Source organism: Salvelinus fontinalis, chromosome 18 (genome assembly GCF_029448725.1).
Source record: "Salvelinus fontinalis isolate EN_2023a chromosome 18, ASM2944872v1, whole genome shotgun sequence".
Classification (NCBI taxonomy): domain Eukaryota; kingdom Metazoa; phylum Chordata; class Actinopteri; order Salmoniformes; family Salmonidae; genus Salvelinus; species Salvelinus fontinalis.
Window position 1 is genome coordinate 35,480,079 of NC_074682.1, and position 72,089 is coordinate 35,552,167.

Below are 72,089 nucleotides of genomic sequence, written 5' to 3' on the forward strand. Positions count from 1 at the left end.
CTACACCTACTCATGGGACTCCGAGGTTCCGTCTACACTTATCAGCCAAATTATGGAGTAGAATTTATATTTTTCATTGACCGCTCAACTCTCAGATATGAATAACATCAAATACACTGTAATAATGTGTGCTTCAGTATCAAGACTGTTTCTTTTTTTCAATCTGCCATTTTGAACCGATTTAATTATCCAACAGCATTACCTTGTGGTAGAACAAAACCCCCACATTTACATGCTATTATGACGACACTTAAGAAATGGCTCCCCAAAGGAAGGACATACAAGTAATTACAAAGTTTAATCCGAAGTTTAATCCAAAAATCTAAGAAACTGTCACATTTACATGGTTTTGGCTTAAGTAGCACTAATATAGATACATATAGTTGAAGTCGGAAGTTTACATACACTTAGGTTGGAGTCATTAAAACTCGTTTTTCAACCACTCCACAAATTTCTTGTTAATAAACTGTAGTTTTGGCAAGTCGGTTAGGACATATACTTTGTGCATGACAAGTAATTTTTCCAACAATTGTTTACAGAAAAATAATTTCACTTAAATCACTGTACCATAATTCCAGTGGGTCAGAAGTTTACATACACTAAATTGACTGTTGTAGTGAACGAATATTGTAGCGAACGGTGGACCAAAAATCGAACCAGGGTCGCTGGTATGAAAGGAAACGCATCGCGTCAATAGTGACGTCACTTGGTAGGAATTATAACACTGCAGACGCAACACTGCCCCTTACAAACGGGAAGGCACGTTCCGGTGCTTCGTATGCTTAACCCCCCTTACAAGTCCGGGCCGTGATTTTTGATGGCCTCACAGCAATCATCCAACTTTTGACACGAACGGCAAGGCATTGAACCCGGGTCGCTGGCATGAAAGCCAGACACCCGAGTTGCGTCAATACTTTGGGTTAATAACTCTCTTAGTTGGAATTGTACCGTGGCTCATATAGCAGGATCACTATTGCAGTGTCCAGGATTTGTTACTCTGTGTTTATATTGTATGTAAGTATCAAGCCAGGATGCTGTGTTTAAAGTATATTTAACTTGTTTAAAATACACTGCTCAAAAAAATAAAGGGAACACTTAAACAACACAATGTAACTCCAAGTCAATCACACTTCTGTGAAATCAAACTGTCCACTTAGGAAGCAACACTGATTGACAATAAATGTCACATGCTGTTGTGCAAATGGAATAGACAAAAGGTGGAAAATATAGGCAATTAGCAAGACACCCCCAATAAAGGAGTGGTTCTGCAGGTGGTGACCACAGACCACTTCTCAGTTCCTATGCTTCCTGGCTGATGTTTTGGTCACTTTTGAATGCTGGCGGTGCTTTCACTCTAGTGGTAGCATGAGACGGAGTCTACAACCCACACAAGTGGCTCAGGTAGTGCAGCTCATCCAGGATGGCACATCAATACGAGCTGTGGCAAGAAGGTTTGCTGTGTCTGTCAGCGTAGTGTCCAGAGCATGGAGGCGCTACCAGGAGACAGGCCAGTACATCAGGAGACGTGGAGGAGGCCGTAGGAGGGCAACAACCCAGCAGCAGGACCGCTACCTCCGCCTTTGTGCAAGGAGGAGTACTGCCAGAGCCTTGCAAAATGACCTCCAGCAGGCCACAAATGTGCAAGTCTCCGTTGTTCTTCAGTTTAAGACCCCTGTACATTATGGACATAGAATTATAAACCAGTTATAAACACACAATGACAAACTAGATCAAGTCCTGATAATATTACTCATGATAGACGTTTAGCAGAAAACAGTCACATTTTAACAGGGTATAATTTCACTAAGGTGACGTGAGGACAAGGCAAGCACTGCCCTGTAGAGTCCAGATAATACTGGTTGTTCAGCTTCAGACCCAGATAATGCAGATAGGGGGTGTGTCTGAAATGGCATCCTATTCTTTACATAGTGCACCATTTTTGACCAGGGCCCATAGCGCCACACCATAGGGTGCCATTTCAGACACAACCAGTGTTAAATGAGGACCTATGTCATGGTGCTGCACGTGATGTAGTGAGTCACCTTGTTTCCTGGAGATCTTCCAGGCAGGTCCTTCCAGAGACAGATCTACATCGATCTGCTTGTCCTTGGTGGCTCTGCCCAGGGTGATCTAGAGCTTCATAAAATATAGGACATTTAGCAGACCATAGCAAGTTACAGTCAAGTGTGCATATATTTTCATATTTTGTAAGCATACATTTATGTATAATTTTAGAATAAGGCTGTAACGTAACAAAATGTGGAAAAAGTTAAGGGGTCTGAATACTTTCCGAATGCACTGTATTGCTCACCTGTGATGCTGTCCACCAGGACCTGCCAGCGTGGTAGCTCCTGTTCCAGCTGTCTTATCTCTTTCTTCTGATGGCGGTCAGAGATCATCAGCTCAGAGTGAGGAGAGAATGAGGAAGGGCAGGAGAGATGACACAAATAATTTCTACTCCAATAAACCATTAACATGCATTCAGTTGCTCAGAATTAGGTCAATGAAGCACCTTCTTAGACTCCTTTTTATGTGTTAGTAATGTGTAATTTATATGCAAGGTTCTATGGTTGAGTAACCCACCATGCTCCAGCACCTCATCCCTGCTCTCCCTGAGTAACGAGACAGAGACACTGATTAAAATGACCGACACAGGAGGAGCTCTGAATTTAACCTCAGGGAAACTTTAATTAATTGTGGTCAGAACGTTGACCGTTTCTCTTACTTTAGCTTAGCATCATCCACCAGCTGCTCAGCATCGGAGAAGTTGAGAACTTGGTTGCCTTTAGGGAGAGGTTGAACTGCAAAAGAGAATCAAACCATACAATAAGGCTCAACTCACTTACTTTTAGTTTAACAGTCAAACATTTGTGTATAGTTCACTTTTTTGAAATAATTATAGTAACTTCACTCTCGAACACACTAGGATGCTTACTCAGCAGCTCCTGGAACACCTCCAGCTTGGGCTGACTGCTCTGCTCATCAGAAGAAGAAAAAAATAAAAATAAAACACACACCTTATTTAAACAAATGTACTCACTTCTTCAAACTGACACAAATACAGTGCTATCAAGCACACACATGTAAACATATGCAGCGAAATACATATTTACCACTCGGATTCACCACAATGATTTTTCCAGACTCATTAAACTTAGTTTATGACAGAACCATATACACACACAAGTGCATATAAATGACTATATGCACATGTATATAAAGTCCACACCATATGTATTTGGACAATGGAGCTGAAATGTTACATGTGGCTATATACTCCAGCATTTTGTATAGAAAGTCATTTTTTATTAAAGTGTATTTTCATACAGATCAGCTTTAATATTGCAGACAGATTGTGGCTTTCATCAATGTAATTGTCTGCATCATTTCCAATCACCCATATTTTATTAGTAACTATATACAGTGCATTCAGAAAGTATTCAGACCCCTTGACTTTTTCCACATTTTGTTATGTTACAGCCTTATTCTAAAATGGATTAAATAAAACATTTTCCTCAGCAACATACACATAATACCCCATAATGACAAAGCAAAATTACTTTATTATTTTCCCCTAACCCTACCATCCCTCCCCTAAGTGGAGTAAACTAATGGACAGCAACACTTAGGCTTCTACTTCCAGCTTATACATACTAAATACATTTTATGGACACAATACATTTTACAATAGTTCTCTTTTGTTTGTTTTTAGTCCCATCCTTCAGCTCCACTCAACCCCTCCCATCTACCTCTCAACACCATCCCGTTTTGATTTCTATTTGCCATATATTTTTCAACTGTGATGTTTCATAAAAGTTCTGAACCTCTATTCTCATAGATTCTACATATTGCAAATTAAAGAAACATTTTTGCTAAGAGTATAATTATTACGGATGCACGATATATTGGTGAGCATGTCGGAATCGGCCGATATTTGCTAAAAATGCCAACATTGGCATCGGCCCAATGTCTAGTTTACCGCCGATGTGCAATACCTATATAACGTAAGTAGATGACGTAATGACGCCATGAAAAAAACAGCGCTACACAGAACAAAAAGTATAAACATACTAAGAGCACACTACCAACAACTAAACAAGTTCAAGTCAAGCAGTCATTTGAAAGAGTAAGAACATTTCAGCGAGACAACTCAAAGGCAAAATCCATTAACGCCAAGATAATGGAATTCATTGCCCTTGACAATCAACCGTTCTTTGTCGTGGATGATGTTGGCTTTCGCCGACCTTGAGCCCCGGTACACACTACCAAGTAGGTGCTATTTTTCAGATGTTGCCCTACCGGAGTTACACAGTATTGTTGAAACACATCCATGAGCTACTTGCCACTGCTATTAGCTTCACGACTGACATTTGGACCAGCGATGTCAGCCCCATGAGCATGCTGAGTCTGACAGCACAGTGGGACAATGAGGATTTCGTACTGAGGAAAGCCGTATTACATGCTCAAGAATGTGCTGGTTCTCATACCGCTGCTGCCATTTCAATGGCATTTGAGAAAATGTTTGAAACATGAACACAATCCTAGCTCCATTCAAACAACTGACTCGAGAAATAAGCTCATCAACTGCGTCTACAGCAGACGTGACACCCTCTGTCATGGCATTGATACGTCTGCTCAACAAAACTGCAGAAACAGACCGTGGGGTTAAAACTTACAAAAGTACTCGATGCTGTGAACAAGCGATTCCGTGGAATTCTCTGAGCCTCTTTACTGTGTCACCACCATGCTCGATGCTATGTACAAGGACCACTACTTTGATGCAGACAAGAAACAGAGTTTACGTGAAATGTTACATACACAGCTGGACAAGATGGAAACGGACACAGTGACTGTGCACATCAAGGACGAGAGACCACGGACAGACAGAGCTGAAACTTCACTGCTTGACATGTATGATGAAATACTGGTTGAGAATGATATGACTGAACAAATGAACAACGAAACAGCACAGCAAGTAAGTGAAAGAAATAGGTTTTGATTATGTTTTACTGTTAATGGGGACATGTGTAAATGCCAACAAAATTACTTTTTGGTCAGTGTGTGTAACCTTTATTTAACTAGGCAAGTCAGTTAAGAACAAATTCGTATTTACAATGACGGCCTACCCCGAACGACACTGGGCCAATTGTGCGCCGCCCTATGGGACTCCCAATCACAGCCGGATGTGATACAGCCCGGATTCGAACCAGGGACCGTAGTGATGCCTCTTGCACTGAGATGCAGTGCCTTAGACCACTGCATCCATGTGTTTGTGTGTTAACTATTTAACTGTACTAGAATGCTTAAAAAGGCCACAAACATTATACTTATTTTCCACCATAATTTGCAAATAAATTCATTAAAAATCCTACAATGTGATTTTCTTGATTTTTTCCCCTCATTTTGTCTGTCATAGTTGAAGTGTACCTATTATGAAAATTACAGGCCTCTCTCATCTTTTTAAGGTGGAGAACTTGCACAATTGGTGGCTGACTAAATACTTTTTTGCCCCACTGTATCTGATGTACCATTTAGAAATGAAAGCACTTTATGCATCTAGTCCCCGTCATTTGAAGAAATCGTAAGTATTTGGACAAATTCATCTATTGTCTATTAAATTTGTCAAATGTTTAGTATTTGGTACCAGATTCCTTGCACACAATGACTACATCAAGTAGTTGAACGCATTTGCAGTTTGTTTTGGGTTATGTTTTGCCCAATAATAACTGAATGGTGAATGATGACTGGAGTAATGTGTTCAGAAACATCTATTCTTACTTATAATATAAGTGACACAACATTATTCCCCATTCAGCTCCTATTGTGCAAAATGTAATTCAAAACAACGAAAACAAACTGCAAATGCATCCAGCAAGTTTGAAGAGTCACAAGCTTGATGTAGTCATTGAGTGCTAAGATTATGGGACCAAATATTACACTTTTGACTTCTTTAATACACTATTAATTCACTAAGTGAATGTCTAAACACATAAGACTTCTTCAAACTAGATACATGTGCTTTTATTTCTAAACAGTACTGTAGGTATGAAAATACCCTCAAATAAAAGGTAACATTCTGTACTCAAATTCAAAATGCTGGAATAAAACCAAATTTAAATATGTTTAGCTTCAGTGTGCATATGGTGTGGACTGTATATGGTTCTGGCTTATGATGTTTATTTAACCATCTCTGAACTGTGTGTATGATTAAAAGGTTGAGATGTAATGGAGAGCATCAAGCCTTTACACAAGTCTATATTTGGGCGTTGCTTTGTGTCGGAGCTGACTCACACCATATTTCAAGAGCAAGATCTGGGCCTTCTTCCCCTCATGTGACTCCATATTTCAAATCACCATAGAAACCCAAGACTCACTCACTGAAAGAATCTTAGCCAGCAGAACCTCCTCAGCCTGACTGAAGAGCGCTTTGCTCTGGATCGCAGCAATGGCCTCCGGATGAAGCTGTCGCATCGCCTGCCAAGCCAACCTACAACACAGAGAAAGGGGTAGAACATATTCACACAGATTCATTTTCCTTTACTTGACCAGTCAAATCAAAGAGAATATGTCAACTATTACATTAACAGTCTTGAGGTTAAATAACTAAGGGTAAAACAGATTTGATAGTGGTGGTTAAATGTGGTAAAGGGAGAGAGAAAGACGAGAGAGGAAGGAAAAAGATATGAAGTGGATAGTAGGAGATGGCCATGGGCAGCGATGTAGTCAACTTACTTAACCTTGAGTCTGAGTCCCAAGTCCTTTGTGTTTGAGTCCGAGTCCTTTATACCCGAATCGCGAGTCCCTTGGTAGTGCTAAAAGATGCAGTACAGCTTTTTACTTTTACCCCTTTTTCTCCCCAATTTCGTGATATCCATTTGGTAGTTACAGTCTTGTCCCATCGCTGCAACTCCCCTACGGACTTGAGGCGAAGGTTCAGAGCCATGCGTCCTCCGAAACACAACCCTGGCAAGCCTCACTGCTTCTTGACACTGCTCACTTAACCCGGAAGCCAGACGCACCAATGTGTCGGAGGAAACACCGTCCAGCTGGCGACCAGTCAGCTTGCAGGTGCCCGGCCCGCCACAAGTAGTTGTTAGTGTGCGATAGGACAAGGAAATTGTGGCCGGCCAAACCCTCCCCTAACCCAGATGACGCTGGGCCAATTGTGTGCCGCCTCATGGGTCTCCCGGTCATGGCCGGAAGTGACACAGCCTGGGATCGTACCCGGGTCTGTAGTGACGCCTCAAACACTGCCTTATCCCGCTGCACCACTTGGGAGGCCTTTCCAACCATTTTTTAAGCTACATTTCATTACACTGTTGCACATTTTTGGAAGGCTAAATCAGACCATAACTATCCTCCTGCTTCCTGCTTACAAGCAAAAACTAAAACAGGAAGTAACAGGGATGCACTCCATACTAGAGGTCGACCGATTATTATTTTTCAACGCCGATACCGATTATTGGAGGACCAAAAAAAGTCGATACCGATTAATCGGCCGATTTTTTAAATATATTTGTGATAATGACAATTACAACAATACTGAATGAACACTTTTATTTTAACTTAATATAATACATCAATTTAGTCTCAAATAAATAATGAAACATGTTCAATTTGGTTTAAATAATGCAAAAACAAAGTGTTGGAGAAGAAAGTAAAAGTGCAATATGTGCCATGTAAAAAAGCTAACGTTTAAGTTCCTTGCTCAGAACATATGAAAGTTGGTGGTTCCTTTAACATGAGTCTTCAATATTCCCAGATAAGAAGTTTTAGGTTGTAGTTATTATAGGACTATTTCTCTCTATACCATTTGCATTTCATATACCTTTGACTATTGGATGTTCTAATAGGTACTTTAGTATTGCCAGTCTAATCTCGGGAGTTGATAGGCTTGAAGTCATAAACAGCGAAATGCTTGAAGCATTGCGAAGAGCTGCTGGCAAACGCAGTAAAGTGCTGTTTGAATGAATGCTTACGAGCCTGCTGCTGCCTACCATCGCTCAGTCAGACTGCTCTATCAAATCATAGACTTAATTATAACATAATAACACACAGAAATACGAGCCTTAGGTCATTAATATGGTCAAATCCGGAAACTATAATTTCAAAAACAAAACATTTATTAGTTCAGTGAAATACTGAACCGTTCCGTATTTTATCTAACGGGTGGCATCCCATTAGTCTAGATATCGCTATTACAGTGCACAACCTTAAATGTTATGTCATAATTATGTAAAATTCAGGCAAATTAGTTTGCAACGAGCCAGGCGGCCCAAACTGTTGCATATACCCTGACTCTGTGTGCAATGAACGCAAGAGAAGTGACACAATTTCCCTAGGTTAATATTGCCTGCTAACATGAATTTCTTTTAACTAAATATGCAGGTTTAAAAATATATACTTCTGTGAATTGATTTTAATATAGGCATGGATGTTTATGGTTAGGTACATTCGTGCAACGATTGTGCTTTTTTCGCAAATGCGCTTTTGTTAAATCATCCCCCGTTTGGCGAAGTTGGCTGTCTTTGTTAGGAAGAAACGGTCTTCACACAGTTCGCTACGAGCCAGGCGGCCCAAACTGCTGCACAGAACCCAAGAGAAGTGACACAATTTCCCTAGTTAAAAGAAATTCATGTTAGCAGGCAATATTAACTAAATATGCAGGTTTAAAAATATATACTTGTGTATTGATTTTAAGAAAGGCGTTGATGTTTATGGTTAGGTACATTGGTGCAACGACAGTGCTTTTTTCACAAATGCGCTTGTTAAATCACCCGTTTGGTGAAGTAGGCTGTGATTCAATGATAAATTAACAGGCACCGCATCAATTATATGCAACACAGGACAAGCTAGATAAACTAGTAATAACATCAACCATGTGTAGTTAACTAGTGATTATGTTAAGATTGATTGTTTTTTATAAGATACGTTTAATGCTAGTTAGCACCTTATATAAGGGATTTGCATCAATTCAATCTGGTATCAGGACAAAATGTGATTCAGAGTCACCGAATATACTTTAAGTATTTTTATTAAACTCAAGCGATAAATGGTAAATGCAATTTTCGTATATACGGGTTCACTGTACCACCCCGCAGGGTAGAACAGGGAACTGGCAGGATGTAAGTAAACAGCTGTTCTTATACTGTGACAGACGTAGTTCCAACCCGTCTGTTGGCCTATCACAGTAGAGGCTGAGCGTGGTTTAAACTTTGCTCAGCCTATCGCCGGCGCTCAGACTGGTCCCAGCCTCTTGGAGCTCCTTGGTGTCCGGGGCTGTTGCTGTCTAGATTACGCTCCCACACCCCAGAGACTGAGGTCAGATAGCTCTGTAACATTGTCTGAGCTATTTGCACCTGCATACAAAGCACACTGTTCTCGCTCAAGGCTAACCACAGCTTCCCAGCACACTTATCTGGGGCTAACTGTTACTTCCAGCACACACACAGACACCCAGGCCAACAGTTGCTAATATTTAATCACGTGATGTAGTATTGGGTTATAGTGCAATAAACATAAATCCTAACAATTACCTTGTCTTCTTGCTGCACTTGCGCAACAGGTAGTCAGCCTGCCATGCAGTCTCCTCAAGGAGTGCAATGTAATCGGCCATGATCGGTGTCCAAAAATGCTGATTGCCGATTGTTATGAAAACTTGAAATCGGCCCTAATTAATAGGCCATTCCGATTAATCGGTCGACCTCTACTCCATATGGAAGTGGCCCGATGAAGCAAATGCTAAGCTAAAGGACTATTTCGCTAGTACGTACTGGAATATGTTCCGAAATTCATCCGATAACATTGAGGAGTTTACCAAATCAGTTACCGGATTCATTAATAAGTGCATCAACGGAGTTGTCCCCACAGTGACCATATGTACAGCGCCTTCAGAAATAATTCATACCCCTTGACTTATTCAACATTGTTGTGTTACAGCCTGAATTCAATGCTGTTTCAACTTGTCATTTTCAAATTATTACAACAGTTTGTATTGAGGTGTGTTACACCTCATTGATTCACATACAGTACATTCGGGAAATATTCAGACCACTTCACTTTTCCACATTTTGTTACAGCCTTATTCTAAAATTGACTAAATTGTTTTATTTCCTCAATCTATACACAATACCCCACAATGGCAAAGCGAAAACAAGTTTTTAGAAATGTTTCCAAATTTATAAAAAATAATAAGAAATACCTTATTTACATATGTATTCAGACCCTTTGACATGATACTTGAAATTGAGCTCAGGTACATCCTGTTTCCATTGATCATCCTTGAGCTGTTTCTACAACTTGGAGTCTACTTGTGGTAAATACAATTTATTGGAAAGGCACACATTTCATCAATTTTAGAATAAGGTTGTAACGTGACAAAATGTGGAAAAAGTGCAGGGGTTTGAATACTTTCCGAATGCACTGTAGAAGTAGCCCATTTCACTGTTAAGGACAATTTATGTTTGAGGCTTTACTGAGCCGGTCAAACTTCTCTTTCCGCCGAGAGCCAAAGCACTTCCACAGTGTTTCCCAAGATCAAGTATGCAGAGATTTGCGCATCTCCAGGCAGAACAGGCATTGCATGAACCTATTCCCCCTGGCACATTTTCCGGCTAGCGCCCACAAAGCCTTCATTATTGTTTTCCTTTCAAATAATAACTTTGGACATGTGTGCTTTCCTATCAAAGTAAATGCCTTATTTTCTGTATATTGTTTCTACTGTAGCATACCGTATGCATGTATGGAGCATAAGGTCTTTACTGTTTTATTCACATGGTGACAAATCATGCATTTCGAATCTTGCTTTGAATGTAATGGACACACATGATGCGTGTAAAATAATTTTTTGAAGGTTGTACTGAGTATGATGAGCTAATGCTAAGATATTTGCAAGCTAGGTGTGGCGTCATGTTTGTTGACATCTACAATGCATTCTGGGTGTCACGTAAACGTCTCTCAGACCTAAGATGTTAACAAAATAAGGTGAAGGGGTGGTTCACTCATCTTTCAAGTAAACTTCCGGAAGTGAATGATGGTAGACGACACACCCCGTTCAACTTGCATACTGCAAACAGACCAAACTCACCGTCTCCTCTTCTAACCTTTCTTTGATGTGAAAAAAAAAATGGTGGCGGGCACAAACAACCCATCATCGGATTACTTTCTAAAAAGCTAAAGTGCTTTACTCAATTATTTTGATCAATGGTGAGCTCACCTGTGATGTGAAGAATTGTAAATAGTAATTGCTATTAGCTAAATCAAATTATGGTTTCTGTCAGCCCAGAGTTAGATAAATATGACCGCTTGTGTTAGGTCAATCTTTCCTCAGTTAGCGCTAAGACTAATGTCGCCTACATTTTCCGGTTTGGATGATTGTGTTAATGCTGTCACTACTTTTGTGAATGTCTGAACACTCAAACGCTGACTGTTGCAACAATTGTAACTGGTCGTTCTAAAAAGCGTTCTAATCACACAGGTTTGAGCATACTCTACAGCACATATGTCAGAGTCAAGGCCCGCGGGCCACATCCGGCCCGCGAGAAGGTTTTTTACGGCCCCTGGGATGATCTTGATTTATTATTAGAACCGGCCCGCAGACCGCAGCAAGCCGGCAGCCCGCAGGTCTTTTACACGCACCAATACTACATTCCCCACAATGCAACGGTGACGCACCGAGCAGTAGGCTGCTTCATTTCAATATTTATTGGCACAGCAGTCGTCAGCATCACAGTAAAATTAACTTTCAGATACCCATCAAAAATGGCAAAACGGAAGGTGGACACTGAGAACCGGGGGTTTCAAACAAGGTGGGAGTCGGAGTATATGTTCACGGAGGTAGCTGGAAAACCTGTGTGTCTTCTGTGTGGAGAAAGTGTGGCGGTACTGAAAGAGTATAATCTGAGACGACATTATGAAACGAAACACGCGGACAAAAACAAGAATATGGACATGGAACAAAGGCTACAAAAGGCAGAGGAATTAAAACGAGGCCTCAAATCTCGACAGGCTCTGTTCAAAAAAGCCAAATCACAAGGCCAGGCTGCTGTCAAGGCCAGTTTTATTTTGGCAGAAGAGATCGCTAAATCAGCCCGGCCATTTACGGAGGGGGATTTCATCAAAAACTGCATGATTAAAGTTTGTGACGAAGTTTGCCCAGAAAAAAGGCAACTCTTTTTAAATGTGAGTCTGAGCAGAAACACCATTGCCGAGAGAGTAGACCAGTTGTCCATCAATCTAAAAGAGCAGCTTGTGAAAAAGGGAAAAGATTTCATTGCATATTCCTTGGCTGTGGATGAGAGCACCGACATTTCTGACATTGCCCAGTTGTCAATTTTCATCCGCGGAGTGGACTCCAGCCTAAGCGTGACAGAGGAGTTTTTGGCTTTACGTCCTATGCATGGCACAACTACGGGGCATGATTTGTATGAAGAGGTGTCAAGATGTGTAAATGAGATGGAGCTGCCTTGGGAAAAACTCGTGGGTTTGACAACCGACGGAGCACCTGCGATGTGTGGACACAGGAGCGGACTGGTGGCGAAGATACGGGAAAAGATGCAAGAGGAAAACGCGACAGGTGAGCTGACAGCTTATCATTGTATCATACACCAGGAAGCGTTGTGCGGTAAAGCCTTGAAAATGGAGCATGTAATGAGCATCATCACGCGCACAGTTAACTTTATCAGAGCCAAAGGTTTGAATCACCGCCAGTTCAAGGCATTTCTGACGGAGTTAGAAACGGAGCATGGTGATTTGCCTTATCACACAGAGGTGCGATGGCTAAGCCAGGGAAAGGTGCTTCAAAGATGTTTCGAGCTTCGTGAGGAGATTTGTCTGTTCTTGGACAGCAAAGGGAAAGACACAACACAACTCCGAGACGAAATGTTTCTGTGTGAAATGGCTTTTCTGTGTGACATTACGAGTCATCTGAATGCAATGAACTTGCAGCTGCAGGGTCGGGATCATGTCATCTCTGATATGTACAGTACAGTGAAGGCATTTAAAACCAAACTGACTCTGTGGGAGACGCAGATGCGGAAAGAAAATTTGAGCCACTTTCCCAGCTGCCAGACCATGAAAGAGAAGCTCTCTACCAGTGCGTTCCCGAGCGCACAGTTGGCTGATAAAATAGGTATGCTTGCCGCTGACTTTCGACGCCGATTTGCTGACTTTGAAGCACAAAAAAGCAGGTTGGAACTGCTCGGTAACCCATTTGCTGTTGACGTGGAAAGCTCACCACCAAACCTCCAAATGGAGTTGATTGACCTCCAATGCAATGATGCACTGAGGGCAAAATATGCGGCAGTGGGTGCTGCGGAGTTCGCCCGTTTCCTCCCCGACACAATGCCCCAGCTGCGCATCCAGGCTGCTCAAACGTTGTCTATGTTTGGCAGCACATACCTGTGTGAACAACTGTTTTCTTTGATGAACCTGAACAAAACATCACACAGAAGTCGACTTACTGCTGAACACCTCCACTCAATTCTGAGGATTTCCTCAGCTCAGAGCCTTACCCCGAACATTGATGAACTTGTGGAAAAGATGGGACACCACCAAGTATCACCCTCAACCTCAAACAAGTGAACATTACTGTGCAATCACATATTTAGAGTTTTTACTCAGTTCAAGTTTAAAAGTTAAAGTTTAATATTTGTTTTCACTGCATGTTACTTCTCCTTAAACAAAGTGTTGTTTTTGATTAATAGATTTTTGCACTTTATTTTATTGTATTTCAATCCAATTATATTTTAAAAATATTTCAGTTGAGTGGATGATAGAAAATTGCTATTATTGTTTTTTTCTTTGAAGTAAATTTAGCCCACTTTTGCTAAAATAGAAAATATATGCTACTGATGGTGCCTTGAATACCGGTTTCTTTCATTTAATGTTCATGTTATGGGGATTTTTATATAAAGGAAATTTGTCTTTTGTGTCTGTTGAAAATTAAAGATTACTGACAGAGCCATAAGAAAATATTGCTTTATTTATCTGATCATATTGGAATATATTTGTTAGGTTTTCAGTAGGTTCAATTAGGTTCACTAGACTATATGCGTCATTTAAAAAAATTTCAATGAACATTCGAACAGTCCGGCCCTCGGCTTGTAGCTAAATTTTTTATTTGGCCCTCCGTCCATTTGACTTTGACACCCCTGCTCTACAGGGACCACTGTAGAATGATCACACCGTGTGTTGGTACGTGTCAAAGGGTAAAACAGGTTAACATTTGCAAGGCAGCGGGGCCAGACGGAATACAAGGACGCATACTCAGAGCATGCACTGAACAGCTGGCTAGTTTCTTCACTGACATTTTCAACCTATCCCTGGCCCAGTCTGTAATTCCAACTTGTTTCAAGCAGACCACCATAGACCCCATGCCTAAGAAGACCAAGGTAACCTGCCTAAATGACTATCATCCCGTGGTACTCACATCTTTAGCCATGAATTGCTTTGAAAGGCTGGTCATGGCTCACATTAACACCATCCTCCCAGACACACTGGACGCACTAATTCGCATACCGCACCAACAGATCCACAGAGGATGCAATCTCTATTGCACTCCACACTGATCTCACCCACCTGGACAAAAGGAATTCCAATGTAAGAATGCTGTTCATTGACTAGAGCTCAGCATTCAACAACAAAGTCCCCTCCAAGCTCATCATAATGTGACTATTGAGAAATTTGAAGAGACTAAACTGCTGGGGGGAGTCAACCTAGATAGCAAGCTAATGTATCATGGTCAAAACATATTGACTCAATGGTTGCTAAAATGGGAAGAGGTCTGTCCATGATAAGGCGTTGCTCTGCTTTTAACATCTCAGTCAACCAGACAGGCCCCACAGGCCCGGGTTTGGTTGCACCTGGTCTAGTGTCCAGTTGTGTGGTCAGTTGCAGCAAAGAAGAACATAGACAAATTGCACATGGTCCAAAAAGGAGCAGCACGTATTGCACTTAGATGTAAACGCAGGGCGAATGTCAATGGCATGCATGTCAATCTCTCCTAGCTCAAAGTTGAGAGATTGACTGCATCGGTATTAGTTGTTGTGTGAGGGGTTGAAGGTACTTATCTGTCTGTTCAAGCAGTTGGCAAACAGTTCTGACACTTCGAACACTCATTAGTATCACACAACATGCAACCAGAGGTCTCTTCACAGTCCCCAGGTCCAGAACAAAGGCTGGGAAACACAGTATTAAATAAAGCCATGACTAAATGGAACTCTGCCACCCCAGGAAACTCAAGCTAGCAATTAAACCAGATAAAAGAACACCTTATGGCACGACGGGGACTGTGAAGAGACACAGAAATGTTTATACATTTTGTATTGTATAATGTATGTGATAAATTGTTGGGATATGACTTTGATATGTGATTGTCTCGCCTGGCTATATTAAGATGAATGCACTAGCTGTGGGTCGTTCTGGATGGGAGTGTCTGCTGAATGGCTAAATTGTAATGTAAATGTAGTGCTATGTATGTACATTATTCATTTTCAAATGTGTTGTTTCCTGTTTGAACCCCTGGTAGAGTAGCCGATGCCTCGGCAGCAGCTAATTGGGGATCCTAACAAATACTTAATATCAAGCTCAGGACCCTGGGACTGAACACCTCCCTCTGCAACTGGATCTGGACTTCCCGATGTGCCGCCATCAGGCGTTGAGGGTAGGCAACAACACATCCGCCAGTCTGATCATCAACACAGGGACCCCTCAGGGGTGTGTGCTTAGTCACCTCCTGTAATCCCAGTTCACCCACGACTGCACTGCCACACACGACTCCAACACCATCAAGTCTGCTGATGACATGACTGATCACTGACGATGATGAGGCAGCCTATAGGGAAGAGGTCAGACCTGGCAGTGTGGTGCAAGGAAAACAACCTTTCCCTCAACATCGATGGGGCTGTAGTGGAACGGGTCGAGAGCTCCTCTGTGTCCACATCACTAAGGAATTAACATGGTCCACACACACCCACCCACCCAGTTGTGAAGAGGGCACGACCATGCTTCTTCCCCCTCAGCAGCCTGAAAAGATTTGGCATGGGCCCTCAGATCATGAAAATGTTTTACAGCTGCACCACCGCTTGGTACGGCAACTGCAAGGCACACGACCGCTATAGAGGGCGGTGAGTACGGCCTAGTACATCACTGGGGCCGAGCTCCCTGCCAATCAGGACCTCTATACCAGGCGGTGTCAGGGGAAGGCCCCCAAAAAATTCTAAGACTTCAACCACCCAACTCAGACTGTTCTCTCTGCTACTGCATGGCCTGAGCCAAGTATGGAACCAACAGGACTATGAACAGATTCTACCCCAAGCTATGACTTCTAAATAGCGAATCAAATGGCTACCCGGACTACCTGCATTGACCCTTTTTTGCACCAACTCTCTTGCACTGACAATGCCCACACACTGGACCACATCCACTGCTGCTATTGTCCATCTGGTTGCCTAGTCACTTTACCCCTACTATACGTACATAGCTACCTCAATTACCTCGTACCCCTGCACAATACCCCATAATGACAAAACAAAAAACATTTTGCAAATGGATTAACAACATAAATACCTTATTTAAAGCATTCAGACCCTTTGCTATGAGACTATAAATTGATTTCAGGTGCATCCTGTTTCCATTGATCAACCTTGAGATGTTTCTACAACTCTGGTAAATTCAATTGATTGGACATGATTAGGAAAGGCACAAACCGGTCTATACAAGGTCCCACAGTTGACAGTGCATGTCAGAGCAAAAACCAAGCCATGAGGTTGAAGGAATTGTCTGTAGAGCTCCGAAACTAGATTGTGTCAAGGCACAGATCTGGGGAAGGGTACCAAAAAATGTCTGTAGCATTGAAGGTCCCCAAGAACAGTGGCCTCCATCATTCTTAAACAGAAGAAGTTTGGAATCACCAAGACTCTTAGTGCTGGCTGCCCAGCCAAACTGAGCAATCGGGGGAGAAAGGCCTTGGTCAGGGAGGTGACCAAGAACCCAATGGTCACTCAGAGAGCTCTTCTGTGGAGATGGGAGCACCTTCCAGAAGCACAACCATCTCTTCAGCACTCCACCAAATCAGGCCTTTATGGTAGTGGCCAGACGGAAACCATTCCTCAGTAAAAGGCACATGACAGCCCGCTTGGAGTTTAAAAGCCACCTAAAGGACTCTCAGACCATGAGAAACAAGATTGAACTCTTTGGCCTGAATGGCAAGCGTCACGTCTGGAGGAAACCTGGCACCATCCCTACGGTGAAGCATGGTGGTGGCACCATCATGCTGTGTGGATGTTTTTCAGGGGTAGGGACTGGGAGACTAGTAAGGATTGAGGGAAAGATGAACAGAGCAAAGTACAGAGAGATCCTTGATGAAAACATGTTCCAAAGCGCTCAGGACCTCAGACTGGGGAAAAGGTTCACCTTCCAACAGGACAACGACCCTAAGCACACAGCCAAAACATCGCAGGAGTGGCTTCAGGACAAGCCTCAATGTGCTTGGGCTTGAGTGGCCCAGCCAGAGCCCGGACTTGAACCCGATCGAACATCTCTGGAGAGACCTGAAAAAAAGCTGTGAAGCGATGCTCCCCATCCAACCTGACAGAGCTTGAGAGGATCTGCAAAAAATAATGAGAGAAAATCCCCAAATACAGGTGTGTGTTTGTAGTAGCGTCATACCCAAGAAGACTCAAGCCTGTAATCGCTGCCTAAGATACTCCAACAAAGTATTGAGTAAAGGGTCTGAATTACTTATGTAAAATGTGATAATTCATTTTTTAATTAAAAAATAGTTTTGTCATTATGGGTTATGGTGTGTAGATTGATGAAGAAATAAACGATTTAATCCATTTTCGAATAAGGCTGTAACGTAAAAAAATGTGGAAAAAGTCAAGGGGTTTGAATACTTTCAAATGCACCGAATAGCCACATTATTTTTAATCATTATTGTTAGTCACTATATACACACACACACACACACACACACACACACACACACACACACACACACACAAAGATAAGAAACGTCCCTTTTTCAGGACCCTGTCTTTCAAAGATTTGTATATTTTTACAAATTAACTTCACAGATCTAAACACTGTTTCCCATGCTTGTTCAATGAACCATAAACAATTAATGAACACCTGTGCAACAGTCGTTAAGACACTAACAGTTTACAGACGGTAGGCAATTAAGGTCACAGTTATGAAAACTTAGGACACTAAAGAGGCCGTTCTACTGACTGAAAAACACAAAAAGAAAGATGCCCAGGGTCCCTGCTCATCTGCGTGAACGTGTCTTAGGCATGCTGCAAGGAGGCATGAGGACTGCAGATATGGGCAGGGCAATAAATTGCAATGTCCGTACTGTGAGACGCCTAAGACAGCGCTACAGGGAGACAGGACGGACATCTGATCGTCCTCGCAGTGGCAGACCACGTGTAACAACACCTGTACAGGATCGATACATCCGAACATAACACCTGCGGGACAGGTACAGGATGGCAACAACAACTGCCCGAGTTACACCAGGAACACACAATCCCTCCATCAGTGCTCAGACTGTCCGCAATAGGCTGAGAGAGGCTGGACTGAGGGTTGTAGGCCTGTTGTAAGGCAGGTCCTCACCAGACTTCACCGGCAACAACGTCACCTATGGGCACAAACCCACTGTCGCTGGACCCTACAGAACTGACAAAATGTGCTCTTCACTGACGAGTCACGGTTTTGTTTCACCAGGGGTGATGGTCGAATTCGCGTTTATCGTCGAAGGAATGAGCGTTACACCGAGGCCTGTACTCTGGAGCGGGATCGATTTGGAGGTGGAGGGTCCGTCATGGTCTGGGGCGGTGTGTCACAACATCATCGGACTGAGCTTAGTGTCATTGCAGGCAATCTCAATGCTATGCGCTACAGGGAAGACATCCTCATCCCTCATGTGGTACCCTTCCTGCAGGCTCATCCTGACATGACCCTCCAGCATGACAATGCCACCAGCCATACTGCTCGTTCTGTAAGTGATTTCCTGCAAGACAGGAATGTCAGTGTTCTGCCATGGCCAGCAAAGAGCCCAGATCTCAATCCCATTGAGCATGTCTCAAACCTGTTGGATCGGAGGGTGAGGGCTAGGGCCATTCCCCCCCAGAAATGTCAGAGAACTTGCAGGTGCCTTGGTGGAAGAGTGGGGTAACATCTCACAGCAAGAACTGGCAAATCTGGTGCAGTCCATGAGGAGATCTGGAGGGGCTGCTTACTCTTCTTGACCCTCTTGGCTATGGGTGGTGAGGTGATCATCATGGTGAGGGTCAGCGTGAGGGTCGTGCTGGACTTGGACACCTAACATAAGGGGGCATGGAGGAGTGGAACCAATGAGGCATCTCCTTCGCCTCATTCAGCATTTACTCCAGTAGGCATTTTGTCATCTTTCAGACACCCTTACATGCCATTTAATAGGGTGATGATCGGCGTTACTCTTGACCCTGATCTCTCTTTTGACGAACATATCAAGACTGTTTCAAGGACAGCTTTTTTCCATCTACGTAACATTGCAAAAATCAGAAATTTTCTGTCCAAAAATTATGCAGAAAAATGTATCCATGCTTTTGTTACTTCTAGGTTAGACTACTGCTATGCTCTAAATAAAGCACTAAATAAACTTCAGTTAGTGCTAAATACGGCTGCTAGAATCCTGACTAGAACCAAATAATTTGATCATATTACTCCAGTGCTAGCCTCCCTATACTGGCTTCCTGTTAAGGCAGGGGCTGATTAAGGTTTTACTGCTAACCTACAAAGCATTACATGGGCTTGCTCCTACCTATCTTTACGATTTGGTCCTGCCGTACATACCTACACATACGCTACGGTCACAAGATGCAGGCCTCCTAATTGTCCCTAGAATTTCTAAGCAAACAGCTGAAGGCAGGGCTTTCTCCTATAGAGCTCCATTTTTATGGAATGGTCTGCCTACCCATGTGAGAGACACAGACTCTGTCTCAACTTTTAAGTCTTTACTGAAGACTTATCTCTTCAGTAGGTCATATGATTGAGTGTAGTCTGGCCCAGGAGTGTGAAGGTGAACGGAAAGGCTCTGGAGCAACGAACCGCCCTTGCCGTCTCTGCCTGGCCGGTTCCCCTCTCTCCACTGGGATTCTCTGCCTCTAACCCTATTACAGGGGCTGAGTCACTGGCTTACTGGTGCTCTTCCATGCCGTCCCTAGGAGGGGTGAGTCACTTGAGTGGGTTGAGTTGCTGACGTGGTCTTCCTGTCTGGGTTGGCGCCCCCCCCCCCCCTTGGGTTGTGCCGTGGCAGAGATCTTTGTGGGCTGTACTTGGCCTTGTCTCAGGATGGTAAGTTGGTGGTTGAAGTTTTCCCTCTAGTGGTGTGGGGGCTGTGCTTTGACAAAGTGGGTGGGGTTATATCCTGCCTGTTTGGCCCTGTTTGGGGGTATCATCGGATGGGGCCACAGTGTCTCCTGACCCCTCCTGTCTCAGCCTCCAGTATTTATGCTGCAGTAGTTTATGTGTCGGGGGGCTAGGGTCAGTCTGTTATATCTGGAGTGTTTCTCCTGTCTTATCCGGTGTCCTGTGTCCTGAATTTAAGTATGCTCTCTCTAATTCTCTTTCTCTGAGGACCTGAGCCCTAGGACCATGCCTTAGGACTACCTGGCATGATGACTCCTTGCTGTCCTCAGTCCACCTGGCCGTGCTGCTGCTCCAGTTTCAACTGTTCTGCCTGCGGCTATGGAACCCTGACCTGTTCACCGGACGTGCTACCTGTCCCAGACCTGCTGTTTTCAACTCTCTAGAGACAGCAGGAGCGGTAGAGATAATCTCAATGATTGGCTATGAAAAGCCAACTGACATTTACTCCTGAGGTGCTGACTTGTCAAATAATAATGGTCAAATAATAATAATCACAGTAGTTGTCAAGGGTGCACCTTGACAACTACTGTGATTATTATTTGACCATGCAGGTCATTTATGAACATTTGAACATCTTGGCCACGTTCTGTTATAATCTCCACCCGGCACAGCCAGAAGAGGACTGGCCACCCGTAGCCTGGTTCCTCTCTAGGTTTCTTCCTAGGTTTTGGACTTTCTAGGGAGTTTTTCCTAGCCACCGTTCTTCTACACCTGCATTGCTTGCCGTTTTGGGTTTTAGGCTGGGTTTCTATACAGCACTTTGATATATCAGCTGATGTAAGAAGGGCTATGTAAATAAATTTGATTTGAGCAAGAGTCTAGAAGCAAAGAAAGACCTGACCATATAAAAAGCATAATAGAGCAAATTGAACAACTACCAGTATCTCCCTCTACGTTTCTCTTATGAGCTACCCACAATAACACCACCCTCTCTTTGGATTCAATTCCTCCCCTCCACCTTCTTCTTCTCATTGAATGAGGGTTCGCTCCCAGAGCAGAGGATTGGCTCGATGACAGGTGGACCCTTAACCCTGCTAGATGACTTGGCCAGGCTGCTCTCCACCAGCTCATCATCAAACTTCTTCCTCTTAATTGACCTGGGAGTAAGAGGCACAGGTTAGATATCATATAGCCACCAGAGCGGCCACAGACAGCAACCCTGAGCTTCAGTGGCTTGCGAAAGTATTCACCCCCTTGGCATTTTTCCTATTTTATTGCCTTACAACCTGGAATTAAAATGGATTTTTGGGGAGTTTGTATCATTTGATTTACACAACATGCCTACCACTTTGAAGATGCAATTTTTATTTATTTATTGTGAAACAAACAAGAAATAAGACAAAAAAACAAAAAACTTGAGCGTGCATAACTATTCACCCCCCCAAAGTCAATACTTTGTGGAGTCACCTTTTGCAGCAATTACAGCTGCAAGTCTCTTGGGATATGTCTCTATAAGCTTGGCACATCTAGCCACTGGGTTTTTTTCCCATTCTTCAAGGCAAAACTGCTCCAACCCCTTCAAGTTGGATGGGTTCCACTGGTGTACAGCAATCTTTAATTCATATCACAGATTCTCAATTGGATTGAGGTCTGGGCTTTGACTAGGCCATTCCAAGACATTTAAATGTTTCCCCTTAAACCACTCGAGTGTTGCTTTAGCAGTATGCTTAGGGTCATTGTCCTGCTGGAAGGTGAACCTCCGCCCCAGTCTCAAATCTCTGGAAGACTGAAACAGGTTTCCCTCCAGAATTTCCCTGTATTTAGAGCCATCCATCATTCCTTCAATTCTGACCAGTTTCCCAATCCCTGCCGATGAAAAACCTCCTTACAGCATGATGCTGCCACCACGCTTCACTGTGGGGATGGTATTCTCGGGTGATAAGAGGTGTTGGGTTTGCGCCAGACATAGCATTTTCCTTGATGGCCAAAAAACTACATTTTTGTCTCATCTGACCAGAGTACCTTCTTCTATATGTTTGGGGAGTATCCCACATGCCTTTTGGCGAACACCAAACATGTTTGCTTATTTCTTTCTGGCCACTCTTCCATAATGCCCAAATCTATGGAGTGTACGGCTTAAAGTGGTCCTATGGACATACTCCAATCTCTACTGTGGAGCTTTGCAGCTCCTTCAGGGTTATCTTTGGTCTCTTTGCTGCCTCTCTGATTAATGCCTTCCTTGCTTGGTCCGTGAGTTTTGGTGGGCAGCCCTCTTGGCAGGTTTGCTGTGGTGCCATATTCTTTTGATTTGTTAATAATGGATTTATTAGTTTCTGATATTTTTTTATAGCCTAACCCTGATCTGTACTTCTCCACATCTTTGTCCCTGACCTGTTTGGAGAGCTCCTTGGTCTTCATAGTGCCGCTTGCTAGGTGGTGCCCCTTGCTTAGTGGTGTTGCAGACTCTGGGGCCTTTCAGAACAGATTTATATATATATATATATATATATATATATATATATATATACTGAGATCATGTGATACTTAATTGTGTGCAATCTAACTAATTATGTGACCTCTGAAGGTAACTGGTTGTGTAACAGTATAACTTTAAACCGTCCCCTCGCCCATACCCGGGCGTGAACCAGGGACCTTCTGCACACATCAACAACGGTCGCCCACGAAGCATCGTTACCCATCGCTCCACGGCCCTTGCAGAGCAAGGTGCAACACTACTTCCAGGTTTCAGAGCAAGTGACGTAACTGATTGAAACGCTACTAGCGCGTACCCGCTAACTAGCTAGCCATTTCACATCCGTTACACTCACCCCCCTTTCAACCTCCTCCTTTTCCGCAGCAACCAGTGATCCGGGTCAACAGCATTAACGTAACAGTATAACTTTACGGCGTTCCCTCGCCCCGACCCGGGCGCGAACCAGGGACCCTCTGCACACATCGACAAGTCACCCACGAAGCGTCGTTACCCATCGCTCCACAAAGGCCGCGGCCCTTGCAGAGCAAGGTGCAACACTACTTCTAGGTTTCAGAGCAAGTGACGTAACTGATTGAAACGCTACTAGCGTGTACCCGCTAACTAGCTAGCCATTTCACATCCGTTACAGTTGCACCAGATCTTATTTAGGGGCTTCATAGCAAAGGGAGTGAATATATATGTACACACCACTTTTCCATTTTTTTTATTTTTTATTAAGAAACAAGTTCTTTTTTTAAATTTCACTTCACCAATTTGGACTATTTTGTGTATGTCCATTACATGAAATCCAAATAAAAATCTATTTAAATTACAGGTTGTAATGCAACAAAATAGGAGAAACGCCAAAGGGGTGAATACTTACGCAAGGCATTGTATCTTTTCGCCAGGCCTACTTCAAATTCAGTACGTAGGTGATGCAGAACAAATGCGGTCCAGTGGTCAGATGTGTAGACAGTTCATTTGAGTCACTGAACTGTAAAGGTGTCATGTTCATCTTTCAGTTTAAAACTAGTGGAAAGATTTGAAGCTGGAAAAGGTGCTTTCAGAGTAAGCTATAACATCAAGCTGAACATAGACTGTTCTCTCTGCTTCCACACAGCAAGCGGTTTCCTGGAGCACAAAATCTAGGTTCAAACAGCTTCTACCCCCAAGCCATAAGACTCCTGAACATCTAATCAAATGGCTACTCAGACTATTTGCATACCCCCCCCCCCCCCCCCCCCCCCTTCTACACTACTGCTACTCTCTGTTATTATCTATGCATAGCCACTTTAATAACTCTACCTACATGTACATATTATCTCAATTACCTCAACTAACCGGTGCCCCTGCACATTGACTCTGTCCCGGTATCCCTTGTATATAGCCTCTGCTTCTCTTTAATCATTTGTTACTTTGATTTCTTAATTTTGGGGGGTATTTTCTTAAAACTGCATTGTTGGTTAAGGGCTTGTAAGTAAGCATTTCACTGTAAGGTCTACTACAGATGTTGTATTAGGCAAATGTAACAAATAACATTTGATTTGACACAAGTGAGTAGCAGTCCAACCTTGAAGAGCTCCTGCGTTTGGGCACAACACCACCACCCCAACGAAAGCCTGTGTTGCTGTTATTTTGATGTCTTTAATCCCAGTCGACTCCTCATCCTCTGACCGGTTCTGTGTCCCAGCTGCTCCAATCTGTGCACCAACCACAGATGCAATTGCAGCGCCTGCCTGTATATCGGTCCCCAAACGGAGACAGACTTCGATGTTAGACACTAGAGTCTATGTATTATGATGAGAACATGTATGGCAACAACTTACAACAAGAGGCTGACAGACAACCAAGAGATGTGTATACCGTTGTCCATGATCTTGGTCACAGTCCAGGGCTTTCGAATAGTAACGTTGCTACATTCGGCAGGTGTCACTCAGACAACGTATATCAGGTGGAAATCTGAGACGAGAGTGTAAGGCATCGGTTAGTGATGGGCGGTAAATGGGAAGCATGTGCGGATAGCATGTGCGGATAGCTAGCTAGCTCAATGTGATAAATATAAGCTCTACTATGCAGCTATTAACTAGCTTGATGTGAACAATATTGATCGCTGTCTCGAAAGCCAGCTATCTAACCTAGATGGATGTAGCTAGGAACATTTCACATCACTCGCGAGCTAAAGTTAGCTAGCAAACCTTGGTTATAACAGTAACGAAACAGCGTCTTCGCTCATTCTCTACTTACCTCGTTTATCAACCAACTAGAGTCTAGCCAAGCATATTGAACATCGAATAACACAATTGCTATACGAATGTTATCTTATTTTCTTCTTCGATCAGGTTTAACGGCGGTTGGCATCCAATGTTAATGGTGCATTAATGCCACTAACTGGACGGGGAATTGAATAATGTTATCTTTCCTTCCTCGCCTCCAGACCGTAGTCGTCCCTACTAATTTACGAATGCTCTGGGGTAATTCCCACATTTGGGATCTTATCCACTGCTAATGACGAGTTAGTCTGGAATTCCACTGAAGTAGTTTACATTTATTAAACTTGTACACCATGTGAGGTAGTCAGAATAATAAAATAACGGGCGTTGCTCACTGTTCCCCTACATCTCCTCCGCGCAACAATTGCGTAAACAAACGAAAGTTAACTTACTACGTTACCCACAATGCACTTAAATGTTTTAAAGCTATACCCTTACTTTACCAACAATAAGAAACAAAAAAAAAACGTTACGGGAAAGGGGGAAAACGACAGCATACAACATAAAACACGTGAACTAAATTAAACATTAATAAATAAAACATCACACTTATTCAATCACAGTCCACTCCAGAATACATCCTTGCTCATCAGCCTGTTGATAGGGCTACATTACCCTTGCCACTTCATTCTCCTTCACCCTAACAGGGCACCCCAAGCATTCAGGCGCATATTCACTTTCACAGTTACAGCATTTCCCTTCATCTGGCATACGATATTCTTCCGTTCTGCACACACTTGACACATGACCAAATATTTTACATTTATGACACTGAAGGGGCTTGCGCACAAAAGCTCTTACAGGGTATCTCATGAATCCTAACTTTATATGAGAAGGGAGAGACTAAATCAAAGAACAGTAGCATGGATGAAGTTAACTTATTTTCTCCTTCCACCATACAGGTCAATCAACGTGCACCAACCACTCCATTAATGTATTCAGTTATATCCTCTGCCTTTACTTCCTCTGCCTTTAAATCTAAATAAGCCCACATCTTGTGACTCTCACTGACTCCACACTTTCTTCCAACACATTCCATATTTTCCTGGAGACATTAAAACCTCTACGGGATCGGTGTCCCTCCCCCGCGGAACGGTTGAGCTAATGTGCGCTAATGTGATTAGCATGAGGTTGTAAGTAACAAGAAAATGTCCCAGGACATAGACAAATATGAAAGCTTAAATTCTTGTTACTCTAACGGCACTGTCCAATTTACAGTAGCTATTGTTCGAGGAGAGTGCACAGTTATGGAACTTGAAAATGGATTAATAAACCAATTAGAAACATTTGGGCAAACTTGATACAACATTTTGGGGTGGAAACACAATGGTTCATTGGATCAGTCTAAAACTTTGCACAAGCACTGCTGCCTTCTAGTGGCCCAAATCTAAATTGCGCCTAAACTGGAACAATACATTGTGGCCTTTTTCTTGAATTTCAAAATATTATCTTATTATCTTTTAACAGATTTAATGGGTTATATTCTCCTACATTAATTTCACATTTACACAAATTTCAGTGTTTCATATCAAATGGTATCAAGAGCTCCAGGCAGTTAGATTTGGGAATGTCATTTTAGGCGAAAGTAGCATTGATCCAAAACCCTGTCTCTGACCAAAAACGATTCTAGTGGTTTCCTATTTTCCAACATAGCTTTACTTCGTTTCCCTTTTTCTTTGCCACTGTAACCAACTCATTCACACTTTCTATACTATTAGCTTCACTCGACTCATTAGCAGTTTCAATTAAAACCTCGTTATGGGTGTAAGATGGCACAGTGATGCCATCTGTTGGTAAATGTTCATTACTGCAACTCATGTATTTATACCGGGGTGCTTGAGATACCCGGAAGTGTCATGATGTACAGAACAAGGCTGGTTACTCGCATGAATGTCTCTGTCTCGTCATTTACCATTGGAACAAACATGGTGTCAGAAGAGGGATTACTAACCATGCTTTCCGCAAATTAGAGTAACCAGCCTTGTTCTGTACATCATGACACTTCCGGGTATCTCAAGCACCCCGGTATAAATACATGAGTTGCAGTAATGAACATTTACCAACAGATGGCATCACTGTGCCATCTTATACCCATAACATCTTCCCTTTAATAAAATAATATAAATAAAATAAATCTTTAGGCCTGTTTGTGACAGAGTGTGTTTAACGTGGCCAGAAACACACCATTGAGTTTGAAATAGTTGAGGCTAGTCAACAGCCATTACTGTCAGGTTCTACATGCGAGTGCCTTGGGCTTATTAACTTTACCATCCCAGCTGATCTTAACATTATAGACAAAGTCAAGGCTGGGCCCCTGAGCAAGGAAACACTCCTAAGCAAGTACCATGATGTCTTCAACGCACCGGTCGAGTCAGTTCCCGGGGAAGTCCACTTTGAGTTGGACGCAGAAATCCAGCCTGTCCAGTGTGCACCCCGCAATGTACCAGTGGCCATGAAAGCAGCTACGAAGGCTCAGCTTGACAAATACGAAGCAGATGGCCACATGATATCTGTCACTGAGCCTACAGACTGGATTAGTAATATGGTTCTCATCAAGAAACCAGACAAGCTACGGATATGCATTGATCCTAAACACCTCAACCGGGCTCTGCGACGTTCACATTACATTATGCCCACGTTGGAGGATGTTCTTTACAAGCTCCCAAAGGCCAGAGTCTTCACGCTCGTGGACGCCAGAGATGCCTTCCTCCAGTGCAAGCTCGACGAGCCCAGCAGCTATATGACCACCTTTTGGACACCCTGGGGCAGGAAGAGGTGGTTGAAGCTTCCGTTTGGTGTCTCCGTGGCTCCAGAGGTGTATCAGCGGAAACAGCACAAGCTGTTGATGGGACTCAGTGGCGTGGAACCTATAGCAGATGACATCCTCGTAGTGGGCTGTGGGGACAGTGATGAGGAGGCAGAATGCAACCATGACGCCAAGCTGCTGGCCCTGATGGTCAGATGCAGACAGGTCAAGCTAAGGCTAAGCATAAAAAAGCTTCAGTTTAAAGTGCCAGTGGTCCGCTTTCATGAGCACATCTTGTCCTCCACCGGATTGAAGGCGCATCCTGAAAAAGTGAAGGCTGTCTTGGAAATGCCCCACCCATCTGACGTGAAGGGAGTGCAGCGCTTCGTCGGATTCGTCACTTACCTGGCCAAATTCCTACCGCGGCTCTCTGAAATGTGTGAGCCACTAAGGAGGCTCATGGACAAGGACGCCATCTGGCATTGGCTCCCAAAACATGACGCAGCGGTGAGGGAAATAAAACAACTGGTCACCCAGACACCTGTACTGCGTTACTACAATGTGTCAAAACCTGTCACGATTCAGTGACTCAAGCCAGTATGGACTTGGCTGTTGCCTCATGCAGGAGAGCCAGCCTGTGGCATTCGCCTCTAGGGCACTCACCCTAACAGAGCAGAACTATGCCCAGATAGAGAAGGAGTGCCTCAGCATTGTGTTTGCATGCCAATGCTTCCACCACTACCTGTACGGGCGCGACAATATTACCGCAGAGACAGATCACAAGCCCCTTATTGCTATATTCAGCAAGCCTCTTCTGAATGCCCCAAAACGACTGCAGAGCATGCTACTGGCCCTACAAAACTACAACCTCAAGGTGGTGTATAAGCCAGGGCCAGAGATGTATGTGAGTTACACGCTCAGCAGGGCTACTGCATCAGGCATTCACACACTCTCCATGCATGAACAACACGCAGTGTGCAGCTTACAAACAGAGCAAGTGGATGTTGAACACATCAACCAGGCTGACTACCTCAATGTTACGGACCAGCGCCTTATACAAATCAGACAGCACACAGACAGGGACGGACAACTCCAGGCATTGAGGTCTGTGATTATGATGGGCTAGCCCGACTGCAAGGAAGAAACTGCTTTAGCCGTCAGAGAATATTGGCCAGTCAAGGAGGAGCTCAGTGTTCAAAACGGAGTAATATTCATGTGTCAGAGAGTCGTTATTCCCCGGTCTCTGTGCCATGAGATGTTGGCACGTGTGCACTCAAGTCACATAGGAGGTGAGGCCTGTTACAGACAAGCACGTGACACACTGTATTGGCCAGGAATGCAGAGTGAAATCAAAGACTATGTCAGTAAATGCACAATCTGCAATGAATATGCCATTGAGCAACAGAGAGAGACCATGATGTCCCACGAGCTACTGATGCGCCCCTGGCAGATAGTAAGTCTAGATCTCTTCCAGCACAGTGGCAAAGACTTTCTGCTGGTAGTCGATCATTACTCAGACTTTTGGGAGATTGACCTCCTCCCCGACCTCTCAGCAGAGACAACGATCAAACGCTGCAAGGCTCAGTTTGCCCGCTATGGCCAGCCAGATAGGGTAATTTCAGACAATGGACCCCAATTCTCCGGAGTTGAGTTCCGAAAATTTGCTGCAGGATTGGGAATTCGAGCACGTCACTTCATCACCACGATACCCAAAAGCTAATGGGAAGGCGGAGTCTGCAGTAAAAATCGCAAAGAACCTCTGCAAAAAGGCTCTGCGAGAGGGCAAAGATGCCTGGAAAGCAATCCTGCAGTGGCGCAATACCTCGACCGAAGGCATGGATAGCAGCCCGGCACGGCGCTTAAAAGCAGCTCTGCCAGTAGCTAGCACTCTCCTGGAGCCATGTGTGGTGACTGACATGCTGGTGAAGCTACGTCACAGAAGACAGGTCTCCAAGTTCATGTGCGAATGAAGCCACTACCAGGGGACCGGACGGGCCTCTGGAGACTCGGATCCTGTGTACAGAAAGTGGCACCACGCTCCTACTTGGTCGAAGTGAATGGATCACTGTACCGTCGCAACAGGGTTGACCTTCGGATTGCTGAGCCAGCACCTACTCAGAACCCTGATGGTCAAAGGGGTCGCATAACAAAAGACGGAACTCCAGCAATGGGGCCTGAGGCACTGGGCGAAGAGCCAGGTGATCACAGGTCAAGTCACATGGGGCCTGAGGCACTGGGCGAAGAGCCAGGTGATCACAGGTCGGCTGCTCCCTCGCCCATCAATACTCCACTTAGACAGTCAGGTGACACGCCTGTGCGGGAACCCGCAGTCCTCGCAGACAAGCCCCCTGTCTTTTCACGCTACGGGCATTTGTCTCAGCCACCAAAAATACTTAATCTGTAGGTTTCCCATCAGGGTTGGCAGACAGAGATAAAAAAAGTAAAGAGACTATCAAAATGTGTTAAGTTGTTACCTGAGGAAAAAAATAAAAAATACTAAACTGTTCATGTTGGAAATTATTACTAGGTTTGTTTTGTTAATGAATTGACACCTCCTGTCCTATTTTATTAAAGGGAAGATGTTATGGGTGTAAGATGGCACAGTGATGCCATCTGTTGGTAAATGTTCATTACTGCAACTCATGTATTTATACCGGGGTGCTTGAGATACCCGGAAGTGTCATGATGTACAGAACAAGGCTGGTTACTCACATGAATGTCTCTGTCTCATCATTTAACATTCGAACAGTTTCCGCCATCTTCCGTTCCACACATCCGTTCCTTCCAACCTATCTTATATTCAACATTAGTTAGCTAGCAACATTTTCGCTAACAATAACAGAATGAAACACATTTCAGATATGCACAGGAAATGTCATTTGCAGTCTTTCTCACAACATTCTCGTAACGTCCATCACTGCCACCAACAAGGGCTGGAGTCTTCTTCGAAGAGGTTTAACGCCGTCCGATAAATGTTGCATTACTGCCACCTACTAGACTGGAGTACAACTCCCTTGTACTTTGCTTGAAAAAATAAATCTAACACCACAACACTCACAAAAATAATTACAAATAAAACATAACACCACCCTACTCCACTATTTAAATCTATTTAGTCCTACCTCAGGCAAACACCCTGTAACTCTTCTAATGTCAAGTCTCGCACACCCAAATACCTGTCTGCAGCTACCACCACAACCTACATTTTCTGCCACTTACATTCCATCTATGCAGTACAGTTGATAACCATTGCTATAAATGCTAAAAAATCCAATCTTACTGAAACATAAATCAATTGTTGGCCTATCCTTCTGTACTGGTACAGATCTACTACTCACACCACCTCTCAGGATCCCTCCCCCTTGACCCATCTTCCTCTACTTTCTTCACTACCTCAGCATATGACAACTTCTGCACTACTCTAACCCTGGAAACCTCAACCTGCCTCTCTCGCACAGGACATTTCTGATCTCCAACCCCATGGGCACCCCTACAATTAACACATACCACTACTTTCCCCAATGCAACACATTCCTTTGTCTCATGCCCTTCTGCACACTTCTCACACCTAGGAACCTCCCTCCTACACACTGCTGCCACATGCCCATAAGCTTGCCACCTGTAACGTAATGTATTCGGCACAAAAGCTCGTACAGGATAACTTACAGTGGAAGTTGGAAGTTTACATGCACCTTAGCCAAATACATTTAAACTCCATTTTTCACAATCCTAGTAAAAAGTCCCTGTCTTAGGTCAGTTAGGATCACCACTTTATTTTAAGAATGTGAAATGTCAGAATAATAGTAGATAGAAGGATTTATTTCAGCTTTTATTTCTTTCATCACATTCCCAGTGGGTCAGAAGTTTACATACACTCAATTAGTATTTGGTAGCATTGCCTTTAAATTGTTTAACTTGGGTCAAAACGTTCCGGGTAGCCTTCCACAAGCTTCCCACAATAAGTTGGGTGAATTTTGGCCCATCCCTTCTGACAGAGCTAGTGTAACTGAGTCAGGTTTGTAGGCCTCCTTGCTCGCACACGCTTTTTCAGTTCTGCCCACAAATTGTCTATGGGATTGAGGTCAGGGCTTTGTGAGGACCACTCCAATAACTTGCCTTTGTTGTCCTTAAGACATTTTGCCACAACTTTGGAAGTATGCTTGGGGTCATTGTTCATTTGGAAGACCCATTTGCGACCAAGCTTTAACTTCCTGACTGATGTCTTGAGATGTTGCTTCAATATATCCACATAATTTTCCTGCCTCATGATGCTATCTATTTTGTGAAGTGCACCAGTCCCTCCTGCAGCAAAGCACCCCCACAACATGATGCTGCCACCCCCGTGCTTCACGGTTGGGATGGTGTTCTTCGGCTGGCAAGCCTCCCCCTTTTTCCTCCAAACATAACAATGGTCATTATGACCAAACAGTTCTATTTTTGTTTCATCAGACCAGAGGACATTTCTTCAAAAAGTACAATCTTTGTCCCCATGTGCAATTGCAAACTGTAGTCTGCCTTTTTATGGCGGTTTTGGAGCAGTGGCTTCTTCCTTACTGAGCAGCCTTCCAGGTTATGTCGATATAGGACTTGTTTTACTGTAGATATAGATACTTTTGTACCTGTTTCCTCCAGCATCTTCATAAGGTCCTTTGTTGTTGTTCTGGGATTGATTTGAACCTTTCGCACCAAAGTATGTTCATCTCTAGGAAACAGAATGCGTCTCCTTCCTGAGCGGTATGGGGGCTGCGTTGTCCCACTTGCGTACTATTGTTTGTACAGATGAATGTGGTACCTTCAGGTGTTTGGAAATTACTCCCAAGGTTGAAGCAGACTTGTGGAGGTCTACAATCTTTTTCTGAGGTCTTGGTTGATTTCTTTTGATTTTCCCATGATGTCAAGCAAAGAGGCACTGAGTTTGAAGGTAGGCCTTGAAATACATCCACAGGACTCAAATGATGTCAATTAGCCTATCAGAAGCTTCTAAACCCATGACATAATTTTCTGGAATTTTCCAACCTGTTTAAAGGCACAGTCAACTTAGTGTATGTAAACTTCTGACCCAGTGGAATTGTGATACAGTGAATTATAAGTGAAATAATCTGTCTGTAAACAATTGTTGGAAAAATTACTTGTGTCATGAACAAAGTAGATGTCCTAACCGACTTGCCAGAACTATGCTTTTTTAACAAGAAATATGTGGAGTGGTTGAAAAACGAGTTTTAATGACTCCAACCTAAGCATATGTAAACTTCCGACTTCAACTGTATATATCCTAACATAACTTTGTCGGGCAAAGACTCTTCTGTTTCACTACTCACACCACCCTGTCTGCGTCGCACCAAACGACAAGCATCACAAACACTGGGAATCTTCGCCTTCAGTTGGTCAACTTTTACATTTACTGCTACCCCAGTAATCACTAATTTCAATGGCACCCTTTTCTTGAGAGCAAAACAATTAACATTTCTTGCCCCATTCGTTTAACGCGGAGCGCCTTCTCCCTCCGACCAGCAGAAACACAAACAATTATCACAGGACCACTTCTGGTTACCCTCACCGATTCCACAGCCCCCAACTCTGTTTTCACCCACCCTGAAACCACAAATGGATCAGCGAAAAGGCAAGGATCCACTTTTTCCAAAAACTTCACTCCTACTGTCACAGACTCATCTTTATCCTGACCCTCAGTGCAAGCCTCGGGCCTGAGAACTTCATCACACTTAACAACTCCGATACTTCAACCTCATTCACTTCCATTTCTCCTCCTGTCTTCAGCTCACTCTGCTTACACTTTCTACCATTCTTCTTTAACAAACCATCTCCCTTTTCCCACCATCTTCCTCCCTCTTTCTCTCAGACCTCCTCTGTCTTTCTTTTTCCCTCCATTCTTCCTCCGCATTCCAAGTATACGTCTCCTTATGATAATACTGCACTTCTCCTGACATACATCTTATTCTTGCCTTTTCAAGGGATGCCATTTAACCGGCTGTCACAATCTCTGTACAATCAGCACGAACCCTTCGGGATGTAGCGCTCAACAGTGCATCCCACTTATAAAGCAGCTGCTTCGTCTTGATATTCTCCTTTATCAAAAGCTACCGAAAAACTTTTCCATTTCAAACAAGCGCGCTTTTCCAACCATCATCCACCATCCACCAGCCAGCAGCATACCACCCTGCATACCACTACTGGCTTGCTTCTGAAAGCAGGGTTGGTCCTGGTCAGTCCCTGGATGGGAGACCAGATGCTGCTGGAAGTGGTGTTGGAGGGCCAGTAGGAGGCACTCTTTCCTCTGGTCTAAAAAATATCCCAATGCCCCAGGGCAGTGATTGGGGACACTGCCCTGTGTACGGTGCCGTCTTTCGGATGGGACGTTAAACGGGTGTCCTGACTCTCTGAGGTCATTAAAGATCCCATGGCACTTATCGTAAGAGTAGGGGTGTTAACCCCGGTGTCCTGGCTAAATTTCCAATCTGGCCCTCAAACCATCATGGTCACCTAATAATCCCCAGTTTACAATTGGCTCATTCATCCCCCTCCTCTCCCCTGTAACTATTCCCCAGGTCGTTGCTGCAAATGAGAACGTGTTCTCAGTCAACTTACCTGGTAAAATAACGGTAAAATAAAAAAATAAAAAAAAATAATCTCGCTTCATAACAGGGCTGGAGTATGGAATGCTTGTTGACATGTAGCCAGGTGGTTGACCCCAAAATGCTTGCGCTTTATTTCAACATAATTCTCTATGTGAGATAAAAAATAAATGCTGTGTAGTTCAAGCATGTGAACTCTTAGGAAATGTGCAATTAATGATGACCTGGTTTAGTCAAATAATTTACCAACAGATGGTGCTGCAAGACACCTTTCTTTTTACAGTCATTGCACAAGACGTTTTGTTTGAATCATCTAGATCAGGGATACCCTTGCACGACACAGCTGATTCAAATAATCATCTAATCCTCAAGCTTTGATAATTTGAATCAGCTGTGTAGTGTTAGGGCAAAAAACAAAACGTACACCACTTGGGGTTCCGAGGACTGAGTTTGGGAAACGCTGATATAGATGTATAGAGATCGCAACGTTGTATCTGTCACATTATGGCGTCTGTGAGAGTACGGGCAGAGTCATCTCCATTTTTAAGTAGTCAATTTCATTCTTCTACTAGCTACTTCTATGACTAAACAAACTGAAAGGATACATACTGCCACTGTGTGTTATTTGAACAGGTAAAGCCAAGGTTGATGATTTACTGCCACCTGCAGTTATGGAATGTTTGCTCACAAGTATAATTCATTGGTTGATCCTCCTGATGACCTGGATGGAATTATGTGATCCTTCCTTAACCCATAGGAAGTCCCACCCAGTTGACTACTTCAAAATGGTGAAAGTCCTCAATGCCAGTGCCTATGTTAAAACATGATTTTGGATGCTAGGGTCCTCTATACATCTCTATGGTTTGAATTCACAAGACTATAATAGACGACATTATTTTCGAAATTAAGAAGTACAATCACACTAATGGATTGAGCAATTCTGAAAAAGCTAAATCAATCAATATAATCTATAATTTGTGTTATCTATTTCAACTTTCGCCATTCACTTTTCACCTATACAATCACATAACATACCCTCCTAATGTACCCTAACTCCACATCCCCTTCAACACACCCTGTTACGTGTTGTCTGTTTACCAGACAACAGAAATTAGGCAGACTAGACTGAGTCCGTATAGGCACCGAAAGGCACAGACCCACTGCTTACAGTCAATCAATCAATCAATCAAGTTTATTTTATATAGCCCTTCGTACATCAGCTAATATCTCGAAGTGCTGTACAGAAACCCAGCCTAAAACCCCAAACAGCTAGTAATGCAGGTGTAGAAGCACGGACAGGAAGCAGTCACCTGCTAAAGTCCAGCATTGACCTGGTCTGGTCTCAGGCCACCTAAGGCCCCTACCTCTGTTGCTGCCTCTGCCAGGCAGAGGGCGAAATAAGAGAAAAGGAGTCTATTAATCATTAACCTTTTTGGAAAAAATTCAGCTCTGACTGGCTATGGCTGTTTTTCCTCCAGTATTTTAGTCCACCACTTAGGCGGGCTTCATTTATTGTAGGCCTATGCATGTATAATACTATAAAATGCAACATATGTTTAAAGATATGTTGGAAATGCATTGTTCTGTTCATGGCCAGAACATTTTGGAGACTGAAGCATGACTAATTGAAGGAAGTGTGGTTGGTATTTTACTCAGAAATAGAGGCATACCCATCAAAATAACATCCTACTAATGAGTAGGCCTACCACTGCAGTGCACTCTTTTACATAGTTTATAATCTAGAGGGTTGCTTCCTGTCTGTCTCAACCTTTGTTCCAGTGTGATTTGGGCATTTTGGACAGTCAGGGTTATGTACAAAACCCTCACTCTCTCATCCAGAATGTAATTGTGGGTGGAGTGGTTATGTTATGCAAACTGTTGACCTGCAAACTTAGCACCAATGTACGGTAGCACAATGTCCCCACAGACACATCCCACAGGAACAGCGATACCCAGCAGCGGCATTCTCAGAACCACCTGCCTTCATGTCTAAATATTAGTACATTGGTTTGAGCCACGGACAAGCTCGAACCAGAAACTAGGTTACAATGTCTTATACGGCTGGGAATTGCCAGGGACCTCACAATACAATATTCTCGTGATAATTATGTTCTGATACGATATGTATTGCGATTCTCATGATTCTATATGTATTGTGATACGATACTGCAATTTTATTGAGATTTGATGTTCCAAACATACTGCTCACTATATGTGTTCTGCAGAGAGTCAAGAGAGAGCATGAGAAAACAAGTTTTAATCAGTCAGGGAAATAAAAATGCTGAAAACACGTAGGCTAACTATTGAGATGAAGAACAAGCTATAGGATGAAAATTAGCTGAATGTTAATGCAGGTACTGCCGACTAACGATAGCTAGCGCTACCTACAGTAGCAAAATAATTATATATACACTGAACAAAAATATAAATGCATTAATTAGCATTAATTATTAACATTAATTAGGTCCTAATCTATGGATTTCACATGACTGGGAATACAGATAGGGATCTGTCGGTCACAGATACCTTACAAAAAAGGTAGGGGCGTGGATCAGAAAACCAGTCAGTATCTGGTGTGACCACTGTTTGCCTCATGCAGTGTGACACATCTCATTTGCATAGAGTTGATCAGGCTGTTGATTGTGGCCTGTAAAATGTTGTCCCACTCCTCTTCAATGGCTGTGCGAAGTTTCTGGATATTAGCGGGAACTGGAACACGCTGCCATACACGTTGATCCAGAGCATCCCAAACATGCTCGATAGGTGACATGTCTGGTGAGTATGCAGGCCATGAAAGAACTGGGACATTTCCAGCTTCCAGGACTTCAGACCCTTCAAATCAAATCAAATTTTATTTGTCACATGAGCCGAATACAACAGGTGTAGTAGACTTTAACGTGAAATGCTTACTTATAAGCCCTTAACCAACAATGCAGTTCAAGAAAATAAACTTTACTAAATGAACTAAAGTAAAACAAAAAAAAGTAACACAATCAACATAACAATAATGAGACTATATACAGGGGGTACCGGTACTGAGTCAATGTTCGGGGGGTACAGGTTAGTCGAGGTAATTTGTACATGTAGGTAGGGAGACAATGACTATGCATAGACAATAAACAGCGAGTAGCAGCAGTGTAAAAACAATTAGGGCGGTGTCAAAGTAAATAGTCCGGGTGGCCATTTTATTAATTGTTCAGCAGTCTTATGGCTTGGGGGTAGAAGCTGTTAAGGAGCCTTTTGGACCTAGACTTGGCGCTCTGGTACCGCTTGCCGTGCGGTAGCAGAGAGAACAGTCTATGACTTGGGTGACTGGAATCTTTGACCATTTTTTGGGCCTTCCTCTGAAACCGCCAAGTATATGGGTCCTGGATGACAGGAAGGTTGGCCTCAGTGATGTACTGGGATGTATGCACTACCCTCTGTAGCACCTTACGGTTGGATGCCGAGCAGTTGCCATACCAGGCTGTGATGCAACTGGTCAGGATGCTCTCAATGGAGCAGCTGTAGAACTTTTTGAGGATCTGGGGACCTATGCCAAATCTTTTCAGTCTCCTGAGAGGAAAAATGTGTTCTCGTGCCCTCTTCATGAGTGCCTTGGTGTGTTTGGACCATGCAAGTTTGTTAGTGATGTGGACACCAAGGATCTTGAAACTCTCACCCGCTCCACTACAGCCCTGTCGATGTTAATGTTCGGCCCTCCTGTAGTCCATGATCAGCTCCTTTGTTTTGCTCACATTGAGGGAGAGGTTGTTGTCCTTAGCTTAGTGATGAGCTTTGAGGGCACTATGGTGTTGAACACTGAGCTGTAGTCAATGAACAGCATTCTCACATAGGTGTTCCTTTTGTCCAGGTGGGAACGGGCGGTGTGGAGTGCGATTGAGATTTCGTCATCTGTGGATCTGTTGGGGTGGTACGCGAATTTGGAGTGGGTCTAGGGTTTCCGGGATGATGGTGTTGATGTGAGTCATGACCAGCCTTTCAAAGCACTTCATGGATACCGTCGTGCTATGGGGTGGTAGTCATTTAGGCAGGTTACCTTCATTTCTTTGAGCACAAGGACTATGGTCGTCTGCTTGAAACATGTAGGTATTACAGACTCAGTCAGGTAGAGGTTGAAAGTGTCAGTGAAGACACTTGACAGTTGATCCGTGCATGCTCTACGTACATGTCCTGGTAATCCATCTGGCCCCGCGGCCTTCTGAATGTTGACCTGTTTAAAGGTCTTGCTCACATCGGCTACAAAGAGCGTGATCACATAGTCGTCCGGAACAGCTGGTGCTCTCATGCATGGTTCAGCGTTGCTTGCCTCGAAGCAAGCATAAAAGGCATTTACTGTAGCTCGTCTGACGTCACTGGGCAGCTCACGGCTGGGTTTCCCTTTGTAGTCTGTAATCATTTGCAAGCCCTGCCACATCCAACGAGCGTCAGAGCCGGTGTAGTAGGATTCAATCTTAGTCCTGTATTGACGCTTTGCCTGTTTGCTGGTTCCTCATGCAACATGGGGCTGTGTATTATCATACTGAATCAGGATGTGATGGCGGCGGAGTAATGGCACGACAATGGGCCTAAGGATCTCATCATGGTATCTCTGTGCATTTAAATGGCTTATGCTTGCCCATACCATAACCACACCACCACGGGGCACTCTGTTCACAACGTTGACATCAGCAAACCGCTCGCCCACACGTCTGCCATCTGCCTTGCACAGTTGACACTGAGATTAATCCATGAAGAGCACACCTCTCCAGCATGCCAGTGGCCATCGAAGGTGAGCATTTGCACACTGAAGTCGGTTACAACGCCAAACTGCATTCAGGTCAAGACCCTGGTGAGGACAACGAGCACGCAGATTAGCTTCCCTGAAACGGTTTCTGACAGTTTGTACAGATATTCTTCAGTTGTGCAAACCCGAAGTTTCATAAGCTGTCTATGTAGCTGGTCTCAGCCGATCCCGCAGGTGAAGAAGCAGGATGTGGAGGTCCTGGCCTGGCATGGTTACACGTGGTCTGCGGTTGTGAGCCCGGTTGGACATACTGCCAAATTCTCTAAAATGACATTGGAGGGGGCTTATGATATAGAAATTAACATTCAATTACTTGGCAACAGTTCTGGCTGACATTCCTGCAGTGGCAGCATGCCAATTGCACGCTCCCTCAAAACTTGAGACATCTGTGGCATTGTGTTGTGTGATTAAAACTGCACATTTTAGAGTGGCTTTTCATTGTCCCCAGTACAAGATGCACCTGTGTAATGATCATGCTGTTTAATCAGATTATTGATATGCCACACCTGTCAGGTGGACGGATTATTTTAGCAAAGGAGAAATACTCACTATCAGGGATGTAAAACAAATTGTGCATAACATTTGAGAAGGTTTTTGTGCGTATGAAACATTTCTGGGATCTTTTATTTCAGCTCATGAAACCAACACTTTACATGTTGCATTTATATTTTTGTTCAATATATATTATACAGTTGAAGTCGGAAGTTTACATACACCTTAGCCAAATACATTTAAACTGAGCTTTTCACAATTCCTGACATTTAATCCTAGTAAAAAGTCCCTGTCTTAGGTCAGTTAGGAGCACTACTTTATTTTAAGAATGTGAAATGTCAGAATAATAGTAGAGAGAATGATTTATTTCAGCTTTTATTTGTTTTATCACATTCCCAGTGGGTCAGAAGTTTACATACACTCAATTAGTATTTGGTAGCATTGCCTTTAAATTGTTTAACTTGGGTCAAACGTTTCAGGTAGCCTTCCACAAGCTTCCCATAATAAGTTGGGTAAAGTTCGGCCCATTCCTCCTGACAGAGCTGATGCAACTGAGTCAGGTTTGTAGGCCTCCTTGCTCACACACACTTTTTCAGTTCTGCCCACAAATTTTCTATAGGATTGAGGTCAGGGCTTTGTGATGGCCACTCCAATATCTTGACTTTGTTGTCCTTAAGCCATATTACCACAACTTTGGAAGTATGCTTGGGGTAATTGTCCATTTGGAAGACCCATTTGTGACCAAGCTTCAACTTCCTGACTGATGTCTTGAGATGTTGCTTTAATATATCCACATAATTTTCTTCCCTTATGATGCCATCTATTTTGTGGAGTGCACTAGTCCCTTCTGCAGCAAAGCACCCCCACAACATGATGCTGCCATCCCAGTGCTTCACAGTTGGAATGGTGTTCTTCGGCTTGCAAGCGTCCCCCTTTTTCCTCCAAACATAACGATGGTCATTATGGCCAAACAGTTCTATTTTTGTTTCATCAGACCAGACAACATTTCCCCCGTAAAACTACAATCTTTGTCCTCATGTGCAGTTGCAAACTGTAGTCTGGCATTTTTTATGGAGGTTATGGAGCAGTGGCTTCTTCCTTGCTCAGCAGCCTTCCAAGTTATGTCGATATAGGACTTGTTTTACTGTGGATATAGATACTTTTGTACCTGTTTCCTCCAGCATCTTCACAAGGTCCTTTGCTGTTGTTCTTGATTTGCACTTTTCGATTGATTTGCACTTTTCGCACCAAAGTACGTTCATCTCTAGGAGACAGAACGCGTCTCCTTCCTGAGCGGTATGACGGCTGTGTGGTCCCATGGTGTTTATACTTGCGTACAGATGAACGTGGTACCTTCAGGCATTTGGAAATTGCTCCCAAGGGTGAACCAGATGTCAAGCAAAGAGGCACTGAGTTTGAAGGTAGGCCTTGAAATACACTGCTCAAAAAAATAAAGGGAACACTTAAACAACACAATGTAACTCCAAGTCAATCACACTTCTGTGAAATCAAACTGTCCACTTAGGAAGCAACACTGATTGACAATAAATTTCACATGCTGTTGTGCAAATGGAATAGACAACAGGTGGAAATTATAGGCAATTAGCAAGACACCCCCAATAAAGGAGTGGTTCTGCAGGTGGTGCCCACAGACCACTTCTCAGTTCCTATGCTTCCTGGCTGATGTTTTGGTCACTTTTGAATGTTGGCGGTGCTTTCACTCTAGTGGTAGCATGAGACGGAGTCTACAACCCACACAAGTGGCTCAGGTAGTGCAGCTCATCCAGGATGGCACATCAATGCGAGCTGTGGCAAGAAGGTTTGCTGTGTCTGTCAGCGTAGTGTCCAGAGCATGGAGGCGCTACCAGGAGACAGGCCAGTACATCAGGAGACGTGGAGGAGGCCGTAGGAGGGCAACAACCCAGCAGCAGGACCGCTACCTCCGCCTTTGTGCAAGGAGGATCAGGAGGAGCACTGCCAGAGCCCTGCAAAATGACCTCCAGCAGGCCACAAATGAGCATGTGTCTGCTCAAACGGTCAGAAACAGACTCCATGAGGGTGGTATGAGGGCCCGACGTCCACAGGTGGGGATTGTGCTTACAGCCCAACACCGTGCAGGACGTTTGGCATTTGCCAGAGAACACCAAGATTGGCAAATTCGCCACTGGCGCCCTGTGCTCTTCACAGATGAAAGCAGGTTCGCACTGAGCACATGTGACAGAGTCTGGAGACGCCGTGGAGAACGTTCTGCTGCCTGCAACATCCTCCAGCATGACCGGTTTGGTGGTGGGTCAGTCATGGTGTGGGGTGGCATTTCTTTGGGGGGCCGCACAGCCCTCCATGTGCTCACCAGAGGTAGCCTGACTGCCATTAGGTACCGAGATGAGATCCTCATACCCCTTGTGAGACCATATGCTGGTGCGGTTGGCCCTGGGTTCCTCCTAATGCACGACAATGCTAGACCTCATGTGGCTGGAGTGTGTCAGCAGTTCCTGCAAGAAGAAGGTATTGATGCTATGGACAGGCCTGCCCGTTCCCCAGACCTGAATCCAATTGAGCACATCTGGGAATTCATGTCTCGCTCCATCCACCAACGCCACGTTGCACCACAGACTGTCCAGGAGTTGGCGGATGCTTTAGTCCAGGTCTGGGAGGAGATCCCTCAGGAGACCATCCGCCACCTCATCAGGAGCATGCCCAGGCGTTGTAGGGAGGTCATACAGGCACGTGGAGGCCACACACTACTGAGCCTCATTTTGACTTGTTTTAAGGACATTACATCAAAGTTGGATCAGCCTGTAGTGTGGTTTTCCACTTTAATTTTGAGTGTGACTCCAAATCCAGACCTCCATGGGTTGATAAATTTGATTTCCATTGATAATTTTTGTGTGATTGTTGTCAGCACATTCAACTATGTAAAGAAAAAAGTATTTAATAAGAATATTTCATTCATTCAGATCTAGGATATGTTATTTTGGTGTTCCCTTTATTTTTTTGAGCAGTGTACATCCACAGGTACACCTCCAATTGACTCAAATTATGTAAATTAGGCCATTAGAAGCTTCTAAAGCCATGACATAATTTTCTGGAATTTTCCAAGCTGTTTAAAGGCAGTCAACTTAGTGTATGTAAACTTCTGACCCACTGGAATTGTGATACAGTGAATTATAAGTGAAATAATCTGTCTGTAAACAATTGTTGAAAAAATTACTTGTGTCATGCACAAAGTAGATGTCCTAAACGACTTGCCAAAACTATAGTTTGTTAACAAGAAATGTGTGGAGTGGTTGAAAAATAAGTGAACAACAAGTTATATACAACTGTATATATATATATATATTCTTATACAACTCAATACTTCAAATATCATTATAATATCGCCCAAAAATAATATAGCAATATGTAATTGTATTGATTCCCCTCCATCACTAATGCCTTACAGGAAAACAAACAATGCCGCAAGGTTGTATAATATTGACATTTCTAGAAGAGAAAAAGAAGACCATGAATACATGTATGATATTTTTATTAGAAAACAAATAGAAAAGTAAAATAGTTGCATATTGTTAAAACAATTTTCCACAATGTGTTATTCCAACAGAGAAAGAAGCACCACATCATACAAGTCACATAAGGTTCAGATGAACAAAAACTGGTAACACAATTTGTTTTAGACGTAAGAGGTACAGACACCACACATTAGCTAAATAGTTTGGGACTTCATAAAAGTTCAAAATACTTAAAAAGACAAAGTGTCTTTAAACAGAGTAACCCAGGTGGGAGGATATGGTACACCATGCTAGTCCCACCAGCTGCCATTTTTTATTAAGATTTTAATGAGCACCATATAAGCACCAAATGAGCACCATCCTGATAGGAGCATCATAGTTTTGACCAAAATTATAATTATTCAATAACACTCTTCTAAAAGGTAGTACATGACACATTTCTAAGCATTTTATAGAACCTTCATCAGCAATGCCTAAACATTATTAAATGCAACTGAGATGCCAATGCAATTTTAAATTAGATAGGGTTAAGTTGCTTTCATTTTACATTTTCATTTGAGTAATTTAGCAGACACTCTTATCCAGAGCGCCTTACAGGAGCAATTAGGGTTAAGTGCCTTGCTCAAGGGCACATTGTTCACCTAGTCGTCTCGGGAATCAAACCAGCACCCTTTGGGTTACTGGCCCAACGCTCTTAACAGCTAGGCTACCTGCCACCGTACTTTCCATTTGTCTTAGCTAACGAATGAGTTACAACGTCGCAGTCCATATTCGTTTTGCATTACATGCTATGGTCAGGATTCTTACAGGCAAATAGCAATTGATGTCTAGTTAGGTGAGAGGAACATATGTAGTAATCAGATTCCTTTGGTAATACCATTGGCAACTGGTAATACCATTGGCTACAATCTAAACCACAAGTAAGTATAAGTGATTGTATTCATGAGCATTATTGAATAAAGCAGAAAGTTTAAAGAGATTGAACTGGATCTTAAGCACTTACAAATTCGTAACAAATCATACGAATTGCAGATTTGTAAAAAAATATATATATTGCAGGACGTAACATTTCATACGAAATGGATGACGTTGTACACAATTGTGCACAATTTTCAGGGCCCGTTGTGGCTTTGAGTGCTACTTTCAAAACTACTGGCTGAAATTATATAAAACCTTTATAATGCATCTTTAAGTGGTGAAAAGAGGGATCAACCTGATATTGAGAAGGAAAATCACTTGTCATTAAAGGGGAAAATCAGCAGTTTTTTTACTTATCAATTAATGATATGTACCCATTGATTCTTGAATAATGTAACTTATAAATGCTTCATGATCTTAGTTCAACTGTCATACCCCATCAGAACCCAAAATATAAGCTTGTTTTACTCCAATGTTTAGAAACAAAGTAAATATAAACAAACACTACATGGCCTCAAAACATGGTTAAAACTATAATTTTGATATCATGGATGGTCAGTCCTATCATCCATAGCTTTGTCTATGAATTTTTAAGTGGTTACATTTCTCCAGACCCATCCCTCAGCTTTTTACCAAAACGGGGGCGAGGCACAGTTTGTTATAGTTTCTGCTGCTGATTGCAGCTTTATAGTACTATGTCACATAATTTCTCCTGATGCACTTTTCAAGTTTCAGTCAAAAGTTTCAAGTTCTATGCATTTCACTCTGCATGTAGATAAGTTTCAAGATAGGCTCTAATGCACTTGAAATATTGCCATACCCTCCCTTCACCATCTCCTAACCTCCTTGTGCAAAAAATGTGTGGGAAGTGAGTTTCAGTTCACTGGAAATGCAACTACTACTGTTCATATACAGAGAGAAAGGTTTTCAAACAAAGACCTCTATTAGCCCCTCATTCAGCTGCTGTATCAACTCAGACCCAGGCCAGCCCAAACCAACTGGGCTTGAGATCTGAGGGGCTGGTCTATGGGTTTAGGCCTGCAAATTCAGTCGGGCCCTCTTTCGCAATGCTTTTCCCAGTGCTCCCAACTGTCTCACTCTGAGAGACATGGATTGTCAGTCACAGTCAAATACACATAGCTAGTGTTCAGCAGGTCATCGACTCATCTTTCAATAAACTGCAGGTTGATCTCACTCTCTGGCACCAGCAGTGTCCGGGTCATGGGTTTGACTGCTGCACCACTGCCTTCTGGATCGGGCTTCACATCAAACTGCATCAGAATCTGAGGGGACCAGGAGAGGGGTTGAGAAAATTAGAGGGCACCCCTCACATGAACAGTACTTAGAAGAACGGAAGTCTATTACAAGGATAAAAACACAGTATACAGTCACAACCGAAATGATTGGCACCCTTGATAAAGATGAGAAAAGGACTGTATAAAATAAAAAATCCAAATACTGAGCTATATCGTATGCACATTTTTTGGGGGGAAATATTACATTTTATACTAATACAATTACTCAGATGTTTTTTTTTCCTTAATACTCTGGCACCCTCCCCTTGCGAAGATAACAGCACTGATCCTTTTTGTAAAATGTTATATGAGATTGGAGAACACATTGGGAGGGATCTTACACTAGAGAGGAAAATGTATTACTTGTTAAACAAAATCTCATTAAATAATAAAATGTTCCCAAAAAATGTAGTGTACAACATAGCTCAATATTTGTGTTATCTTATAGTTTCTCATCTTTATCAAGGGTGCCAATAATTTCAGTCATGACTGTATGTACTGGGACTCAAAATGCTATGAAAATGAATTTAATTTTATGAGACACTTTCTGCCAAAGCCTCGATGTAAAAGTGACCAAAAATCAACTCACTCGTGCAAGTGCCAGGTAGACCTCCAGTTCTGCGATGCGGCGGCCAATGCAGCTGCGTTTGCCCACACCAAAGGGCACTGAGGCATAGGGGTGGTGGCCTTCTTCCCGGTTCAGCCAGCGTTGGGGCTGGAAGGCATTTGGGTTCGGGAAAAATGATGCATTCCGGGATGTGGCAAAGTGGCAGAGGGTGATCAGAGTCTGGATAGGATAGAATCGTGAGATCCTGGACATTTGCCTTTACACATGAATATTACACCATATTGCTGTAAAAGTGCTGAAAAATAAGCACTCAACATCACGTCAACACCTACGTTTTTGGGGAGGAGGTAGCCTCCGACCTGGATGTCTTTGTCAGCGATGACCCTGGCATTGGCCGGAATAACAGGATAAAGTCTGGAGAAGCCAAAACACAACTATGTCAGTGTGACTGATCAGTCTAATGACTGATCGATTGGTTGTAGTAGTTGATTGAATCAAGGGTACGTAGTTCACACCAATTGGTAGTGGATGAAATGAACTTCCCTTAATTATATAACGAGGAGCTATGAGCAGTTGGAATAGTGCTATATAAATCCAAACCTATATCATTACTATTATTATTTTGGGGCGGCAGGTAGCCTAGTGGTTAGAGCGTTGGGCCAGTAACCAAAAGGTTGCTGTATCGAATCCCTGAGCTGACAAGGTAAAAATCGGTCATTCTGCTCCTGAACAAGGCAGTTAACCCACTGTTCCCCGGTAGGCTGTCATTGTAAATAAGAATTTGTTCTTAACTGACTTGCCTAGTTCAATAAAAAAAATATCATTCATCATATTTATGCTGCAATAGTTTATGTGTCGGGGGGCTAGGGTCAGTCTGTTATATCTGGAGTATTTCTCCTGTCTTATCCGGTGTCCTGTGTGAATTTAAGCATGCTCTCTCTAATTCTCTCTCTCTCTATATCTCGTAGGACCTGAGCTCTAGGACCATGCCTCAGGACTACCTGGCATGATGACTCCTTGTTGTCCCCAGTCCACTGGGCCGTGCTGCTGCTCCAGTTTCAACTATTCTGCCTGTGGCTATGGAACCCTGACCTGTTCACTGTGATTACTATTATTTGACCATGCTGGTCATTTATGAACATTTGAACATCTTGGCCATGTTCTGTTATAATCTCCACCTGGCACAGCCAGAAGAGGACTGGCCACCCCTCATAGCCTGGTTCCTCTCTAGGTTTCTTCCTAGGTTTTGGCCTTTCTAGGGAGTTTTTCCTAGCCAGTGCTTCTACACCTGCATTGCTTGCTGTTTGAGGTTTTAGGCTGGGTTTCTGTTCAGCACTTTGATATATCAGCTGATGTAAAAAGGGCTATATAAATAAATTTGATTTTTACCTGAGAACTTCCTTGACCACAGCCTTCATGAGGGGCATGCGAGCCACGTCTGCAGCCCCAGGCACCCTCCGACCCCCCATCACAGCCAATACCTCCTCCCGCAGCGAGGCCTGAATCTCGGTGTGCCGAGACAGCTCGTAAAGGGACCAGGACATGGTGCTGGAGATCTGAAAACACACAGGACACAGCAGATCAGTACAACTGTAAAATCATTCACCATAAGAACACCGCAGCAGTGGATGGAAAGGATAGTGAGCTCTCTACAGCTAAGCCTGACTATATGGGATCAGACTAAACATACAGAGAGGGAGATTAAGAAGAGGAAGTACGCTGTGACTAGGAGTGAGGGGGAATGGAGACGTTTGGCTATTGGATATGTTAAAAACAAATATTAAAGCACTAGGTCAAAGATAGAGCGATGAGGACAGAGGTGAGAGAGATGAGAGAGGAAGGAGAGATTAGAGATGTTCCTCACCGTGTCCACCCCAGCCAGGAGCAGCTCAGTGACGTTGCTGTACACCGTCTTCATGGGCAGCCCCGTGCGTGTTAGAAAGTAAGTCAGATATCGCCCCTCCACTTTCTCTCCCCGCGCCACCTTCTCCGCTTCCTCCATCAGACGCTGGTCAATGTGACCTTTTGCTGCAATGAGATAGATCAGGGGTCAAGATCAGAATGAAGGAGCTCAGTCAGACCTGAGTTCAAATACTATTTGAAACCTTTCAAATACTTTCAGCGTTTGCTTTAGCCCGCCTTGAGTACCAGATGGGCTAGGTGTGCAGTATTGCGACAATTCTATTGGTTCCATAACACCAGGCAAGTTCAATCAATTCTAGCTAGTATTTGAAATGATTTCAAATAGTATTTGAACCCAGGTCTGAAAGAGCTCTAGTCAGATTTAAGGGATCCGTATAGCTTGAAGAGGAAAAAAATAGACCTCTGGGAACGCTTACTACGGGGATTACAGGTAATGAATGGAAGGAGACCACACACTATGGGTTCTGTTCAATGGGAACTATTTATAGTTACTATAAGTTACTAGAAATCTATCCGTTGGGAGAAACTAACACTGGGGGCAACTAATAATAAAGCAGTAGGTCAGTCAGGTAGCATGGATTAAAGAAGTCCACGGAATTAAACCAAGGTGGAGCAAGTATTATTATTAATACTTATTTCTACTTTGCACATTCTTCCACTGCAAATCTACCATTCCAGTGTTTCACTTGCTATATTGTATTTACCTCGCCACCATGGCCTTTTTTTTGCCTTTACCTCCCTTATCTCACCTCATTTGCTCACATTGTATATAGACTTATTTTTCTACTGTGTTATTGACTGTATGTTTGTTTTACTCCATGTGTAACTCTGTGTTCTTGTATGTGTCGAACTGCTTTGCTTTATCTTGGCCAGGTCGCAATTGTAAATGAGAACTTGTTCTCAACTTGCCTACCTGGTTAAATAAAGGTGAAATAAAAAATAAAATAAATAAAAGTATGAGGCTATCCAAGATGGCAGCTCACCAAATTGGAACATGTAGTCCCAGCACTGGCAGAAAGTGTCCCAGGGCTTGGGGAACAACTGGTGTAACCAGGCGGGCATAGCCATGGTGAGGAGCGTCATGACAAACATGGTGTTAATGGACTGAATGAAACGTTCTGTCTCCATGGGAACCACAGGGTCTAGACAACCAATCCTGGACTCGAACAAGATTGAGGAAATCCCTGCAGAGGGGAAGACAGGCAGAGGGTAAGGGGAGAAGGGTTTGAAAGGCTTTCCAGAAGGGCTTTGTGTTTTCCCTCTGTAATACAGATCCAATCAAGACTATTATAGACTTGTCAGAGTAACATACTCGAGTAGGTTATGGTAATAGACTAAACTAGCAACCTTCAATGCTAATTGCCATTGATACATTACATTTACATTTAAGTCATTTAGCAGACGCTCTTATCCAGAGCGACTTACAAATTGGTGCATTCACCTTATGATATCCAGTGGAACAACCACTTTACAATAGTGCATTAAATCTTTTAAGGGGGGGGGGGGGGGGGTTAGAAGGATTACTTTATCCTATCCTAGGTATAAGAAAGATGCACATAGTGACCTCTCTTACAGCACATACAATAGAATGACAATGATAAAGCTCCTTCCTGATTTTGTCTCTTATTATTACAGGCACCTGACCACAGATGCTAACCTCATATACCACCGTTTAAAAAACATTATCAAAGAAACAGAGTTGAGTAAAAGCAGGCCTCAGGGGCACACCACAGTGAATGTAAATAGTCCTTACCTTCGAGGCCGAAGCGGTAGAACTCGCTGCCGATGTCCGGAATGAGGCCGCGGGGGTCCTGGCGCCTGCGGAGGCGGAGCTTAGTGATGAGGTCATCTACCACGCCGTTTAGAGTCGCATCGTAGGCCTCCACCGCCTTCGGACGTAGCATGTGCTTCCCCAGGAGACTCCGCACCGCCTGCCACTCCTCCCCCTCACTGAAGAGAGTAAGGTAAACAGAAAATAATGCCATCAAATGAGTTTGCACACCAACAAACATCAATAATGTACATGTTTTATACAGGCTGGGCCAACTGTACTGTAGGCTACATTATGGAACTGTAATTGTTCAGTTTGTGTCATTCTTTTGTTTTTTTAATCTTGTGTTTGTTGTGTAGTAAATATTTCAGCTTGTATTTTCATGGTTTTATTAGTTTTTTTCCTGTAAAGCACAGAAGTTAGGTGTTGCATTCCATGACTGAAATGTGCTGTATAAATAAAGCTTGAATTAATTTGAGATAGTATTTTCATATTCCTGGTGATTAGGTAATAACCCATAGGTAATAATAACCCATCATAGATCGAGGGATGACTCACTGTCTGTACGGCCGCTAGACCAATTATTCCTTTGTCTAAAGTCTTTGTTTCATCTCTGTTAATATTTCCTGTGAACAGCACGTCACCCTGACGTCAGAACAGCTTAAATCAGCGTGACAACTCATTGAGTAAGATCACACAGTCAGACACTGTCACAAAGATAATTAGGCTGCTACAGTGATATGATGAAATATGGGACACCCATAAAAACAGATGCCAAAAACAGATGCCAGATGTCAAGTTTAACAGTGTCCGATGGTGATGACTGTGGCTGTCTGAGGGTGTGGTAAAGACAGAGAGAAGAGGAGAGGGGAGGGGGGAAGAGGAGAGGTGTCGTGATGAGAGAAAGGAATATGGCGATAGGGGAGGGAAAGGGATAGGAGAGAGGAGGCAAGGGCAACAGAGTAGAGGGGAGGGGGACAGCATGGGAGGAAAACAGCAGAGGAGAGGAATGGTACTCACGCTGTGAGCAGTCCATAGCCGTGGCCTCGTTGTTTCCTATAGTCCTTCCAAGAGGAGAGGTCAGAGCGGATGGGGGTCTGGCCCTCCTGCCTCAGCACCTGCTCTATCAGGGCTGGTTCGGCCACGTGCACTGTCAGGATGGGACCGAAGCTGGCCTTCCACATTGGCCCGTAGCGCTTCACACCCTCAAGCTGGGAGAGGACAATACATTAGCACACAACGCATATAGATTGCACGATTCATTAGAGATGGAACCGTCCATAGAATTCATCTATTTCTATGGATGGAACATCAACATGTTGTGAGCAGACTAAAGCTAAAGCTGCTTGATGTAAAGTTTATGGCCAAAATCTGTACAATGTTCAAAGTTGGCAGCTGCCCTATGGTCAGTATGTGATATAAAGCTTGCCTTCTTGCTCCTTATGCTCCCCATCTACCCCTATGAGCCAGCAGACACCCCCAAAGCACAGGAACGTGCCTGTGTTGCCCAAGGCACTTTCCTGCTCAATGAACCACTTGTCTTACATAGCCTATACATTCGCAACTACATGTCTGGTACATTTAGGTAGCTTTTGTTGGTCCCTGCATAGCTTTTTAATTGCTGGACAATTACATTGCACACTGATGGTTAGGTTATACAGTACATGTAAGAGCCCAGTGACAGGGTCTGCCAGTCTGACACTGTTCATGGCCTTGGCTGACTGAGGGAGGGCAAGCCTCAAGCCTGCCCTTCTCTATAGCACCATGCCATATCTAACCTAATGGAGTTGGTGTAGAAAGATGGCTAAGCTGAGTTCCCACTTTCGTTTTTCAGGGGAAACAGAAGTTAGGTTGAAAATACTGTACCCCTGAAAACCGGATGTTAGCGTTTTCTGGTGACTCTGCATAGGCTATGCCATACCCAACAGCAATGTAATAACCTATCTATTCCAAGAAACAATGTGAAGACCATATAAATCTCCTAATGAAACATTCATTACTATGGCTTTGCTGTTAAAAAAACAAACCCATAAGCACTAAGTATAATAAATTATAAAACCCCAATTTCATACATTTACATCGGTGTCTGGCTAAAAAGTAATGATTAAAAAGAAAAGATCAACAAGTCAACAAAATTATTTACCTGCAGCTCGTGGAGGCGGGACAGTCCCCGTTTGGCGAAGAGGTCCCAGGCAAATTTGGCGACGGTGGGACCCGGCATCTCCTTTAGGGTTTTCATCCCGTGCGCCGCCTCGGTCTTCTTCAGGCCAGCTGTGCTCTCAGCCCACTTCTCCATCCACTTGATCAGCGGGGACGCACTGCGACCGGACACTTTGAGGGCTTGCTGCAGCATCCTTATGGCTATGTTCATACGATGGAAGATGAACGAAGGAAAGTCTGTCGGGTGTCGGTGCTCATCTTGCACCAAGACACTGTATTTATACCGCTCGACCCATGCCGGACTAGAGTTGTTAAGTATCTCAGTGTGGGCCAATGAAAGCGAATGCTGGGTTCGACCCCGCCCAGTGGCAAGGCTGGGACGCAGTAGGCGTGAACTATTTGGAAGGTGTGTCCAATCAGATGGCAGAAGTCAGACCAACCCAAAGAAGCGCACACGTGGAGGGTAAATAACCTAATCAATTTTTATGTAGGACGATTTTTCTCAGACACCGGTGGAGGCTGCTGAGAAACAATTTTCCTGTACTGCATTTCTCTGTCTGGGCTTTTATTAGGAGGAAATGAATAGCAAACAGATATATGATAAGAATAAAATGCGTTACCCTAAATCACATATTGAAAAGAGTGTAGCTTAGTCTACCCCTATTATATGACGTTTATTTGATGTGGGTAATCAATTTTCCACATGAATATGAAACAAACATGCAAAATCAAAATCATGTCAGTGCTGTTTAGCCTATAATATTCGGGTATTATATAAGGTATGCTTTGTTTCAGTCACCTTGGGGTTAATATATTTTATTTCAGTGACTCCAGAATAACCCATGTTAAATTAGTGTTCACTTTTTCCACGTCATAAATTGATTGACTCTGACATTTTAGAATGCAATTCCCAGTCCTGTAGATGTTGAGCAATAGGTCAATGCGTGATCCAATTATAGGCCTAGGCGTCTCAATTCAAGAATTCGTTAATACTGCGAATTATCTGCTCATAAAGGGTCTACTGAGAATTTATTGCAATAGGCTACATGGATTCTTTGCTGACTAAGGGGTTTCCTGTTGGGTGCTGGCCTCTGTGTGAGCACGAGAGAAAATCCTGACCCGCTTTTCATTAAACGTGGAAGCTTGCCAAAACGCTATGTGTGCGCCTTGCGCAATTAAATAATAGTGGTTCTACTCGGAATCTGCTTTGACGTTTGGTCCTATTCTATCGTTCAACCCATACAGTCCCTTTCCTCGGATGTCATTTTCAGAGAATTACCAAACACTGAAATACCCACGATTGACTGTAACAGCGCCAAACACAGGCACAGATTTGGTTCATCTTCTTCAGACACATTTTGTGGGTAATTTGCATGTCCGCCAGTGGCTTGTCCAGAACATTTTGAATAGGATGTATGGCGTCATTTCCGTCTCACAATTAAAAGGCATGTCTAAAACATGGAAAATAATGTTGAGCGTCGGTGGAGAGTTGTGAGTTCAGATAAAACATATTGAGGGCGCAAAGGATTATGTTGAGGAGCTGAGAGAGAGTTAAGAGCTCAGACAAAAATGTTGCAAGCCCGGAAAGTGGAATTGAGCACAATAAATTAAGTGTGGAGCACGGCATCTACCTGCTCACAATATATCTACCTGCACTCTCTCGAAACGCACCTGCGCATGCACGATTTGATCTCTGACTCATATTTTTGCCAGCCTTATTGACCAATCATGGCACTGCTTTTGTTACAATGCCAGTGATTAACTAGCTAAATGGAAGGTCGGGACCAACGTGATGTTTAGATACCCAGGTAGCTAACCAGTAGCCACATTGCAACATGGGTTTCGGTCCAAACACTTTAAAGACACACCCTCGACCACTTACCCCTCAGGGGAATCCCCGTCGCCATCTTGGTGGGCGGTCCAAATGATTAGCCAAGCAAGTGACGTTTGCAACGTAAGCTCTCATTGTTTAAAAATTATTTGTATTTTTTATTAACATCAAATCAATACAGAAAGTACATGAGGGAACACAAGTATATATAGATTATATACAATGGACAATCGAGCTAGGGGGTACAATATCACATTACAATTACACAAGGACCTTAAGGGACATACATACACTTACAATTCTAACAGCTTTTTTGTTAGTAGAGTATTTAATAGTCTTAAAATACAGTTACATTTCTTTTTATAGGGTAAGAAAATGTGTTTTTTTGTTTGTAAATTTATATTTGTGTATATGAAATTTGGCCAAAAGAATAATGAAATTAATTACATAAAAATGTTTCAGATTATTTCTATCGTATGTAAAGAATCCAAGCAGTACATCTCTCCACAATAGTATAAAATCATCATAAATGTGTTCAATTATACATCTACTGATGTCTTGCCACAGTTTTCTTACATGAATACAATGCCAAAAAAGATGCAACACTGTTTCTGGGTGGTCATTAAAAAAGGAGCAATTTGAGTTGATGTTTTCCTTAAACTTCTTCATATAGTGGTTGGCAGGATAATATTTATGAACAATTACAACACCGTGCTGAAACTAGGTTCGTATTGCTCTGTTGTTGAATGGACCAAAAGAGAAACAATTCTTTCCTACTGATGAGTGAACAGGGTTAATGGAAGGTAGGCTCTGAGGATCAGGTCTTCACACAACTGAAAAATAAAGCAACACTGGAGGGAATGGCATCTAAAACAATTGCAAAATCTTTAGGTGTTATAGGGACCTTGTAAAGTGATAAGAATGCCTTATAACTACGTAAAAAACCCTCTACATTTACAAGTTGGCTCACCAATAGGATATTATTTCGGAACCAATATTCTAAAAACAAATAATAATTTTTATAAAATATATCCCGATTACTCCATATAATATCAGTGGAGAAAAATGATGCTTATAAATTAAGGACCATGACAAGAAAACCTGCTGATGAAAAGCAGAAAGTTTCACTGGAACTTTGTCAATATTATAATTGCAAACCAACATTAAGTTAAGGCCACCAAAAGTACAGAAGACATGATGAGGAATAAAACTCCACATAGAAATGGGTCTTCTTAGGAATTGTATTATCCAATTGATCTTAAAAGTATTATTTAAGGTAGTAAACTCCAGAAAATTCAGCCCACCACATTCATAAGTGTTCATTATAGTAGTTTTCCTAATATAATGGGTATGGTTTGTCCACAGAAAGTTGAAAAGCATCTAGTCTATTTCCTTGCTTATTTTACCGTCAAGATATGAAGAGAGCGCCATATGTAAGCCTAAAGATTCCTAATAACCAAGGCTGAAGGTCTCTTCCTTTTTAAGATAAGTCCCTCTGTAGCCATTGATTTAGCTTCTTTGGGGTTTCTTTTAATAAGAGGGTTAAAATTTAGTAAGCCTCTAGACTTCTGATCCTTAGTAATGGTTATGCCTAAATATGTAAGTTCTTCTTTCACTGGAATACCATAATATGAAGGTGTCACACAATCTTTGACAGCCATGAGTTCACATTTATTAATATTAAGATATAGACCAGAAGCTTTGGAAAAGGATTGTATCACATTGATCGATATGGGAATTTGGTTAGCGTCTTTCAGAAAAAATGTAGTATCGTCAGCCAGCTGGCTTATAATCATTTCTTTACCAGCTATGGAAATACCTTGTGCAGGACTATTACTTAAAGAATCTGTAAGGAGTTAGGTGATTTAATAAAAACAGATACGGAGAGATAGGACAACCTTGCCTAATTCCTCTCTTTAACTCAAATCTAGGTGAGGTGCCATATTTCAATTTGATAGAGCTTTTACCATTTGAATAGAGAGTCTTATTAGCCTTACAGAAAAAATCCCCAAAGCCAAATTTCTCAAGGGAGTGGAAGAGGAACTGATGCTCTACTGTGTCAAATGCTTTATAGAAATAAAAAAAGAATATGAAGCTATCATCGGTTATTAGGTCTGAGTAGTCAAGTATATCTAATACTAGTCTGATATTGTTAGATATATGTCTGTTCCTCATAAAGCCAGACTGTGTTTCATCAATGATTGCACCCAGGACTTCTTTAATTATTTTTGCAAGTAATAAGGCCAATATCTTATAGTCATTATTAAGAAGACAAATTGGACGCCAGTTATCGATGAGCAGCACTTCGTTTTTAGGCTTTAGGTATCAGTGTTATTAACCCCTGACTCATTGTAGGAGGGAGAACATTGTTTTTAATACTCTCTAAAAAGACTTCAAATAGGAAGGGAGCTACTTGTTCAGAAAATAATTTGTAAAATTCTGAAGTAATTCCATCACCACCTGGTGATTTATTGTTCTTTAGATGTTTGATAGACTAATCTCTTCAACTTTGATGGGTTCATCACACTGTTTAGATTCTGTATCACTGATAGAGTGAAGATTATTCAGTGAGTAAAAAAACTTATCTGTGGATTCCTGACAGTACACAGAGCTATACAAATTCCTGTAAAAATTGCTACAGTATTTAGCGATTCATTTTTGGTCATCTGTAATAACACCATCAATGTTTAATTTATGGATAGTGTTATTTGTAAAGTGAAATTTCTCAAGTCTAAAGAAATAGGATGAATTCTGTTCTCCCTCCTCAATCCATTTTTTCCTAGATCTAATAAAGGCTCCTTCTGCTTTTAATCTATATACACTGCTCAAAAAAATAAAGGGAACACTTAAACAACACAATGTAACTCCAAGTCAATCACACTTCTGTGAAATCAAACTGTCCACTTAGGAAGCAACACTGATTGACAATAAATTTCACATGCTGTTGTGCAAATGGAATAGACAACAGGTGGAAATTATAGGCAATTAGCAAGACACCCCCCAAAACAGGAGTGATTCTGCAGGTGGTGACCACAGACCACTTCTCAGTTCCTATGCTTCCTGGCTGATGTTTTGGTCACTTTTGAATGCTGGCGGTGCTCTCACTCTAGTGGTAGCATGAGACGGAGTCTACAACCCACACAAGTGGCTCAGGTAGTGCAGTTTATCCAGGATGGCACATCAATGCGAACTGTGGCAAAAAGGTTTGCTGTGTCTGTCAGAGTAGTGTCCAGAGCATGCAGGCGCTACCAGGAGACAGGCCAGTACATCAGGAGACGTGGAGGAGGCCGTAGGAGGGCAACAACCCAGCAGCAGGACCGCAACCTCCGCCTTTGAGCAGGAGGAGCACTGCCAGAGCCCTGCAAAATGACCTCCAGCAGGCCACAAATGTGCATGTGTCTGCTCAAACGGTCAGAAACAGACTCCATGAGGGTGGTATGAGGGCCCGACGTCCACAGGTGGGGGTTGTGCTTACAGCCCAACACCGTGCAGGACGTTTGGCATTTGCCAGAGAACACCAAGATTGGCAAATTCGCCACTGGCGCCCTGTGCTCTTCACAGATGAAAGCAGGTTCACACTGAGCACATGTGACAGACGTGACAGAGTCTGGAGACGCCGTGGAGAACGTTCTGCTGCCCGCAACATCCTCTAGCATGACCGGTTTGGCGATGGGTCAGTCATGGTGTGGGGTGGCATTTCTTTGTGGGGCCGCACAGCCCTCCATGTGCTCGCCAGAGGTAGCCTGACTGCCATTAGGTACCGAGATGAGATCCTCAGACCCCTTGTGAGACCATATGCTGACACATGCACATTTGTGATCTGCAGAATCACTCCTGTTTTGGGGGGTGTCTTGCTAATTGCCTATAATTTCCACCTTTTGTCTATTCCATTTGCACAACAGCATGTGAAATTTATTGTCAATCAGTGTTGCTTCCTAAGTGGACAGTTTGATTTCACAGAAGTGTGATTGACTTTGAGTTACATTGTGTTGTTTAAGTGTTCCCTTTATTTTTTTGAGCAGTGTATATTATCCAGTTTATTTAATCTATAAATATTATCCAGTTTATTTTGTAACTCAATCAGTTCCATCTTCTCCTCCCCCGAGAGGCCGACTGGGGACCTTTGAGAAAGGGAAGTTCTTAATGATCACCTTTTCCTCCTCTGCTCTTCTGGTCTTAGCAAGATTACTACCATATTTTCTAAGGTATTTGGACACCTCAAATTTAAAGAGCTCCCAGTTCTTGCAATAAGATTTTTCTTCACAGGCCCTTTCCCAAAAGTGTGAGAGCAGATTTTTAACCTCAAACTTAACTATATCATTATTTAATAATGAGCTATTTAGCTTCCAGTAGGATGCTCTGCCAAGGTTAGTATCAGGGGTAAATATTTTGATGTCAATGTAAATGGCCCTATGGTCTGTGAGAGGAGTAGTACAAATATCTGTAGTAACACACTCACTATCAATACATTTGGATATAAGCCAAAAATATATTTTGGACTGTCTGGAACCTGTTTTGTTACTCTAAGTCAACGATCTGTCGGCCGGAAACATCTCTCTCCATATATCAGTAAGATCAAACTTTTCCATAAAAAGTATTAAACCCAAATTCTGACTGGTTCTCCTACCTGGGGGCCATCTATCAGATTAGTTATCTATAGTAATGTTATAGTCCCCTCCTATAAATAATAACAAATTGGGAAATTTAGATAACCAATGAAGTGTTATCTAAAGTGAAACCAATGATATGTTTCTCTACAGATTCAAGCAACTCATCATTCTCATGTTTGGTGTTGTACCCGTAGAAGTACAACCCTAGTCCTCCCTAGCCCCTTGCCCTGCAAGTGTGTACTCGTCAGACGTAATGATACGTCATCAGAAGTGCCCACTTAATTTGAGGTATGAGGGGATAGGGTGTGTCTTAAGGGTTTGGACTGCTGGCATGTTTTTTTCTCTCCACTGTTTTCATTAAAACTCCGTAGCGCAGCGGTAATTCGTTGGCTTTAGTAGCCTATAATCAGTTGGAATCTCAGGTTCGCATTTTACATAATTCTTCCATTTTTTGCCTGTGTATGCTATCCCTGATGCAGTGACAATAAAAGGCCACTCTAAAATGTGCAGTTTTGTCACAACACAAGGCCACAGATGTCTCAAGTTTTGAGGGAGGTGCAATTGGCATGCTGACTGACGGAATGTCCACCAGAGCTGTTGTCAGAGAATTGAATGTTAATTTCTCTACCATAAGCTGCCTACAACGTTGATTTAGAGAATTTGGCAATACGTCCAACCGGCCTCACAACAGCAGACCACATGTAACCACGCCAGCCCAGGACCTCCACATCCGGCTTCTTGACCTGCAGGATCGTCTGAAACCAGCCACCCGGACAGCTGATGGAACTGTGGGTTTGCACAACTGAAGAATTTCTGCACAAACTGTCAGAAACCGTCTCAGGGAAGCTAATCTCTGTGCTCGTCTTCTTCACCAGGGTCTTGACCTGAATGCAGCATCGGCATCGTAACCGACTTCGGTGGGAAAATACTTAAATTCGATGGCCACTGGCATACTGGAAAAGTGTGCTAATCATGGATGAATCCCGGTTTCAACTGTACCAGGCAAATGGCAGACTGACGTAAACACTGATCAGAGTGCCCCATGATGGTGGTGGGGATATGGCAGGCATAAGCTACGGACAATGAACAAAACTGCATTTTATTGATGGCAATTTGAATGCACAGAGATACTGTAACGAGATCCTGAGGTCCATTGTCATGCCATTATTCCTCCGCCATCAGCTCATGTTTCAGCATTATAATGCACGGTCCCATGTCGTAAGGGTCTGTACACAATTCTTGGAAGCGGAAAATGTCCCAGCTCTTTCATGGCCTGCATACTCACCAGACATGTCACCCATTGAGCATGTTTGGGATGCTCTGGATTGACGTGTACGATAGCGTGTTCCAGTTCCCGCCAATATCCAGCAAATTCACACAGCCATTGAAGAGGAGTGGGACAACATTCCACAGGCCACAATAAACAACCTGATCAACTGCATTTGAAGTCGGAAGTTTACATACACTTAGGTTGGAGTCATTAAAACTCGTTTTTCAACCACTCCACAAATTTCTTGTTAACAAACTATAGTTTTGGCAAATCAGTTAGGACATCTACTTTGTGCATGACACAAATCATTTTTCCAACAATTGTTTACAGACAGATTATTTCACTTACAATTCACTGTATCACAATTCCAGTGGGTCAGAAGTTTACATACACTAAGTTGACTGTGCCTTTGAACAGCTTGGAAAATTCCAGAAAATGATGTCATGGCTTTAGAATTTTCTGATAGGCTAATTGACATCATTTGAGTCAATTGGAGGTGTACGTGTGGATGTATTTCAAGACCTACCTTCCTACCTCTTTGCTTGACATCATGGAAAAATCAAAAGAAATCAGCCAAGTCCTCAGAAAGACAATTGTAGACCTCCACAAGTCTGGTTCATCCTTGGGAGCATTTTCCAAACGCCTTAAGGTACCACGTTCATCTGTACAAACAATAGTACGCAAGTATAAACACCATGGGACCACGCAGCCGCCATACCGCTCAGGAAGGAGATGCGTTCTGTCTCCTAGAGATGAACGTACTTTGGTGCGAAAAGTGAAAATCAATCCCAGAACAACCACAAAGGATCTTGTGAAGATGCTGGAGGAAACAGGTACAAAAGTATCTATATCCACAGTAAAACGAGTCCTATATCGACATAACCTGCAAGGCTGCTCAGCAAGGTTGAAGTGCTCCAAAACCGCCATAAAAAAGCCAGACTACGGTTTGCAACTGCACATGGGGACAAAGATCTTACTTTTGAGAAATGTCCTCTGGTCTGATGAAACAAATATAGAACTGTCTGGCCATAATGACCATCGTTATGTTTGGAGGAAAAAGAGGGAGGCTTGCAAGCCGAAGAACACCATCCCAACCGTGAAGCACAGGATGGCAGCATCATGTTGTGTGGATCTTTGCTGCAGGAGGGACTGGTGCAAATTATGTGGATATATTGAAGCAACATCTCAAGACATCAGTCAGGAAGTTAAAGCTTGGTCGCAAATGGGTCTTCCAAATGGACAATGACCCCAAACATACTTCCAAAGTTGTGGCAAAATGGCTTAAAGACAACAAAGTCACGGTATTGGAGTGACCATCACAAAGCCCTGACCTCAATCCTAGCAAAAATAAGTGGGCAGAACAGAAAAAGCATGTGCGAGCAAGGAGGCCTACAAACCTGACTCAGTTACACCAGCTCTGTCAGGAGGAATGGGCCAAAATTCACCCAACTTATTGTGGGAAGCTTGTGGAAGGCTACACGAAGCGTTTGACCCAAGTTAAACAATGTAAAGGCAATGCTACCAAATACTAATTGAGTGTATGTAAACTTCCGACTTCAACTGTATATTTGAAGGAGATGTGTCTCGTTGCATGAGGCAAATGGTGGTCACAGCAGATACTGAATGGTTTTCTGATTCACGCCCCAACTTTATTTTAAAGGTATCTGTGACCAACAGGTTCATATCTGTATTCCCAGTCGTGAAATCCATAGTTCAGGGCCTAATCAATTTATTTAAATTGACTGATTTCCTTATATGAACTGTAACTCAGTAAAATCTATAAATTGTTGCATGTTGTGTTTATTTTTGTTCAGTGTAAATAAAATAATTATTTGAACAAGAGCGCAGAAAGTGTGGTTTCACAAACGCAGCAAAAAAATTAAACGTCCCTTTTGCAGGACCCTGTCTTTCAAAGATAATTTGTAGAAATCCAAATAACTTCACAGATCTTCATTGTAAATGGTTTAAACACAGTTTCCCATGCTTGTTCAATGAACCATAAACAATTAATTTACAAGAACTTGTGGAATGGTCGTTAAGAAACTACCAGCTTACAGACGGTAGGCAATTAAGGTCACAGTTATGAAAACTTAGGACACAAAAGAGACCTTTCTACTGACTCTAGAAAAACACAGAAAGAAAGATGCCCAGGGTCCCTCCCTGCTCATCTGCATGAACGTGCCTTAGGCACGCTGCAAGGAGGGCATGAGGACTGCAGATGTGGCCATGGCAATAAATTGCAATGTCCGCACTGAGACGCCTAAGACAGCGCTACAGGGAGACAGGACGGACATCTGATCGTCCTCGCAGTGGCAGACCACGTGTAACAACACCTGTACAGGATCGATACATCCGAACATAACACCTGCGGGACAGGTACAGGATGGCAACAACAACTGCCCGAGTTACACCAGGAACGCACAATCCCTCCATCAGTGCTCAGACTGTCCGCAATAGGCTGAGAGAGGCTGGACAGAGGGCTTGTAGGCCTGTTGTAAGGCAGGTCCTCACCAGACATACCATCACTGGACCAGACAGGACTGGCAAAAAGTGCTCTTCACTGACGAGTCGCGGGTTTGTCTCACCAGGGGTGATGGTCGGATTCGCGTTTATCATTGAAGAATGAGCGTTACACCGAGGCCTGTACTCTGGAGCGAGATCGATTTGGAGGTGGAGGGTCCGTCATGGTCTGGGGCGGTGTGTCACAGCATCATCGGACTGAGCTTGTTGTCATTGCAGGCAATCTCAATGCTGTGCGTTACAGGGAAGACATCCTCCTCCCTCATGTGGTACCCTTCCTTCAGGCTCATCCTGACATGACCCTCCAGCATGACAATGCCACCACCCATACTGCTCGTTCTGTGCGTGATTTCCTGCAAGACAGGAATGTCAGTGTTCTGCCATGGACAGCGAAGAGCCCAGATCTCAATCCCATTGAGCACGTCTGGGACCTGATGGATCGAAGGGTGAGGGCTAGGGCCATTCCCCCCCAGAAATGTCTGGGAACTTGCAGGTGCCTTGGTGAAAGAGTGGGGTAACATCTCACAGCAAGAACTGGCAAATCTGGTGCAGTCCATGAGGAGCAGATGCACTGCAGTATTTAATGCAGCTGGTGGCCACACCAGATACTGACTTTTGATTTTGACCCTCCCCCCTGTTCAGGGACACATTATTCAATTTCTGTTAGTCACATGTCTGTGGAACTTGTTCAGTTTATGTCTCAGTTGTTGAATCTTATGTTCATACAAATATTTACACATGTCAAGTTTGCTGAAAATAAACGCAGTTGACAGTGAGAGGACGTTTCTTTTTGTTGCTGAGTTTAAAATAATTTTTGAAATAGTGTGCCTTCAACAGGATTAGACGTCATACCCTCACACATTTTGCAACACGCGGTTTGAAAAAGCATGTGATCAAACAAAGCTTCGGACATTGATGACGTACTTCTGATAAAGTAATACACGCATCGGCAAACTGCTTTGAAGTTACATGCTGACCAGACCGTACGTGTGCATGCGTCCACCATCGCGCGCAAGTTGATTTTGTCCACCCACACCAGACGTGATGCTGGTTGAAATATCAAAACAAACTCTCAATCAATTATATTAATTTGGGGACAGGTCAAAAAGCATTCAACATTTATAGGAATTGAACTAGCTAGTTTGCTGTTGCTAGCTAATTTGTCCTGGGATATAAACATTGGGTTGTTATTTTACCTGAAATGCACAACATCCTCTACTCCGACAATTCATCCACAGATAAAACGGTAAACCGAGTTCATTTCTAGTAATCTTTCCTTCAGGCTTCTTTTTCTTTGGACTTTATATGGTGGTTGGCAACCAACTTTAAGGTGCATTACCACAACCAACTCGACTGGAGTGTGGACCTCAGTTCATCTTTCAATCACCCACGTGGGTTTATGCTCCTAAAAACCAATGAGGACCAAGTTCTATTTTAGCGCCCGGCTCCGCAGGCGCTTGCAAGCAGTGTGGGTGCAATGATTGTATAACATGAATGTGTAACGCTTGCACACGCGACGCAAGCTGTGTGGTCAGCATGTTAGCTGCTTAGCGATTTCGATGCATGCCTCAGAGCAAGTAATGTCACACATTTCAGTCATCCTATCTACTGTACTATCAACTGGCTTGCTATATTAGGCAGCTCTAGATGCGAGGGGAAAACAAATATTTATATTATCTATAGGGGGCTATTTACCTGGAGTAACAAAGCCTTTTCACAAACTTTAGTGCCAATTAGTATTTTCTCCGCTCATACAGGAGTAATAAAGGCCTAGTTCAATGATTATATATTTATTTAATTTTGATGTAAGACTACTTCCCATGGCTGTTCTTTATTTAAGGTGAACGCCAGAAGCAGCACACCATCGATGTGAGCTGGGAGAAGCGAGGCTGCAGAGCCGGAGACGAGGCGACAACGAGGGCTGTTGTTGGAGCAGACTGGGACCAGTGTTGAAATGGAGAGAAAAGGCCTTTATGGGAATTGGGAGGGTGAACGCGTAACCCTTCTCAAAGCTAAGTACCTCTCTATATCCAATTTTAACTTAGTGTCAGATAGGGCTGTATTCCCACATTCTCTACTGTGTTGCGTGCTACGCACTCATTAATGCCAGTGTGCCTGTGGATTGAGACTATAGCTGCAGTGTGACCTGACCGGAGGACGAACTTCGAATCAACAAGCAACTGTGGATCAGATTGATGGCTGCCGGTGAGCGAGAAGAAACGGAGAGGAGGCCTTTGGGAAATTGGGAGGGTGAACGCTTCACCCTGCCCTGAGCTAAGTACCTCTTCATATTCCATTTCCAACATTTCACCTGCTAGCAGTGCCTGCCGACGTTCTCTACTGCTTTGTGTGCTACGCGCTTGTTAATGCCAGTGCATACACTGTGAACCAGAGAGGAGGCTTGGAACACTGGCTTGGATCCCTCAGTGTCCCTGCCGTGGTGGGACTACAGAACACTCCTAAGGGCTATTAAAATAGGAATTTTACATTTGATATTTTTGGACTTGTCCACTTTGGACTTAGCCATTGTTAAATAAATAGTGTAGAACACCCTTCTGTCTCTGGTGTGTGTTTGGAAGGTCTACATATCTTAACCAATCATTCATACAAATGCAATAACTGACTTATATTCACTTGTCTATTGTCCCATTCTTCAATCTAGTCTTTGATATATATTTTAGTTGATACAATATTAGACACATCACACAGGTGTAACGGCTTTCCTCCTCCTCTTCATCCGAAGAGGAGGAGCAGGGATCGAACCAAAATGCAGCGGAGTTTGTAGACATGATTTATTAAAGAAAAAACACGAACTCGACTATACACTAACAAAACAAATAAACGGTGTAGACAGATCTGAACAACGGACTCACAATAACACACGAGAACGCACGAACAGGGAAAAAAGCCTACACATAAATGACACTGAACAAACAAACCGAAACCAGTCCCGTGTGGCGTAACGACATACACAAACACAGGAGACAATCACCCACAACGAACACTGTGAAAACACCTACCTAAATATGACTCTTAATTAGAGGAACGCCAAACACCTGCCTCTAATTAAGAGCCATACCAGGCAACCCATAAACCAACATAGAAACAGAAAACATAGAATGCCCACCCAAACTCACGTCCTGACCAACTAACACATATAACAAACTAACAGAAATAGGTCAGGAACGTGACATAACCCCCCCCCATAAGGTGCGAACTCCGGGCGCACCAGCACAAAGTCTAGGGGAGGGTCTGGGTGGGCATCTGACCACGGTGGTGGCTCAGGCTCCGGGCGAGGTCCCCACCCCACCATAGTCAATCCCAGCTTCCATCTCCCCCTATGAATGTCCACCCTCATCTTACCCCCACAAAATCCTCTTGGTAACATCAACAACAGGGGCAGCACCGGGACAGAGGGATAGATCAAGACAGAGGGATAGCTCAAGACAGAGGGATAGATCAGGATAGAGAGGTAGCTCAGGATAGAGAGGTAGATCAGGATAGAGGGGCAACTCCGGACTGAAAGGCAGCTCCGGACAGAGAGACAGCTCTGGACTGAGGGGCAGTTCTGGGTAAATAGCCGCTCCGGGCTAAGGGACAGCTCATGACTGGCTAACGGCTCTGGACGCTCATGGCTGGCTGACGGCTCTCGACGCTCATGGCTGGCTGACGGCTCTCGACGCTCATGGCTGGCTGACGGCTCTCGACGCTCATGGCTGGCTGACGGCTCTCGACGCTCATGGCTGGCTGACGGCTCTCGACGCTCATGGCTCGCTGACGGCTCTGGACGCTCATGGCTCGCTGACGGCTCTGGACGCTCATGGCTGGCTGAAGGCTCTGGACGCTCATGGCTCACTGACGGCTCTGGCAGATCCTGTCTGGTTGGCGGCTCTGGCAGATCCTGTCTGGTTGGCGGCTCTGGCAGATCCTGTCTGGTTGGCGGCTCTGGCAGATCCTGTCTGGTTGGCGGCTCTGGCAGATCCTGTCTGGTTGGCGGCTCTGGCAGATCCTGTCTGGTTGGCGGCTCTGGCAGATCCTGTCTGGTTGGCGGCTCTGGCAGATCCTGACTGATAACTGGCTCTAGCGGCTCCTGACTGACTATCGGCTCTGACGGCTAGGGACAGACGGGCGGCTCTAATGGCTCAGGACAGACGGATGGCTCAGACGGCGCTGGGGAGACGGATGGCTCAGACGGCGCTGGGGAGACGGATGGCTCAGACGGCGCTGGGGAGACGGATGGCTCAGATGGCGCTGGGGAGACAGATGGCTCAGATGGCGCTGCGGAGACGGATGGCTCAGACTGCACCTGTCTGGCGGAAGGCTCTGGCTGCTCCTGTCTGGCGGAAGGCTCTGTAGGCTCATGGCAGACGGGCAGCTTTGCAGGCTCATGGCAGACAGGCAGTTCATGCGCCGTTAGGCAGACGGCAGACTCTGGCCGGCTGAGACGCACTGTAGGCTTGGTGCGTGGTGCCGTAACTGGAGGCACCTGAGGACACGCACTTCAAGCCTAGTGCGGGGAGCAGGGACAGGGCACACTGGACTCTCAAAGCGTGCTATATTCCTGGTGCGTGGTACCGGCACTGGTGGCACCGGGCTGAGTGCACGCACATCAGGACGAGTACGGGGAGAAACAACAGTGTGCACAGGATTTAGGAGACGCACATGTGGCTTAGTGCGCGGTGCCGGAACTGGAGGCACTAGGCTGGAGACACGCACCATAGGGAGAGTGCGCGGAGGAGGCACAGGGCTCTGAAAACGCACTGGAAGCCTGGTGCCTGGTGTAGGCACTGGTGGTACTGGGCTGGGGCGGGGAGGTAGTGCCGGAAATACCGGACCGTGAAGGCGTACTGGCTCCCTTGAGCACCGAGCCTGCCCAACCTTACCTGGTTGAATGCTCCCCGTCGCCCGACCAGTGCGGGGAGGTGGAATAACCCGCACCGGGCTATGTAGGCGAACCGGGGACACCATGCATAAGGCTGGTGCCATGTAAGCCGGCCCGAGGAGACGCACTGGAGACCAGATGCGTTGAGCCGGCCTCATGACACCTGGCTCAATGCCCAATCTAGCCCTACCAGTGCGGGGAGGTGGAATAACCCGCACTGGGCTATGCACTCGTACAGGAGACACCGTGCGCTCTACTGCGTAACACGGCACCTGCCCGTACTCCCGCTCTCCACGGTAAGCCTGGGAAGTGGGCGCAGGTCTCCTACCTGCCCTTGGCCCACTACCTCTTAGCCCCCCCCCCCCCAAGAAATTTTTATGGTCTCCTCTCGGACTTCCAGCCACGTCTCCTTGCTGCCTCCTCATACCAACGCTCTTGGGCTCTCACGTCTCCTTGCTGCCTCCTCATACCAACGCTCTTGGGCTCTCGCTGCCTCCATCTCCTCACGAGCGCGGCGATATTCTCCCGACTGTGCCCATGGACCTCTCCCGTCCAATATTTCCTCCCAAGTCCATGATTCCTGTGTATAATCCTGCTTGAACTCACGCCGCTTGGTTCTGGATTGGTGGGTGATTCTGTAACGGCTTTCCTCCTCCTCTTCATCCGAAGAGGAGGAGCAGGGATCGAACCAAAATGCAGCGGAGTTTGTAGACATGATTTATTAAAGAAAAAACACGAACTCGACTATACACTAACAAAACAAATAAACGGTGTAGACAGATCTGAACAACGGACTCACAATAACACACGAGAAAGCACGAACAGGGAAAAAAGCCTACACATAAATGACACTGAACAAACAAACCGAAACCAGTCCCGTGTGGCGTAACGACATACACAAACACAGGAGACAATCACCCACAACGAACACTGTGAAAACACCTACCTAAATATGACTCTTAATTAGAGGAACGCCAAACACCTGCCTCTAATTAAGAGCCATACCAGGCAACCCATAAACCAACATAGAAACAGAAAACATAGAATGCCCACCCAACCTCACGTCCTGACCAACTAACACATATAACAAACTAACAGAAATAGGTCAGGAACGTGACAAATATACATTAATACAAATGTATTCACCCTGGACATGAGACTTTAGAACTTTTGAATCATTAACTAAGTGTTGTCTTCAAATGTTATTGGTCACATACACATTTAGCAGATTTTATTGAGGATGTAGCGAAATGGTTGTGTTCCTACAGTAGCTCCAACAGCGCAGTAATATCTAAAAATGATTCACAACAATACACACAAATCTAAAAGTAAAATAATGGAATTAAGAAATGTATAAATATTAGATTGAGCAATGTCGGCGTGGCATTGACTAAAATAAAGTAGAATAGAATACAGAATATACATATGAGATGAGTAAAGCAGTATGTAAACATTATTTAAACATTAAAGTTACTAGTGTTCCATTATTGAAGTGGCTAGTGATTCCAAGTCTATGTATATAGGGCAGCAGCCTCTAAGGTGCAGGGTTGCGTAACAGGGTGGAAGCCGGCTAGTGATGGCTATTTATCAGTCTGATGGCCTTAAGATGGAAGCTGTTTTTCAGTCTCTCGGTCCCAGCTTTGTTGCACCTGCACTGACCTTGTCTTCTGGATGATAGCGGGATGAACAGGCCGTGGCTCAGGTAGTTGATGATCTTTTTGGCCTTCCTGTGACATCGGGTGCAGTAGGCGTCTTGATTGATAAAGTCTGCATATTGTTTGTTAAATTACCATAGTTAGTCTGTTGGTCTTCACATTTTTACTATGAAAAAGTTATTATTTTGTAACCTAACTATTTAAAAGAAAAATGAACATGCATAGTTTATACACAGCTTCATGGCATTTAGTCATCCCCCAAATTTGGCCATTGAAAGCCTTGACCGTTGTATCCTTCCTGAGGGAATGGCCTGCTGACAGCTGACAACAGGGTGGCATGTTTTTTGATGTGCTGCTCTAGAGTTCCATGGCCCAGCAGACTCACCTGGGGACAGGAGGAAATATTCATGTTAGTTTTTTATTAAAGTCTGGGAGACTTTTAGAGGGAGGAGAGTACATGAGTTTATAGTGAGTACAGTAAATCCAACCAGTGACCCTTGATTATATGCTATAAATAACAGACAGCAATAGTGAAGGTGCCATAAGTATACTATTATGAGCATACCCTGCTTCTCTGTGCTCTGGAAAGATTGCAGGTAGATGGTCAGAAGGCTCTGGAGGTCTTTGGAATATTCTGTCTCTGTATCACTTGGAGAGAGAGAGAGAGAAGTACAGAGAATGATTGAAAGCAAGAGAGTTAACAAGTAACAATTATTACATTGTTGATTATTGAGGACTAAGGGTGCCTTCAAATCAGACAAATGGATGTGTAAAAGACGCAGCAACTCAATGGTTTAATGGGAAGAGTGTGTTGGGAGGCCCTAGCATTGTGTTGAAAGGCATATCCATTGAAAATGTAGAGCAGTGTTTCTCCTAACCACACTGCTGTGTCGGACATGCGTTATATGCATTTTGATTTGAAGGCAGCCTTACTCTGTGGTTCAAGTTGTATCTTCATGTCTGTAATTTCCCCTCTTACTGGGCAAGTTCTTTTTGCATGGCCCGGTGCCCCAGATGGGTGGACATTTTACTTAAAGACCAATGGAATGCACAAACTACACCCACACGGGACACTGGCACAGGGCCTCCTGTCTAACCTTCTAATCACAGTCTCTGACAGGAAGTTACTCCAGTAGACAGGTTTATGGTGCATAGAGCTTCTTCACTCCTCATATGAGTAGAGTATTACTTCTTCAAATAGTATCGGTAGGGAGCCCAGCGCCTAAGGAGTTGGGCTTTAGCTCGTTAGCAAGTAGGGCGCACCGATTGGTGTCACCTTGTTAGTCAGTGTGTGTTACACCTGTGCTGGTTGCCATCTCATTAGTGGGAATGTGTTTCATCTGTGCTGGCCCAATGCTCCAGATGTCTTGATAGATGTGGAGGGTTTAGATTTCTAGATAAATAATAATTTATCTGCTATCCCTGATTTTGTTTTGCTCTACCTTTTTGGTTTGCTTCCTGTCTTTAAGTGTGGTGTGGGTTTTTCTTTTGTTTGCTTCTTTTCAGGTAAATTTAGTGGCCGCTCATGTTTGGTGTCTTTTAGGTTCCAATTGTTGTTGCTAGTCAACTTTCAGTGGACACCCCAATGAATGTCTTTCACAACCCTTCCTAAAACCCCATCTGTTTTGTTTTTGTTGTTGGTCAGTGACTCTGTTAGTTCCCTCTTCTGTTTGAGCTACATTTTTGGTTTTCTTGCTGTGAAACGTAACAAAATAGGGGCTCGTCCGGGATTTAGTTTCCCATGAGTATGGCAGTCGCTCTAGTTACCTACTCTGAAGCTCTGGTGTGCCCAGATATTTGAGTGTTCAAAATACACTTTTGTGGTAGAGTTTCTGTTACTGACCTCCACCTTGAGAGGTTATAAGATTGGTGGAATCATTCTGAAAGTTGCATGAACACAAGATAATAAAATTAAAATAAAGCCATGGACTTTAAGATGGAAAACCCTACATATTGGAGATGGTAGATAAATGTACAAAGGCCAATCTACTCGTCATTGCAAAGCATTATGGCATCTGTCAATCCAACAGCAGTAGTCAGAGTTGATTGGTATTACTTTGGTAGAGGAGGAAATCCTTCAGGAGAGGGAGGTTGATGAAATGGGTCCTATAGGTGGTAGAGTACACCCCATAGATGTGCAGCTGCGAGAGGTAGAACTAAAGGCAAAATGGGAACAACAGACAGAGCTTGAGCTTTGTAGTAAAGATGTAATTTAACTAATATTGTATTACCTTTTAATGTGTAATGACCACAACCAGTCTTGATTTCATCTGATTGTCAAACAAATCCCTTCAAAAAGTAGGTTACTTGCACACTCCAAAATAAGTCCAGCATCTGAACAGTGCACTGTGCACATGCCATTTGAATGGAAAAGGACATCTATTACAAACACCATAAGTGTAATGACATTCAGCCTACAAAGTGCCATGTATTAATGGATTCCAAGGGAAGCCAGGCTTCCACAAAAAAATGTTAACAGTACAAAAATAAACAAACTTATAAAAGGATTATAACTTAGTGGGAAGCTTGTGGAAGACTACCCAAAACGTTTGACCCAAGTTAAACAATGTAAAGGAAATGCTACCAAATACTAAATTAGTGTATGTAAACTTCTGGCCCACTGGGAATGTGATGAAATAACTAAAATCTGAAATAAATCATTCTCTCTACTATTATTCTGACATTTCACAAACAGGGATTATTTACAAGGATTAAATGTCAGGAATTGTGAAAAACTGAGTTTAAATGTATTTGGCTAAGGTGTATGTAAACTTCCGATTTCAACTGTATATTTTTCGTAGCCGTCTATTTACCACCACAAACCGCACTCAAGGAACTGTATAAGGCCATAAGCAAACAGGAAAACGCTCATCCAGAGGCGGCACTCCTAGTGGCCGGGGACTTTAATGCAGGGACACTCAAATCTGTTTTACATCATTTCTACCAGAATGTTAAATGTGCAACCAGAAGGAAAAAAACTCAACACCACCTTTACTCCACGCACAGAGACACGTACAAAGCTCTCCCTCGCCCACCATTTGGCAAATCTGACCATAATTCTATCCTACTGATTCCTGTTTACAAGCATAAACTAAAGCAGGAAGCACCAGTGACTTGGTCAATAAGAAAGTTGTAAGATGAAGCAGATGCTAAGCTACAGGACTGTTTTGCTAGCACAGACTGGAATATGTTCCGGGATTCTTCCGATGGCTTTGAGGAGTACACCACATCAGTCACTGGCTTCATCAATAAGTGCATCGATGACGTCATCCCCACGGTGACCGTACGTACATGCCCAATCAGAAGCCATGGATTACAGGCAACATCCACACTGAGCTAAAGGGTAGAGCTGCCACTTTCAAGGAGCGGGACTCTAACCCGGAAGCTTATATAAAATTCCAGTATACCATCCAACAGGCAAAGCGTCAATACAGGACTAAGATTGAATCGTACTACACCAGCTCAGACGCT

General features: G+C 43.5%; 3 protein-coding genes across 4 annotated transcripts; 1 reads left to right on the forward strand and 2 right to left on the reverse strand.

Annotated features, from left to right (window-relative positions):
- Nucleotides 1–288: 288 nt before the first annotated feature.
- Nucleotides 289–30,776, reverse strand: LOC129815413 (microspherule protein 1-like). 2 transcript variants are annotated; one of them, XM_055869211.1, is made up of 8 exons: nt 30,551–30,776; nt 6,379–6,487; nt 2,936–2,975; nt 2,726–2,801; nt 2,584–2,612; nt 2,312–2,378; nt 2,043–2,136; nt 289–1,672 (listed from the first exon to the last, which is right to left on the reverse strand). In XM_055869211.1, exons 1-7 carry the CDS (start codon nt 30,595–30,597, stop codon nt 2,088–2,090), a joined length of 417 nt encoding a protein of 138 aa, XP_055725186.1. In that variant the 5' UTR covers nt 30,598–30,776; the 3' UTR covers nt 289–1,672; nt 2,043–2,087. The 2 variants fall into 2 exon arrangements, with proteins under 2 accessions (XP_055725186.1, XP_055725187.1); XM_055869212.1 differs by lacking the exon at nt 30,551–30,776 and adding an exon at nt 25,067–26,190.
- On the forward strand, nt 11,506–14,155 carry LOC129815412 (general transcription factor II-I repeat domain-containing protein 2-like). The gene has a single exon (XM_055869210.1). The coding sequence runs from the start codon at nt 11,761–11,763 to the stop codon at nt 13,579–13,581; it is 1,821 nt and encodes a 606-aa protein (XP_055725185.1). The 5' UTR covers nt 11,506–11,760; the 3' UTR covers nt 13,582–14,155.
- A 12,439-nt stretch (nt 30,777–43,215) lies between the features above and the next one.
- On the reverse strand, nt 43,216–52,133 carry LOC129815414 (25-hydroxyvitamin D-1 alpha hydroxylase, mitochondrial-like). The gene is made up of 9 exons (XM_055869213.1): nt 51,834–52,133; nt 50,711–50,901; nt 49,673–49,869; nt 48,903–49,103; nt 47,861–48,024; nt 47,386–47,552; nt 46,329–46,410; nt 46,018–46,215; nt 43,216–45,416 (listed from the first exon to the last, which is right to left on the reverse strand). Exons 1-9 carry the CDS (start codon nt 52,059–52,061, stop codon nt 45,297–45,299), a joined length of 1,548 nt encoding a protein of 515 aa, XP_055725188.1. The 5' UTR covers nt 52,062–52,133; the 3' UTR covers nt 43,216–45,296.
- Between the last annotated feature and the right edge of the window lie 19,956 nt (nt 52,134–72,089).

Bases quoted from the DNA above. Each gene is read 5' to 3' on its own strand.
- LOC129815414 (XM_055869213.1), bottom strand. From the start codon at position 52,061: ATGAACATAGCCATAAGGATGCTGCAGCAAGCCCTCAAAGTGTCCGGT. The intron at 46,411-47,385 runs GTAAAAATCAAA...TGGCTTCTCCAG, and splicing joins GTGGTCAAGGAAGTTCTCAG to ACTTTATCCTGTTATTCCGG. The intron at 45,417-46,017 runs GTGAGTTGATTT...TGGTCCCCTCAG, and splicing joins TCTACCTGGCACTTGCACGA to ATTCTGATGCAGTTTGATGT.
- LOC129815413 (XM_055869211.1), bottom strand. From the start codon at position 30,597: ATGGCGGAAACTGTTCGAATGTTAAATGATGAGACAGAGACATTCAT. The intron at 6,488-30,550 runs GTGAGTAACCAG...TCTGTGTTGTAG, and splicing joins GATGAGACAGAGACATTCAT to GTTGGCTTGGCAGGCGATGC. The intron at 2,379-2,583 runs GTGGGTTACTCA...GACCGCCATCAG, and splicing joins GGATGAGGTGCTGGAGCATG to AAGAAAGAGATAAGACAGCT.
- LOC129815412 (XM_055869210.1), top strand. From the start codon at position 11,761: ATGGCAAAACGGAAGGTGGACACTGAGAACCGGGGGTTTCAAACAAGG.